The 63458-nt window shown below is 48.8% G+C and overlaps 2 protein-coding genes across 4 annotated transcripts in view; one reads left to right on the top strand and one right to left on the bottom strand.

Moving 5' to 3' along the window:
* The first annotated feature begins 5402 nt into the window (after positions 1-5402).
* On the top strand, positions 5403-55894 carry LRP6 (LDL receptor related protein 6). 3 transcript variants are annotated; one of them, XM_075855673.1, is made up of 22 exons: positions 5403-5812; positions 21522-21719; positions 29770-29966; positions 30588-30719; positions 35177-35573; positions 35933-36104; positions 38849-39065; positions 39181-39470; positions 41048-41274; positions 44683-44867; positions 46145-46471; positions 46553-46752; positions 48085-48296; positions 48441-48631; positions 48996-49205; positions 49298-49423; positions 49598-49834; positions 49984-50094; positions 50185-50415; positions 50882-51018; positions 51909-52006; positions 52722-55894. In XM_075855673.1, exons 2-22 carry the CDS (start codon positions 21526-21528, stop codon positions 52990-52992), a joined length of 4362 nt encoding a protein of 1453 aa, XP_075711788.1. In that variant the 5' UTR covers positions 5403-5812; positions 21522-21525; the 3' UTR covers positions 52993-55894. The 3 variants fall into 3 exon arrangements, with proteins under 3 accessions (XP_075711788.1, XP_075711787.1, XP_075711789.1); XM_075855672.1 differs by having other exon boundaries at positions 52716-55894; XM_075855674.1 differs by lacking the exons at positions 49984-50094; positions 50185-50415 and having other exon boundaries at positions 5729-5812; positions 52716-55894.
* Positions 55895-58274: 2380 nt separating this feature from the next.
* The window catches only part of BCL2L14 (BCL2 like 14), an 11655-nt gene continuing 6471 nt past the window's right edge, over positions 58275-63458 (bottom strand). Inside the window, exons 2-6 of the mRNA XM_075859782.1 lie at positions 62068-62361; positions 61474-61611; positions 60185-60252; positions 59235-59504; positions 58275-58752 (exon numbers count right to left, since the gene is read on the bottom strand). Coding sequence (XP_075715897.1) covers positions 58711-58752; positions 59235-59504; positions 60185-60252; positions 61474-61611; positions 62068-62359 — 810 coding nt within the window. The 5' untranslated portion in view covers positions 62360-62361 and the 3' untranslated portion in view covers positions 58275-58710. The remainder of the gene's footprint in view (positions 58753-59234; positions 59505-60184; positions 60253-61473; positions 61612-62067; positions 62362-63458) is intronic.

The following is a 63458-nucleotide window of genomic DNA, read 5'->3' as shown; positions in this document are numbered from 1 at the left end:
GGGTACATGGTGTCTGTACGGGGGAGGGGTGTCAGTTCAGAGTCACTGCTGGGGGTTCCCGGGGTAAGTGCCCTCTGAGGTGATCAGCCCCCTCCCCCCTCCGGGTGTTATGTAGCTGCACATGATGAGCGTCGTAGTCTGTCCAGGGCCGGGGCGTGTTTATATCTATTCTTGGCCGATCTGGGACTTCAGTATTTTTGGGATTTCTGGTTGGGGGGAGGAATCTGCCGCCGCCATGATTGATTGTTTGTTTTGGCTGCGATTCCCCCCCCCAAATCACTTTACATACTAATGACTTCTACATACAGCCGGGTTATAGAAGGGGGGGGGGTACTGCCTGCCCCCCCCTCTAGCCTGCCTGCCCCCCCCCCTAGCCAGCCTGCCCCCCCCTAGCCTGCCTGCCCCCCCCCTAGCCTGCCTGCCCCCCCCTAGCCTGCCTGCCCCCCCCCCTAGCCTGCCTGCCCCCCCCCTAGCCTGCCTGCCCCCCCTAGCCTGCCTGCCCCCCCCCTAGCCTGCCTGCCCCCCCCCAGCCTGCCTGCCCCCCCCCAGCCTGCTCCCCCTAGCCTGCCTGCTCCCCCCCCCTAGCCTGCCTGCTCCCCCCCCCCCTAGCCTGCCTGCTCCCCCCCCCCTAGCCTGCCTGCTCCCCCCCCCCCTAGCCTGCCTGCTCCCCCCCCCCCCTAGCCTGCCTGCTCCCCCCCCCCCTAGCCTGCCTGCTCCCCCCCCCCCCCCCTAGCCTGCCTGCCCCCCCCCTAGCCTGCCTGCCCCCCCCCAGCCTGCCTGCCCCCCCCAGCCTGCCCCCCCTAGCCTGCCTGCTCCCCCCCCCCTAGCCTGCCTGCTCCCCCCCCCCTAGCCTGCCTGCTCCCCCCCCCCCTAGCCTGCCTGCTCCCCCCCCCTAGCCTGCCTGCTCCCCCCCCCCCCCTAGCCTGCCTGCTCCCCCCCCCCTAGCCTGCCTGCTCCCCCCCCCCCCCCTAGCCTGCCTGCTCCCCCCCCCCCCCCCTAGCCTGCCTGCTCCCCCCCCCCCCCTAGCCTGCCTGCTCCCCCCCCCCCCTAGCCTGCCTGCTCCCCCCCCCCCCCCCCCCCCTAGCCTGCCTGCTCCCCCCCCCCCTAGCCTGCCCGCTCCCCCTAGCCTGCCCGCTCCCCCCCCCCCTAGCCTGCCCGCTCCCCCCCCCCCCCCTAGCCTGCCCGCTCCCCCCCCCTAGCCTGCCCGCCCTCCCAGCCGCCGGGCTGCCGGCCCGCCCTCCCAGCCGCCGGCCTGCCGGCCCGCCCTCCCAGCCGCCGGCCTGCCGGCCCGCCCTCCCAGCCGCCGGCCTGCCGGCCCGCCCTCCCAGCCGCCGGCCTGCCTGCCGGCCCTCCCTCCCAGCCGCCTGCCTGCCTGCCCGCCCTCCCTCCCAGCCGCCTGCCTGCCCGCCCCCCTCCCTCCCAGCCGCCTGCCTGCCCGCCCGCCCTCCCTCCCAGCCGCCTGCCTGCCCGCCCGCCCTCCCTCCCAGCCGCCTGCCTGCCCGCCCGCCCTCCCTCCCAGCCGCCTGCCTGCCCGCCCGCCCTCCCTCCCAGCCGCCTGCCTGCCCGCCCGCCCTCCCTCCCAGCCGCCTGCCTGCCCGCCCGCCCTCCCTCCCAGCCGCCTGCCTGCCCGCCCGCCCTCCCTCCCAGCCGCCTGCCTGCCTGCCCGCCCGCCCTCCCTCCCAGCCGCCTGCCTGCCCGCCCGCCCTCCCTCCCAGCCGCCTGCCTGCCCGCCCGCCCTCCCTCCCAGCCGCCTGCCTGCCCGCCCGCCCTCCCTCCCAGCCGCCTGCCTGCCCGCCCGCCCTCCCTCCCAGCCGCCTGCCTGCCTGCCCGCCCGCCCTCCCTCCCTCCCAGCCGCCTGCCTGCCCGCCCGCCCTCCCTCCCAGCCGCCTGCCTGCCCGCCCGCCCTCCCTCCCAGCCGCCTGCCTGCCCGCCCGCCCTCCCTCCCAGCCGCCTGCCTGCCCGCCCGCCCTCCCTCCCAGCCGCCTGCCTGCCCGCCCGCCCTCCCTCCCAGCCGCCTGCCTGCCCGCCCTCCCTCCCAGCCGCCTGCCTGCCCGCCCTCCCTCCCAGCCGCCTGCCTGCCCGCCCTCCCTCCCAGCCGCCTGCCTGCCCGCCCGCCCTCCCAGCCGCCTGCCTGCCCGCCCGCCCTCCCAGCCGCCTGCCTGCCTGCCTGCCCGCCCGCCCTCCCTCCCAGCCGCCCTCCCAGCCTCCCTCCCAGCCGCCCTCCCAGCCCTCCTGCCCGCCCGCCCGCCCGCCTCCCAGCCCTCCTGCCCGCCCTCCCAGCCCTCCTGCCCGCCATCCCAGCCGCCTGCCCGCCCTCCCTGCCTGCCTACCCGCCTAGCCTGCCCGCCCTCCCAGCCGCCTGCCTGCCTACCCGCCTAGCCTGCCTGCCCTCCCAGCCGCCCGCCTGCCCTCCCAGCCGCCCGCCTGCCCTCCCAGCCACCTGCCTGCCTGCCTGCCCGCCCTCCCAGCCGCCTGCCCGCCCTCCCAGCCGCCTGCCTGCCCTCCTCCTGCTCCTTGGTGTTTTTTCTTATTGGGACTTCTTCCCCCCACCCAAATTTGTTTTCCAACATATTAACCCTGTGGCGGCCGCAGCTCATGAGACTGGAGATTCCTGTCCCTGGGTCCCCCAAATGTCACCATCCCCCAATATCCTCCCGGTCCACCCAGCGTCTCCCCTCCCCCTACACTTTACCAGCACAGTGATGTCTGTCAAATAAAAGTAACCGGTGTGAGCGGCTGCCGGACCCCAATAATCCTACTGAACCTACAAGATCACAGTACAGCAGTGTGAATACAGAGTCCTGGGGCTGCCAGTGATATCTGATCCTGGGAAAGCTGGGTGACCACACAATGGCCGCCAGGACCACTCTCAGCGACAATAACCTGCTGCCCTTAATTGCAGTGGCTCTGGATTAGAGGGGGGGGGGGGTCGCTCCTCACTGTCAGGGTGGTCTTGATTTGGGCTCCTCACTGTTAGGGGGGTCTTGATCAGGGCTCCTCACTGTTAGGGGGTCTTGATCAGGGCTCCTCACTGTTGGGGGGGGGTCTTGATCAGGGCTCCTCACTGTTGGGGGGGGGTCTTGATCAGGGCTCCTCACTGTTGGGGGGGGGGGGTCTTGATCAGGGCTCCTCACTGTTGGGGGGGGGGGGGTCTTGATCAGGGCTCCTCACTGTTGGGGGGGGGGGGTCTTGATCAGGGCTCCTCACTGTTGGGGGGGGGGGGGTCTTGATCAGGGCTCCTCACTGTTGGGGGGGGGGTCTTGATCAGGGCTCCTCACTGTTGGGGGGGGGGGGGGGTCTTGATCAGGGCTCCTCACTGTTGGGGGGGGGGGTTCTTGATCAGGGCTCCTCACTGTTGGGGGGGGGGGGGGTCTTGATCAGGGCTCCTCACTGTTGGGGGGGGGTCTTGATCAGGGCTCCTCACTGTTGGGGGGGGGGTCTTGATCAGGGCTCCTCACTGTTGGGGGGGGGTCTTGATCAGGGCTCCTCACTGTTGGGGGGGGGGGTCTTGATCAGGGCTCCTCACTGTTGGGGGGGGGGGGGTCTTGATCAGGGCTCCTCACTGTTAGGGGGGGGTCTTGATCGGGGCTCCTCACTGTTAGGGGGGTCTTGATTGTTTTGCTACAGCCGCAATCCTGGAGACGAGCGCCGTTTCCAATAAAAGTGCTCCGTGGATTACAGCGCGCTTTCTAGAAAGGGCCGGTGTCCAGTCTGCAGTGAATAAATCTGAATTATCTTATACAAGTTCTGCAGTTTTCTGAAACATTTTGTTTCAATGTCTCTGCTTGCTGTCAGTATCCATTTCCAGAGGCTGAAAAGCCAACTGTACCTAATCCTTCTCACGGCTGAGGACTTGTTACAATGTATAATTCTAAGCAATCCTAAATACACCAGTAGCTCTTACCTATACTGATACATTGTAACAAGTCCTCAGCTGTGGGAAATATTAGGGCCGGGTGGGTCTTCAGCCAATGGATGTAAACAATGCATTTTTCTGTTCACTGACAACAAGCAGAAATGTTAGAACAAAGTTATCTGAGAAGACTGGATATAAAGGAGCAAAAGGAGTGCTGAGAAGTGTTCAGCGGAGGTCACATGACCAGGACCCGGCCTCCTTTGTCTGATTCTCCAGCCATTTAGGGGTTAAAAGTCAGACAAAAGGCTGCGGCATTCCTGCCCGATGCGGGACGAGAACGCTGATGTCTGTGCGGCTGGCGGAGATGTGGGGTGTTCCCGGCCGGGGCTCCAGCTCTCTGGCGTTCAAGTCCATTAGTCCAGCGGTTGATGATCTGGACATCGGATAATCCGGCACAGGAGGGACGGCACTGGCAAATCCTTGGTGGGGGAGGGGATCACGATATTACAGCTTCTATAGGTGTAACGTAGAGGACACTTATAGGACCGGTCACCTCTGTGCCCCCAGTACTAGGGGGTGGGGGGACTGATGATGGGTGACGCCCCCCACTAATATTACAGCACTGGAGTTCTAATCATTTAGCACTAAATTCTGCTCCATCTGAAGATCACTTTCCAATCTGGCGGCTGCAGGGTCACCCCGGGACAGCGGGAGGAGCGCCGGCTATTTCATGGCTCTTTAAGGAGATTCCTCTGCTCCATGTGGTTATGAGCCGGAGCTCAGCTGATGCCCCGCACCTGGAAGTCCTTATATCCACACACGTCCTCCACAACGTGCGCGCTCCGGCCCAGGACCCCCGCAGCAATCACCGGACAATCTGCTGCTGCAATTGGGAACTTTGTGCGACTTTCTCCGATCATAAATTCCCTAAAAAAACGGAATTAAAAGGATATTACAGGCGGGGGATGGGGTCGTATTTAATGTTGGGGTCTGATAATGACATTTTGGGTTACTTTATTTCCCATGAATAATGCTATGACTTTAAGTGCCCCTCCCCCATTCCACAACCGATCATAGGGGTAGTTGGTGCCCATCGACCGCGGGTGCTTTGTTTGCTTCATCGCACATCTGAAATCTTCCAACCAACTCGTGTTCACATTGGACATTTCTTAGCCAGTAATTTAATAACCTCTAATTCGCTCCATTTTCCGTTTTCTCTTGGTGCAGCCTGCAGTGTAAAGCATGGAGGCTTTCATTCGAGCTGTCATGGCTATGTTGAGGGTCATGTGTAGATCTCTTCCCTCATGTGATCGAGTTTGTATATCCAGTATAGACAAGTGGAGTATATCTATGGATACATATAAGTAACCATGACAACCAGAACGAGCACCTCCATTCTTTACACTGCAGGCTGCATCCAGAGAACTGGAAACAAAGTGACTTGTCCTATTCATTTGTGACCAGTTTCGACCCTTTAACCCCCCCGTCCTCTGTTGTAGCCGCTCTGGCAGTTGTAGTTCTCCTTTCCTGCGGTTCATCTGTCTTTTTTTCTTTCCTTTCAGCGTCTCCCTTATTGCTTTATGCCAACCGGCGTGACCTGCGGCTGGTGGATGGTGCCGGGTTGAAGGGTAACTCCACCGTCCTGGTCACAGGCCTGGAGGACGCGGCCGCCGTGGACTTCGTGTTTTTCCGTGGATATATTTACTGGAGCGACGTCAGCGAGGAAGCCATAAAACGGATCAACTTCAACAAGAGCGCCAACTCCCAGGATGTCGTGATTGCCGGTTTGGTGTCGCCAGATGGACTGGCGTGTGATTGGTTAGGAGAGAAACTGTACTGGACAGACTCCGAGACCAACCGAATAGAAGTCTCCAACCTGGACGGCTCCCTCCGCAAAGTTATATTCTGGCAAGAACTGGATCAACCCCGAGCGATCGCCCTGGATCCTGCCAGAGGGTGAGTGTGACCGTCCTCTAATAACTACTGTCATGTACGGGGCAGCGGGGTGTAACCTACTGCTCTCTGTTATCAGCCGTGTACTGTGCAGCGGAATGTAACCTACTGCTCTCTGTTATCAGCCGTGTACTGTGCCGAGGATTGTAATCTACTGCTCTCTGTTATCAGCCATGACTAGGAGAGGTAAATTATCTTTGTTCTCTGTTATCAGCCAGGCTGAGGAGCGGCTCACTGTATTCACCTTTCCCAGAATCTACTGCTCCCTGTTATCAGTCACGTACTGTAGGAGAGGTGAATGTGATCTATTGCTCCGTTATCAGTTATTTCAGGCTGGGATGAGGCGGTGAATACGATCTCTCTGTTATCAGCCAGGGTGGGGAGAGGATGACTGTATACACCTTCCCTACAATCTATTGCTCCCTGTTATCAGCCATTTCAATCGGGGGAGAGTCTTTGACTTGTATTCTGTCCCGCAATCTATTGTTCTCTGTTATCCGTTATTTGAGGCTGGCGTGAGGCTATGACTGTAGGACAGGTGAATACGATCTATTGCTCCGTTATCCGCTAGTAGAAGCTCAATGGATTTCACCCTCTGCAGACGCCATGTCGCAGATTCATGTCCCAGATCCACCCTAAGATTTCTTTATAGGACTGGAAGTCATTAGATGGCACCAATGTGACCCCGTAGAGATGAGCGTTCCCATTTTATATAAGACGTCTGATGTGGTCACCCAGCTTTCTCAGACTCCTGAATGGCAGCTTTGTCTAGTTGTGCAGCGGTTCGTCAGCGTGACGTTCAGGAGTATAGAAAAGCTGGAGCTGTGGTGGCGGCACTATTGGGTGTCACCCAGCTTTCCCAGGAACAGATAGTAGTGTCAGACTTACCAGCAGCGGCGGAGGACTCGGGGTCTTGGAGATTATTTTGCTGTCACATTTGGTGGAGATTCTTGGCGTCCGGTCCTGGAGATCTGCTTTCTATTTCCTCGCTAAATTGCTGATTGTTTCCTTTGATGCGCGGCCATGTGATCACAGCACCAGGCAATCAGAGGCCAGAGCCTCATCAGCGGCTGACAAATTAATTGGGTCCTCCCCTCCCCCCACGGCCTCCGGGGAAGATGGTTGTTATAAGGCTCTTTGTCTCCTGCTTCTCCTTCCCATATTTCGCTTTTTTAGCCTCTCTGGCTCCTTATTGAGTGTAGAAGACGCTGCGTACAATCAGAGCTGTCAGAGGGTCCGTCACGGGGGCGGCCGGACGCTGGTCACTGCCCGGGGGGGGGGGGGGTACGACTACTGCATCTCATCCGCCTTATGGTGGAAAATATCGTCCCCTTATATTATCCGGACGGACGTGGAAGAGTTCAGGTAATGCTCGTGCAAGGCGGCCACGGCTCATAGGCCGGTTCATCACGTGGCACCTTCAGGCCGCTCCTCACACGCAGCGTTATCTGCATTTTCAGTGAATTTTTTTATTTTTTTGGGACACCATTTCTGCATCCAGATGAAACCTGAACCTGGTTTTGTGGCGATTTTATCAAAACGCGGCGTGCCCTGGGTATGGCGTTTGTTTGTTTTTTGGGGGAGATTTTTTTAAAAAGCAAAAACAAGATCGTTGTGGAATTTGAATTAATACCGACTTAGAGGAGACGGGTACAAAGCGCCAAATATATCGGTGGCGCCTCCGGGTGACTGACTTTACAACAATATTTTGCACCAAACATGCGCGCCCGTAACACGTGATCTAACACGGTTTGTTTTTTTCTCGACTCTTTTCAAAACTCGTGAGGCGTAAAACGGATCTAAAGCACAAAATAAATTTGACACACGGCACGTACGCTGTTTTTTTTTTTTTGGCGCAATTAGAGCGAGATTTCTGGCACATTTTTCTAATGGGTTTATTGACACCGTGCGGTGCTTTCAAAAATCGCATCAAGACCGTTTTAAAACCTCGTGTGAATTGCAAGTGATTGCTGCAAATTGGCCCAGTTTTGCAATGCGTTAATTGGCTGCGCACTTTTTACGGGTTTTTTTTTTTTTTTGTTTTTTTTTAACCCCTTAAGGACGCAGCCTAGTTTGGGCCTTAAGGCTCAGAGCCCATTTTTGAAATCTGACATATTTCACTTTATGTGGTAATAACATCGGAATGCTTAAACCTATCCAAGCGATTCTGAGATTGTTTTCTTGTGACACATTGGGCTTCATGTTAGTGGTGAAATTTGTTAGATACATTCAGTGTTTATTGGTGAAAAATTGCAAAATTTAGAGAAAATGTTGAAAAAATAGCATTTTTCTGACATTAAATGCATCTGCTTGTAAAACAGACGGTTATACCACCCACAATAGTCACTAGTTCACATTTCCCATATGTCTACTTTACATTGGCATCGTTTTTTGAACATTCTTTTATTTTTCTTGGACGTTACAAGACTAAGAACATAAACAGCAATTTCTCATATTAAGAAAATGTCAAGCCCCTCTTTTATTTTATTTTTTTTACGGTACCAGTTCAGTTCTGAAGGGGCTTTGAGGGGCCTATGTATTAGAAACCCCCATAAAACACCCCATTTAAAAAACTAGACCCCTCAAAGTATTTAGAAAGGTGTTTTTTTTAACCCTTCAGGAATTTCACAGGAATGAAAGCAAAGTGGAGGTGAAATTAGCAAATGTAATTTTTCTTTCTGAATTTCAATTTTATTTCATTTTTTTTTCTGTATCGCAGAAGGTTTTACCAGAGAAACACCACTAAATATGTATTGTCCAGATTCTGATTTTTTCCCAATAAGATGTAATTTTTGATAACATTTCTTATTTTCACAAGGAACAAAATACCCCATTTTGTTTCCCGATTTGTCCTGAGTGCAGCAATACCCCATTTGTGGTGATGAACTGCCGTTTGGGCCCATGGGAGGGCTCAGAAGGGAAGGAGCACCATTTGACCTACTGGAGCTTTTCTGGTGCCAAGTCATGAATGCAGAAGCCCCTGAGGGACCAGTACAGGTGAAACCCCCGAGAAGGGAAAAAACTACACCCCTTAAGACATTCATCTAGAATGTGGGCTCTCCCGGGTGCGGCAATACCCTACATGTGGCTGTTATCAGCTGCCTGGGCACACAGCAGGGCTCAGAGGGGAAAGATGAGGGGATAAGCCGTGCGGAGGGGATCAGGTTAGATTAAAAATCAGAGATGTTTGGTACATTTTATAACTCTTTCATACAGAGCTCTGGTTTTTCGGGACACGTGTCACATTTATATATTGTGTCCTCCCTGATCCCCCTCTTATTGCAGACTTTGCACCTCTTCTGACTTTTTCCCTTCTTGCCAGTTTGGGGAACTTCTCCTGGAAAGTGTTGCCCTGGTACGATGCGTGTGGCCCCGCTTCCAGAAGTACTGTAGGGCTTCAGGACTTGATCTGACAAGTCCCCCCCTCCCATGTACCTATTGTAGTCCAGGATGCAGTCTGGTTTGGGGGTCTCTGTACTGGTACCTCGTCCTGGTACATGGGTACTGGTGTGGCATCTCCCTGGTCTTGTACGTGACACACAATATGTTGCTGCTGGATTGTGCCCTGCTCTCACCCCTTCTAAGCTTTGCCCTGCAGAGTCTTAGGGAGGCCTCTCAGGTTTCTTCTAGCAGTGCCGCATGCCGCAGGACTCCTGGCAGCGAGGGACCTGAAGAGCGGGACGCTGGTATATAAATTATCCAGGTAGAGGTGGTGACCTCTACCTGCACCAAATCCCACACAATTTTTGCATTCACTCCCAGTAAGGGGGGGCATTCTGGGGGCTGAGCACTGGTGTCCTTCCCTTCATATATCCTAAACCTGTAGGTATACCCTGATGCCCTCTCGCAGCTTATACATCTTCACGCCATACCTTGCCCTCTTACCCGGCAGGTACTCGCGGAATTGAACCCTCCCTTTAAAATGTACCAGGGACTCCCCAACAGAAATATATGTATGATTGGGAAAACCGGGCACTGAAACGGTCTAATAGGGGTCAACGTTTATACAAAGGGTCAAAACTGGGGTCATCTCGGGGTGGGCACGACTCATTATCAGTATAATGTAAAAAGCCAAGTATTGCCTCATTTATTTATTTTTTTAGGTTCCAGTTCAGTTCTGAAGTTGCTTTGAGGGGCCCATATATTAGACACCCCAGTTAAACTAGAAACTAGACCCCTCAAAGTATTCACAACCGCATTTAGAACGTTTATTAACCCTTTAGGTGTTTCACGGGAATTTAGAGCAAAGTAGAGGTGAAATTTACATATTTATTTTTGTCAGAAAATCCTCTTTATACCATTTTTTCTGTAACACAAAAGGATTTACCAGAGAAATGCAACTTCATACTTATTGCCCAGATTCTGCAGTTTAGAGAAATATCCCACATGTGGCCCTCGTGCGGTGATGGACTGAAGCGCCGGCCTCCGAAGCAAAGGAGGACCTAGCGGATTTTGAGGCCTCTTTTTTTTTTTTTTTTTTTTTTATTAGGCACCATGTCCGGTTTGAAGAGGTCTTGTGGTGCCAAAACATTGGGAACCCCCCCAATAGTGACCCCAATTTGGAAACTAGACCCCTTGAGGAATCCATTGTAGTTTTCTTGGGGTGCATGCGGCTTTTTGATCAGTTTTTATTCTGTTTTTAAGAGTCGTGGTGACTAAAAACCAGCAATTCTACTATTGTTTTATTCTATTGTTTATAGTTTTTTTATGTCTTATGGCGTTTGCACAATAAAATAAGTTCTGCAGAAAACCATTCACTTTTTGTATTACCTTATTCTAAGAGCCAGAACTTTTTTATTTTTCCATCGATAAAGCCGTGCGAGGACTTGTTTTTTGTGTAACGAGCAGTTTCGATCAGGACCATTTTTCGGTACGTGCGACTTTTTGATCTCTTTTTTTATTCCATTTTTTGGGAGGTGAAGCGACCAGACAATTGTGATTCTGTTATGGTTTATTGTGATTTTCTTTTACGGCGTTCACCGCGCTGGATAAATAACGAAATAATTTTGTAGTTCAGGCCGTTACGGACGCGGCGATACCAATTATGTATAGTTTATTTGTTTGTTTATATATTTTTATTAATAATAAAGGACTGATCAGGGAAAAGGGGATTTTTACTTTTAAAACTTTTATTTTCTTAATTATTTTTTTTTTTTAACTTTATTACTTTGTCCCACTCGGGGACTTGAGGACAGGAGTCCCTGATCGCTATTCTAATACACTGCTCTACATGCGTAGTTGTCAGGACCCACTAGGCTCCCATCGATGGCATAGCCGGACGCCATTGTTAGGTGTCCGGTTGCCATAGTCACCATCGCCGGCCGCTATCGTGTAGCAAGCCGGCGATGGAAGCTTAACCCCTAAAAAGCCGCGATCGCTATTGAATGCGGCTTTTAAGGGGTTAATCAACGGGGACACAGCGATCGGTCCCCGCTATAGGAGCTGCGGCAGCTGTCACAGCTCCTGCATGTGTCGGGAAGACGGCCGAAATGTCGTACTATTCCATGGCTGAGCGCGAACGATACTTGGCACGACGGAGTAGTACGTCGCTCAGCGCGAAGGGGTTAAACCTGTAAAATTGGTGCTGCCAAAAACCGTATTGCAAGTCAACGGTAAAATGTACGAGTCTATTAGTTTTCTGGCCGCGTCACACATTAAAGCGACGTGTAAACAATGCACACGTTGCGTATTAGGTGCGGATTTGCCGCACGTATTTTCATGTCGCAAATCGGCAGTGTAATACAGAACCAGCAAAGCAAATGAGATTTCAAGAAATCCTCTACCCGGTGCGGACTCTTTCTGCGCATAAATCGACCTGCGGTGCGAATTTTAAAATCCACAACGTGTCCGTGTATCCTGCGTCTCCACCGGGGGATCGGATCTGACTATGTTTAAAGAAAAACACACCTATTTCCACATCAAAATGTAAATACCGCATCAACAAAACTAACAATTGGGCGCGTTTTTTGCTGCAGAATTTGGTGCGTACGCTGGCTGTTTTGGTGCTGATTTTCTGCATCACATTGCGCAACACGTGCATGCAGCCTCGGGCCCTGTTCACACTGAGTTTTTTGCAGGCAGAAAAATATGCCTTAAAATTCCTGAAGGAATTTTGAGGCAGATTTTGACCCGCCTGCGCTGTTTTAGCCGCGTTTTTCAGCCCCGGCCATTGAGGGGCGCAGGCCAAAAAAAAAGCAGCGTAAAACGCTTTCTCTGCGCGGTTTTGATAGATTTCAGAGACTGAACCGCGGGAAGAAAGAGCAGGTCTGTTTTTTTTGCAGCCGTCTTTTTTTTTTTTTTAAACTTTGGCGCTATTTACTAACATTACGGATATAATTATAGAAATGTGTTTTTTGGGGGGTTTTTTTGCACGAAGTTTCGATTCCGCAGCGTGTAAATATCCGCCATATAATTCAACGTAATTGATATCGTTGCGATCTCTATTAGTAAATCTATTATATTTGGGATATAGGACGGCCTGTTCTATGGGGGACTCCTCCCGTGCTGCGCCTCGTCCTCCCGTGCTGCGCCTCGTCCTCCCGTGCTGCGCCTCGTCCTCCCGTGCTGCGCCTCGTCCTCCCGTGCTGCGCCTCGTCCTCCCGTGCTGCGCCTCGTCCTCCCGTGCTGCGCCTCGTCCTCCCGTGCTGCGCCTCGTCCTCACGTGCTGCGCCTCGTCCTCCCGTGCTGCGCCTCGTCCTCCCTGCAGTACCTCCACCTCTGCACCAGGGGACGGCTCCATTTATTGCTCCCGGTTCCTGCTGAGCGCTCAGTGGGGAGTTAATGATCTGCATAAGCGGCTTCTGGCTGTAGGTAAGAGATCTCCGCACTTCCCTCCTCGTCTTCACTTGTATTTTTTTGATGCCAAGTTGCTGGAAGTTTTGGAGGGAATGATGGCGGAGTCCCAGGGTCGCCCTAATTACAGCAGAGGACTGATTACAAGCCTGTGTGGGGGAGGAGGGGATCCATGTCTTGTGTGACAGCTGCTTGCATGTGGTCTTACAGAATGCATCGTCCCCTCCCCCGCCAGCCCATGCAAGTCAATGAGAATCTCCCCCACAGACCCTGGGAAGCCTCCGATCTGTGAAGTGCTTCTAAAACGTGGTTGATGGGGCGATTGATTAATTAACGCGAACAAAGACGCCGGCACCTGGAGTGAGTTTACAGATCCGTGCTATAAATACGGGGATTCTCCTTCTGGTGCTTTGGGATGAGCGGCCGTAATATCCTATTTATAAAGAGAAATCCATGTGATGCAGCAATGTAAGGACTTGTTCACACACAGCAGATTTGCTGCAGGTTTTGGGAAACCAGGAACATAAACAGAAAAAATATATAAAGGACGGTCTTATAGGTCTCTTCTACTACAGCCAATTCTGGGTTTGGCCATGGAAATGCATTCAAAATCTGCAATGTGTGAATAAAGCCTAGGGCTGGGTTCACATGTTGCAGTTTTCTCCTAAAAGCAAGCGTTTTTTAATGACTGTTTTACAAAGTGTTTCAGCTATAAGCCCCTGACTGGTAAATGTAAAACCAGATTACACAACGCAACGTGTCAACCCAGCCTTAACGACAACTCCACTCTATATTACCGTGACTGGTGCAGTGATCTTTCCTATGTTTTATGTGGTTATCACTGGTCCCGATCCTGGAATGCTCAAGAATATAACGATTGTAATACTGCCCCTTATATACAAGAATATAACTACTGTAATACTGCCCCTATATACAAGAATATAACTACTATAATACTGCCCTCTATATACAATAATATAACTACTATAATACTGCCCCTATATACAAGAATATAACTACTATAATACTGCCTCATATATACAAGAATATAACTACTATAATACTGCTCCTATATACAAGAATATAACTACTATAATACTGCTCCTATATACAAGAATATAACTACTATAATACTGCCCCTATATACAAGACTATAACTACTATAATACTGCTCCTATATACAAGAATATAGCTACTATAATACTGCTCCTATATACAAGAATATAACTACTATAATACTGCTCCTATATACAAGAATATAACTACTATAATACTGCCCCCTATATACAAGACTATAACTACTATAATACTACTCCTATATACAAGAATATAACTACTATAATACTGCTCCTATATACAAGAATATAACTACTATAATACTGCACCTATATACAAGAATATAACTACTATAATACTGCCCCTATATACAAGAATATAACTACTATAATACTGCTCCTATATACAAGAATATTACTACTATAATACTGCTCCTATATACAAGAATATAACTACTATAACACTGCCCCCTATATACAAGAATATAACTACTATAATACTGCCCCTATATACAAGAATATAACTACTATAATACTGCCCCCTATATACAAGAATATAACTACTATAATACTGCTCCTATATACAAGAATATAACTACTATAATACTGCTCCCTATATACAAGAATATAACTACTATAATACTACCCCCTATATACAAGAATATAACTACTATAATACTGCCCCTATATACAAGAATATAACTACTATAATACTGCCCCTATATACAAGAATATAACTACTATAATACTGCTCCTATATACAAGAATATAACTACTATAATACTGCTCCTATATACAGGAATATAACTACTATAATACTGCCCCATATATATACAAGAATATAACTACTATAATACTGCCCCTATATACAAGAATATAACTACTATAATACTGCCCCCTATATACAAGAATATAACTACTATAATACTGCCCCCTATATACAAGAATATAACTACTATAATACTGCTCCCTATATACAAGAATATAACTACTATAATACTGCCCCCTATATACAAGAATATAACTACTATAATACTACCCCTATATACAGGAATATAACTACTATAATACTGCCCCCTATATACAAGAATATAACTACTATAATACTACCCCTATATACAGGAATATAACTACTATAATACTGCCCCCTATATACAAGAATATAACTACTATAATACTGCTCCTATATATATACAAGAATATAACTACTATAATACTGCCCCCTATATACAAGAATATAACTACTATAATACTGCCCCTATATACAGGAATATAACTACTATAATACTGCCCCTATATACAAGAATATAACTACTATAATACTGCCCCCTATATACAAGAATATAACTACTATAATACTGCCCCCTATGTACAAGAATATAACTACTATAATACTGCCCCCTATGTACAAGAATATAACTACTATAATACTGCCCCCTATATACAAGAATATAACTACTATAATACTGCTCCTATATACAAGAATATAACTACTATAATACTGCTCCTATATACAAGAATATAACTACTATAATACTGCCCCCTATATACAAGAATATAACTACTATAATACTGTCTCCTATATACAAGAATATAACCTCTATAATACTGCCCTATATACAAGAATATAACTACTATAATACTGCCCCTATATACAAGAATATAACTACTATAATACTGCCCCCTATATACAAGAATATAACTACTATAATACTGCCCCCTATATACAAGAATATAACTACTATAATACTGCCCCTATATACAAGAATATAACTACTATAATACTGCCCCCTATATACAAGAATATAACTACTATAATACTGCTCCTATATACAAGAATATAACTACTATAATACTGCTCCCTATATACAAGAATATAACTACTATAATACTGCTCCCTATATACAAGAATATAACTACTATAATACTGCCCCCTATATACAAGAATATACCTACTATAATACTGCCCCCTATATACAAGAATATACCTACTATAATACTGCCCCCTATATACAAGAATATAACTACTATAATACTGCCCCTATATACAAGAATATAACTACTATAATACTGCCCCTATATACAAGAATATAACTACTATAATACTGCCCCCTATGTACAAGAATATAACTACTATAATACTGCTGCCTATACACAAGAATATAACTACTATAATACTGCCCCTATATACAAGAATATAACTACTATAATACTGCCCCCTATATACAAGAATATAACTACTATAATACTACCCCCTATATACAAGAATATAACTACTATAATACTGCTCCTATATACAAGAATATAACTACTATAATACTGCTCCTATATACAAGAATATAACTACTATAATACTGCCCCTATATACAAGAATATAACTACTATAATACTGCTCCTATAAACAAGAATATAACTACTATAATACTGCCCCCTATATACAAGAATATAACTACTATAATACTGCCCCTATATACAAGAATATAACTACTATAATACTGCCCCCTATATACAAGAATATAACTACTATAATACTGCCCCCTATATACAAGAATATACCTACTATAATACTGCCCCCTATATACAAGAATATAACTACTATAATACTCCTCCTATATACAAGAATATAACTACTATAATACTGCTCCTATATACAAGAATATAACTACTATAATACTGCTCCTATATACAAGAATATAACTACTATAATACTGCTCCTATATACAAGAATATAACTAATATAATACTGCCTCCTATATACAAGAATATAACTACTATAATACTGCCTCCTATATACAAGAATATAACTACTATAATACTGCCCCCTATATACAAGAATATAACTACTATAATACTCCTCCTATATACAAGAATATAACTACTATAATACTGCTCCTATATACAAGAATATAACTAATATAATACTGCCTCCTATATACAAGAATATAACTACTATAATACTGCCTCCTATATACAAGAATATAACTACTATAATACTGCCCCCTATATACAAGAATATAACTACTATAATACTGCCCCTATATACAAGAATATAACTACTATAATACTGCTCCTATATACAAGAATATAACTACTATAATACTGCTCCTATATACAAGAATATATCTACTATAATACTGCCCCCTATATTCAAGAATATACCTACTATAATACTGCCCCCTATATACAAGAATATATCTACTATAATACTGCCCCCTATATACAAGAATATAACTACTATAATACTGCCTCCTATATACAAGAATATAGCTACTATAATACAGCCCCCTATATACAAGAATATAACTACTATAATACTGCTCCTATATACAAGAATATATCTACTATAATACTGCCCCCTATATTCAAGAATATAACTATAATACTACCCCTATATACAAGAATATAACTACTATAATACTGCTCCTATATACAAGAATATAACTACTATAATACTGCCCCCTATATACAAGAATATAACTACTATAATACTGCCCCCTATATACAAGAATATAACTACCATAATACTGCGCCCTATATACAAGAATATAACTACTATAATACTGCTCCTATATACAAGAATATAACTACTATAATACTGCCCCTATATACAAGAATATAACTACTATAATACTGCCCCCTGTGTACAAGAATATAACTACTATAATACTGCCCCTATATACAAGAATATAACTACAATAATACTGCTCCCTATATACAAGAATATAACTACTATAATACTGCCTCCTATATACAAGAATATAACTACTATAATACTGCCCCTATATACAAGAATATAACTACTATAATACTGCCTCCTATATACAAGAATATCACTACTATAATACTGCTCCTATATACAAGAATATAACTACTATAATACTGCTCCCTATATACAAGAATATAACTACTATAATACTGCTCCTATATACAAGAATATAACTACTATAATACTGCCTCCTATATACAAGAATATAACTACTATAATACTGCCCCCTATATACAAGAATATAACTATTTATACTGCCCCCTATATATTGTGTAGGTATGGATACATTGCTGCAGGTAGCTCGGTGTCTTCTTGGCTGTGGTGTAGTATTAAGGCCCTGTTCGCACTGCGTTTTTTGCAAGTGGAAAAATCTTCAAAATTCTTTCTTGAGATTTGAGGCATGTTTTGACCTGCTGGCAGAACACTTGCCGTGTTTTTCGTCCGCAGCTGTTGAGCGCTGCGAAAAACGCGGTCTCTGCCTCCCATTGATGTTAATGGGAGGTCCGTCGCTGCTTTTTCCCGCGTTTTTTCTTATTTTTTATTGCTTGTGGGGGAAAAAAAACACCTCTGCCTCCCATTGAAATCAATAGGAGGCGTCTTTTGGTGCAGTTTCCGACTGTTTCAAGGTGTCAAAAACCGCGCCAAAATACTGTGTGAACTCGCCCTAAATGTCCTGGTTCTGATTGATTCTGGGTTGGTGACGTAGTGGAGGTTGGGGGTTTTAGGTACATTTGGTATGATGGGGGTTGTAGTTGTTGGGTATTTTTACGTCTTTGTCCTTTTCTTTGCGGTGCGGACGGTGGAGGATGTTGTAGTTCTGCGCCGCTGCTGGATTCTTGGGCTTTGTTCACGTCCGCCTCGCGGGTAACCTTTATAATGGAGGCCGTGACGCTGTTTTCTTGTGTGACAAATACCGATGCTTCTCGATGACTCCATTGACTTGCATTGGGTTCTGTGATGTGTCCGTTGTTTTTACTGAATTCTGTGGTATTTTCCTGTCCAATCAATCGGAATCTGACGCGCGTTTTCTTAGCCTTACGTTACTGAAAATGGCGAAAACGCAACACATCGTAGGCCTTGTTCACATCTGTGCTGAAGGCTCCGTCGCAGATTGCTCATGTGACTGTCCTCCATGTAATACCAGGGTCACTGCAGGGAGGTTAATCGCTTGTTGCGGCGCCCCCTGGTGTAACCGCCGGCTGCCGTCATTAGGGGGTGTTTTCATGAGACCCCTCTATTATAGAACGATACATCTCTGTAATATTCTTTGTATTAAAAGGGCTCGTCCCACAAAAATCTTTCCGGTCCATAGAGAATAAATAGACCGGTTCATTTAAATGGGGGACATCAGACCCTCGTTCTCGTGTAATCGCTGGGGCCGCAGAGATCGGACCTCGATCACACATCCTCTGGATAGGTAATGAATGATTTTCGTGGGATAACCCCCTTTGAGAGCAAGCAGAGATCTTAAAAGGGGAGAAACGCAAAAATCCTGTTTTGACAACTTTTCACAGCTGTGGGTCTGCTCCAATGTATTTGTGCAGGTAAAGTGTGCCCGTTTGTCCATCCTGTGGCTCGGTTCACATAACGTTCCTTCAGTTGGAGGGTTAAGTGTATGCCAACGTATATTGGACCGGCGTATTCCAAAAGGGACGCTCTTCTGTCATGTTCTGGGTGATGAGGCCCTATAGCGTTGTTCTGCGCGTACGGCCGGCAGCTCTAAGGCCGGATTCACAGGAGCGTGTGCGTTCTGCGCACGCAAAAAACGCTGCGTTTTACTTGCGCAAAAGGCACTTAACAGCTCCGTGTGTCAGCCCCGTATGATGCGCGGCTGCGTGATTTTCGCGCAGCCGCCATTATTATGACACTCTGTTTGGATGTTTGTAGCACGCGGTGCTTTCCTGTTTACATTCATAGTTTGACTTCTGTTGGGCGAATCACGCGCGTCCCATGGAAGTGCTTCCGTGTGACATGCGTGGTTTTCGCACACCCCTTGACTTCAATGGGTGCGTGATGCGCGAAAAACGCACAAAGAACGGACCTGTCGTGACTTTTTTACGCAGCGGACTCACGCAGCGTAAAAATCACGCAACTGTCTGCACGGCCCCATAGACTTGCATAGGTCCGTGCGAGACGCGTGAGAATCACGCGCGTTGCACGGACGTAGATCACGTTCGTCTGAATAAGCCCTAATAAACACGTTATAGGGCCGGTTGTATCGGGATGGTGCAGTGTTGGTTTTGCGCCGTTTTGCGCCATTTTCCGGTGGCAGCTGCTCGTCACCTCCTGTGTTTTTGTCGCTGGTCTTCGCTGTATTCTCCTCCCTGTATCACCGGCCATTATCGGGGCTCCTCTATTTACATTCCCATGTGAAGCGCGTCGGTCGGGGGAGGGGCTGGAATGCTTTTGAACTTGATTTGCAAAAATACAAAGAGTGAAATGGAGCATGTGCCGAGGTACGGCGGCGGCGGCGAGCGCTGACATTCCTTGCCTCCGATCCCCAGCCACAGAGGGGCGATATTCAATGTATAGAGGAAAAAGATGAACCCCCCCCCGTGTACCGGCCTGCGGGAACCAATGACGACGGGTTAGGAGATTGCTCTCATTTCATGGATTATCTGTTCCTGGGAAAGCTGGGTGGTCACTAATCGCTCATTACCACCTCCGCTGGGGTGAGGTCTGAATTGGGCTCTATAGCATTCATTGTGCCGCCATCTGTGGTGTCGGTGTAACGGCGGCCATATTTATTGTGCGAAGTCTTGTAAGGGTACGAACCTTCAGTGATCCTCAGTGGGGGTAACCAGTGATCTGCTGCCCGGGCACCAGTGCCCCCTCTCCTGGCACACAGCAGCGTCTGTATGTATGGGATACGGTCACCTCCTGTGTTTTCGGACCTCGTTAGCCTGTGATGGGCCGTGGGGGGGGGGGGTCGGCCTTCGTGTTGCGCTTTACTTCACACATTTTGCGGTACGAGCGATGATTTCATATAACGATTACTAATTGGAGGCGGCGCGATCGTCTGCCCCAACTTGTCCTCCCAAAGCCGAACCTCAACTACAAAGGTTAATTGTCTGCGGCGTTTACCCGGGACGTAATCCTCATACCTGAGACCTTCTCCGATCCGTGTGCAGCTGGGTACGTGGTTAACCCTTACACTGCCCTGGACCGACTCTCCATTTCGAAGGGTTATTTTCTATGGGACGCCGCGCGGTCGAGGTTCATCACGTTACATATCTGTAAATAAAGCGTCATCCTATACGGACATCGTTACTTTCTAATCGACTTTTTCAATATTTTTCAAGACCACTGCTTGCAGTCACTTAATGGAAACTTTCTTCTTTACATCCGGAGGCTGAGATCTTGTACAAAACCTATTACTTCTCATAGCAGAGGATTTGCTACAATCTGATAGTCTGTTACATTTTGCCTGCATTGATACGTTGTATCGGTCTGTGGTTTTTGTTTTGCAGAGCATTGTCCAGATTGGATACAACTGTAACAAACCTTCAGCTGTGAGAAGTATTAGGTCGGGAAAGTTTTTTAGACTTTAGATGTGATATGTTTATATTTTACGTCCGTTGACGAGGGCAACCCTTTTTAAAGAGATCTACTTTGAATATGGGGATTTTACGGCTTCTGTCCACTTTTGCGCGGTGTTGGATATGGCCACCATTTGTAGTTTCCGCACTTTCTTGATATGCGGATATATTCTCTTCCATGCTGCTACATGATTGGTCAGAGCTGCTGTTCAGGAGACTGAGAAAGTTGAGTGGTGACCAATATGTCGCTATAAGGCTCTGTTTACACTTGCGCTATGAACGGAAGTCACATCGCCACGCCGGCTCCGTCACATGACGAGATAATAGCATTACATTCTGCGAATTTTTTTTCCGTCAATTTTGACAAACTGCGGCGGGGGCTCTGCCATAGATGTGACCGCTCTCATGGGTTATGATACAACTTTCTCAGGATCCTGAACGGCATCTCCTTCCTGGGCTGATGTTACCAGGAGCTTGTTCTGATTGGCTGTGCTGCTGGCGAGGGCGGTTATCAGGGTGCACAACGCTTCTGATCATGTCTGTCTGTTGTTTTTTTTCAGTTACATGTACTGGACCGACTGGGGCGAAGTGCCAAAGATTGAACGGGCCGGGATGGACGGGTCCCTGCGCTCCATCATCATAGACTCCGACATATATTGGCCAAACGGGCTGACGTTGGATTATGAGGAGCAGAAGCTTTACTGGGCCGACGCCAAACTGAGCTTCATCCACAAGTCCAACCTGGACGGGACCTCAAGGTGAGTGCACATACCAGACCCCACCTGAGGGGGCAGCAGAGGGATCTGTTGTAGTCGGAGTATACTGGATCAGAGGGGGGAAGCGCTGACTACTCCAGACCAGTCAAAATCTGCTGTGAAAGGGTTAATCTAATACAAGCCGCGGTGATGAGCAGTTGTCCGGCGGCGCAGTCTCCTCTCCGCAGGGGTTTGCTGTAAACCGCGGCATTGGTAAGAGAATTGGGTGAGAAATGGAGCCGGGTGTCGCTGGGTGCCGGTGTTTACACAGCTGCAGGATATTACTCCCCGGCCCCCAGATCTGCCGCAGAAGCTTTTGTTTTCGCTCTTCCTGTCAGAACATTATTTTTTTAACCCTTTAGACGCGGCACTTATATGCTCATATTGTGCCGGCGTCACCTGCGATGCTCAGAAGTGATGTGCAGTCCCATGTAAACAGAGTTTAATGATTGTGCAGTAAAATTACGTCATGGATGCCGGATTATCAGATCGTCTCTGGATTAACAGACAGTCAGAGAAACGTGTATAACACTGATTCAGAAGAGCCGGGAGCCGTCTTCTGCTCAGTCTCCGCTCTGGTGAGAGGTCACGTTATTTTGGCGTTCAGTGCTGGATTATCAGACTTGCTGAGGATGATGTGAGAGTAGTCCGGCCGCTGCGCTCTCACTGCGAGAAAACATTGACCCCCCACACCAGCGGCAGGACAGAAGGAGCGCAGCCGTCGACACATTTGCTTTTGGTTACGTCTTGGAAGTGTCTCTTGGCTTTTTCTGTAGCTGGCGAAGGAATCCATCGTGCCAAAGGAAAGTTCAAGAAAACTGGCAACACTTAACACGCCGGAGCTGGCGCGGCCTCCGCCATGTCATGTGGTGAGCCCGACAGCGATGGAGAGCGGCAGCGCGGGACAAGTGACAGACCTTGTATAATCTCCGCTGGCATCAGGCCCGCAAGTGTCACATCACATGGAGCCGGGCGCACAGACCTGACGTCCAAGGAACGGCACCGCAATAAACCAGCCAGATAACAGACCGAAAACCGCACGCAGAGTCCTTTAATCTGGCAAGAATAGAAGCGGCAGACGCTGGATTATCAGACCGTAATAGACAGGGAATTGTAGGCCGGTCCCGGTCCCGGTCCCTGTGTACTGAGAAGTTCAGCAGCTTCTAATAAACATTGGGTTTCAATTCCTCATTTCCAAGATATCATCTGCTTGCTGCCAGGGAATGGAAACACATTGTTTATACAAGGTTAGGACTAGGGTTGTCACGATACCAGAATTTGGACTCTGATACCGATACTTCGTGTAATATTGCGATGCTCTATTCCGAAACGACACTTTGCCAACAATGATAATAATAATAAAAAAAAGTTCTTGCGTTTTCTGATGTGAGGCGCGATGATGATGATGGTGATGATGATGAACTTTGAACCTTCCTATGTCTCACATTAATAGTAATTAACCCCATAATGTTCCTCAGTCATAATGGACAACATTGGGTTAATGGGTGAGGTGCATGATGGGGTTAATTACTATTAATGTGAGGCACATGGGGGTTCAAACTTCATCATCATCATCATCATCCCGCCTCACATCAATAAGTGAAAGCAGGTTTTATTTTATAACGGCGTAAACATAAATGCCGCTATAAATTTGTTATTCCGGTGGCGACGATACCGAATGTGTCTGATGTATCGAGACTTAATTTAACCCCTTCCCGCCACAGCCACTATTGGACCAAATGACAGTCTCATTTTTTTTAAATCTGGCGTGTGTCACTTTGTGGTAATTACTCTGGAAAGCTTTACCTAGCTGAGCGATTCTGAGATTTGTTTTCTTGTGACACATTGGACTTTATGTTAGTGAAAAAATTTGACCGATATATTCAATATTTTTGTGTGAAACGCCAAAATTAAGAGAAAATTAGCATTTTCTAAATTCAAATGTATCTGCTTGTAAGACCGATAGTAATCCACACAAAATAGTCACTAGCTAACATTTCCCATATGTCTACTTTAGATTGGCATCGTGTTTTGAACATCCTTTTATTTTTCTAGGACGCTACGAGGCTTATACGTTTAGCAGCAATTTCTCACATTTTCAAGAAAATTTCAAAAGCCTATTTTTTTTTTTTTTTTTTTTAAGGGAACAGTTCAGATGTGAAGTGGCTTTGAGGGCCTTCTAGATTAGAAACCCCCACAAATCACCCCACTTTAAAAACTGCACCCCTCAAAGTATTCAAAACCGCATTCAGAAAGTTTTTTTTAACCCTTTAGGCGTTTCACGGGAATTAGAAGGAAAATTTGCAAAATTCATTTTTTTGCAGACATTAAATTTTTCCTGTAATACTGAAGGTTTGTATCAGAGAAACACAACTGAATAATTATTGCCCTGATTCTGCAGTTTTTAGAAATATCCCACATGTGGCCCTAGTGCGCTACTGGCCTAAAATGCCGGCCTCCGACCAAAGGAGCACCTAGAGGGTTTTTGGGCCTTCCTTTTCTTAGATTATATTTCAGGCACCATGTCAGGTTAGAAGAGGTCTTGTGGTGCCGAAACAAAGGAAACACCCAAAAAAATACCCCATTATGGAAACTACACTCCTTCAGGAATTCATCTAGGGGTGTAGTGAGCATTTTGACCCCACAGGTGTTTCATAGATTTCGTTCGAATTGGGCAGTGAAAACGAAAAATTACATTTTCCAATAAGATTAGATTTACCTCAAGTTTTTTTAATTCATTTTTTTCAACAAATAAATGAGGAAAAGCACCCCAACATTTGTAAAGCAACTTCTCCAGAGTACGGAAATACCCAACATGTGGTCATAAACTGCTGTTTGGGGAAGCGGCAGGACTCTGAAGGGAAGGAGCGCTATGTAGCTTTTGGAGTGCTGGATTGATTTCTCTGCAGAATGTCTCATTTGTAAAGGTACCAGTGCAGTGGAAACCCCCCAAAAGGTACTCCATGTGGGAAACTACACCCCTCAAGGAATTTTTCAAGTGGTCTAGTGAGCAGTTCTTGACGCCACAGGTGTTTCATATACTGGGCAGTAAAAAAAGAAAATAAATTTTTTTTTTTTCAAAGAAAATGTTGCTTTAGCCCCAAATTCATCATTTTCACAAGGGGTTAAAGGAGAAAAAGCACCCACAGTTTGTTACGCAATTTCTCCTGAATACGGCAATACCCCATTTGTGGAGATAAACTGTTTGAGCACGTGGCGGGGCTCAGAAGGTAAAGAGCACCATGCAACATCTCAGGCCGACTGCGATGGCATTTACTGCCCTGTGTCATGAAAACGGGGACCCATTTGAGAAACTAAAGAGTCCCTGTCACCACATTATAAGTGGCCTCTCTTGTACATGGTGTGATCGGCGCTGTAATGTAGGTGACAGCAGTGTTTTTTATTTAGAAAAACTACCATTTGTGACGGATTTATGACCTATTTTAGCTTTATGCTAATGAGTTTCTCAATGACCAACTGGGTGTGTTTTACTATATGACCAACTGGGCGTGTTTTACTATATGACCAAGTGGGCGTTGTACAGAGGAGTGTATGACGCTGACCAATCAGTGACCAATCAGCGTCATACACTTCTCTCCATTCATTTACACAGCAGATAGTGATCTTACTAGATCACTATGTGCAGCCACATAAACACATACATTAATGTTACTGCAGTGTCCTGACACTGAATATACATCATCTCCAGCCAGGATGCGAAGTCTATTCAGAATCCTGACACTTTGCTAACATTTCTGTGAGAATTACAGCAAGGCAAGCGTAATCTTGTTTTAAATGACACTTGCCTTGCTGTAAATCTCACAGAAACGTTAGCGAAGTGGTCAGGATTATGAATAGACATGACGTCCTGGCTGGAGGTGATTTATATTCACTGTCAGGACACTGCAGTAACGTTATAGAGTGTGTATGTGGCTGCACATGGTGTTCTAGCTATATCACTATGTGCTGTGTAAATGAATGGAGAGAAGTGTATGATGCTGATTGGTCACTGATTGGTCAGCGTCATACACTCCTCTGTACAACGCCCACTTGGTCATATAGTAAAACACGCCCAGTTGTCCATTGAGAATCTCATTAGCATAAATCTAATACAGGTCATAACTCCGTCACAGATGATAGTTTTTCTAAATAAAAACCACTGCCGTCACCTACATTACAGCGCTGATCACATCACGTAGGAGACAGGGCACTTATAATGTGGTGACAGCCTCTTTAACCCCTCAAAGAATTCATCTAGCGGTATAGTGAGAAGATTTAGATTGTAATGTAACACCTTTCTAGGGGTATAATAAGAAATACTTTCATTTTAGTAACTAAGGAGGACAACCTGGAAAACCCACAATGGAGGGAGGGAATGGCCGGTCCCACCACCCACCATTCCATAAAATCCAACCCAGAAAATAATACCAAGACCTCAGCAAAAAAATATTTGAGACCACCAATCTCATCTGGAATTATTCCTCTCACCCGGATTTGCAACCTGGATGGGACAGCCGTTCCCTCGGGTCCTTGGTATAATGAGAATTTTTAGTTTGAAGCTTACCAATGACTCCTCTACCAAAATATTTTGTTGGGGGGGGGTGGGGGGGTTATAATCTTGGGAAATACTTTGGGAGTAGTGGGCAATCAATGGTCTTCTTTTATCCAGCCTATCACAATGTGGGTCCTGTGGGGGTGGGCAGTGACTATTGTCATTGTATTGCAGGAACTTTACGACGGCTTCGAATCGCTTCCTTGTCATTCCTGTGCGGTAAAGGGGGGCGTTATATAAAATATCAGGGGACCAATAATCTCTAATACTGGGCTTTTTTCCGAGACCAAAGCTTAAAAATAAGCCCCAAAACTTCCGCAATTCCACTGTGTTTGTGGGGGTTCATTTTTGGCCCCTCCCATAAAGAGTTGGGGTTCTGGGAGATAAACTGTTCCGCATAGATGTTGGTCTGCTGGACCATTAAATCTAAAAGGGCGTCCGAAAAAAAACAACTTTTAAAATAATCAATGGGGCGGAAACCCGCAGTGTTAATTTGAATGCCACGGTGGTGGTCCGTTTTTTGATCACGGCATTCAGGGGAATAACGGCGGAGATGAGCGGTTTCTCTCGTCTCCACCGTTGGAGCAAAGCTTCGGCTGTGTAATAGTCATTGCCCCGCTCCTGACAAGTGCGTGTGCAGTCCGCATGAGGTGATGCGGCCGGCGGTGCACTAATGAGCGCAGGCACTTCTGTCTTCAGTGCCGGCGCTCGTTCGTGTAGCACTGGTCACGTCACTTCATACTGACCGCGCGCGCCTGTCAGGAGCGGGGCGATGGTTGTATTAAACAGCCGCAGCCCCGCTCCAACTACATTCATGTATTACAATACTGCGCTGTGCGGCCGCATGAAATAACGGTATTGAACCGTTTCCGGGTGCACGGCATCGAAACCGTATCGGTGCATCGTGCAAGTTAGGACAGGTCTGCAGCCTCACAGCTGGTGAGCTTGTTACAGTGTATCAGCATGTATAATGGCTATCCGCCTGGAGTCCAGAACAGGAGAGCGATTGCTGCTGCATTTAGCTCAGGATCTTCTACACTGACCCATTGTAACAAGCCCACAGCTGTGTGTGCAGGGCTAGGCTCAGGCTTCTGACTGTACAGGAGAATAGTGAGGAATTAAAACATGAACTGTAATTAAAAAAAAAGTGCTGAATTTTTCAGTATATAGTAAAATTCCTGTAATCTGCAATTTACTCAGCCTCAGCCTCTTCATCCATGCGGAGAGTTCACTCACTTAGATCGGACTTAAAGGGGGGGTCTCCACTTTGGACAATCCCTACGGTCCCTTGACAATCAGCTGGTCAGAATCCTCCTGCTGTGACCCCCAGCGATCAGCTGTGATCTGTGGGGAAACCTTTAACAGTAAGTGTTCAGTTTCTCTGCAGCGCCACCACAGGAGGAATGAAGTATTACACAGCGTCCGGTCACATCAATGTGTTGTCTGTGTAATACAGGACGGGACCTCCAGAGACGCTCTATGTAACAGCTCTCCCCTCTGGATCCTGAACAGAAGACTCCGCTTTATTACCCAGAATCCCCTAGGATCCCTGATGGGTTTTCTAAACACGCCACCCCCCCCCCCCCCCCTCCCTTGAGGTTTCTGGATTTATGCAAATAAACCTCAATTCTTATATAATAAAAAATAATGCTTTTTCTAATACAGTTAGTTTCAAATCCTCACGGCTTTCAAGATTTCTGCTTGCAGTCAGTGAATGAGGACTTTGTTTTTTAATCCAGAGGTCATGACCGAATACTTCTCACAGCTGAGGGTTTGTTACATAGGTCTCCAGTGTAAGCAATCCTCTGTGAGCTGATAAAGCAGCACTCCGGGACAATACATTTTACCTTTACGAATACATTGTAACAATCTAGCAGCGCATTAAAGATATTTGTGGTGCGGCTGCTCCATTCACATCGTTTATTGACTTCTGTTTGATGTATAAGCTGGAAGTTCCCAACCCGGGCTGTGCCGTCCCATACCTGACACTATAATGGTATCTGTTCTGCATATGTCGTGTAGGGCAGACGTCACCTATAGTCGCCCTTGTTAAACAACAAAAATACTGCAGTATTCGTTTTTTTGCTAGATGGAATAGTGTAATGTCCTATGTTAAAACAAGTGTTTCCATCCACTGACCGCAAGCAGAGTTAAGTGCCCCCTGCTGTTTACTCAGCGTCACTAGAATCCTGACCGTGATGTCGTGGTCAGCGCGTCCTAAACACGGTTATTGATGTCGTAGATGAGTGACTGCGTCCCGTGAACCACGTGAGCTCCCTAGTAGATGTATTCATGTTAGAGGGGGGGGGGCAGTATCGCTGGCTGAGAGGCAGCTTGCTGCAACAAACTCCCCCCTGCAATGGAGACCAGGCCGGACTACCCCCTCCCCCCCCCCCCCCCGCGCTGCCATGATCTGACCATGATCTGTTTTGCAGGCTGAGTCTATATTACAGCGTGTCGTGGACCTGTAGGGACGTGGCCTCCAGCCTGGCCGCGGGTAACAGGGTCTGCTCCTCCTGCGTGTTTAGTCTTCACCCTCCCGCTTTGTTCTTCCCGGGGGTTGCTGTACCTTAATTAGTTTTATTTGTAATAACCAGCGGATCCTGCGCGGCGGCCGGGGGAGACCTGTTTACTTTAGCCGCCCGCTCACCTCCGGGGATGTGTGTTCCGTCGCTCCCGGTGTCTGATTACTCTCGTGATAATCCCCCCGGCAGGAAACGGCTGCGGACGCAGTTTGCACTTTCCATGATTTTTCCATAATGTCTCCTTTGTCTTTCGGCCTCCGCGCGCTGATTACATAACGAGATCCTTGTGACCGAGGACGTGACACCGAATCGCCGGCTGCTCATTGTTGCGCCCGCATCGTCTGCCACCGTGTCCACACCGGTGCCCAGCGGTGACCAATACTTCTCAAGCGTTACTCCAGACAATACAAATAAAATGCAGCCGAATGTTCTACCGGTTCTAGGAAAGCTGGGTGACGGGACAGGCTGAACCTCCTTACAGGGCGCTACTTTCTATAGTACTGAATGGTGGAGATTAGACCCCGGTATAGGATCTCACCGGCCCCTGAGGATGATGTATTGGGGGCCACACGCTGCATTTGATCTGTCTAATATACCTGTCGCTTATGTCACCCAGCTTTCCCAGGCTCCTGAAAAGTAAATCTGCCTTTCGGGGGTCTGGGAAAAGGATTTGACCGCTGGGGCTGTGATGGCCGCCCTGGTCCCCTTTGTTGTATGTGAGGACCTAGAGGGGCATTTTAAGGAATTTCCTCTTATACGGTTTGTTACAGGAGCGACGTCTCCAGGGGTTCAGGGGACCGCTATGGTTCCCGGTGCCGCTATTTAGTGTATACGGGACTGACTCTTATTTGTGCACGGTCTATAGGGTCAGGGGGTCTCCAGCTGCGGCTTGCACTCCTGTATTGATTTTTGGGGTTACGCCGGGCGCTGCCTCATGTCCGGCTCTGACTTTTGACCAAATCTTTTTCTTTTCCAGACAAACCGTGGTGAAAGGTTCTCTGCCGCATCCCTTCGCCCTCACCCTGTTTGGGGACACCATTTACTGGACGGACTGGAACACGCGGTCGATTCTGGCGTGTAACAAATACACTGGCGAAGAACGAAGAGAAGTGGACAGCAACATCTTCTCCCCCATGGACATCCACGTATTCAGCCAGCAGAGGCAGCCCAACGGTCAGTAGCGGGATCAGGGGGAGATAGATGGGGTGCACAGGTAGCATGAGCCCAAAGACCCCTCTGCCACATAAGACACCTGTATTGTGTATGGCACATGGTAAGTGAGGGGTCCAGTCAAAGATTTTGCATTCAGGCCCAGCGTCTGCAATGCCAAGCAACCGGTCTGAACCAGCAACGCTGCAGTGTAAAGCATGGTGGAAAGAACCGGAGTCTATAAGACAGGAAGTAGATCTCAGACTATGTCCGACTCCAATAGACAAGGCAGCGAAGATTGAGTCACTGATCATAGTTGTGCCCTAGGAGCAGAGCTGCACTGTAAAGCATTGGGGAGGGAAAGAGCGCGGTTATGGTCGTGTTTGGTGACTATGTCCACAATTCCATATATCGCCTCATATCTGAAACCAGCTTCCTGTGTAGTAAAATCCTGTTAATCGGTCATGATGGTCCGGCAGATGTACTGGTGTTACGGTCTACGCACGCTGATTCTCATTGGTCGACGTCCTCTTGTAGGAGCCGCCATCTTGAATGTATTTACTTCAGTTTGTGATGATCCTGATACCAGATTAAAGGAATCTTCCTGTAGAATTTATACTCACCGCCTTGTTCTGCTTCCGACAGCTACAAATCCATGTTCAGGATACAATGGCGGCTGTTCTCATCTGTGCCTGATGTCCCCAGTGGCGCCATTCTACCAGTGCGCGTGTCCGACGGGAGTAAGACTCCAGGATGATGGGAAGACGTGTTTACAGGGTGAGTCTCCGCTGTTCTGTACTTGCATCTCTGTTCTCTCTTCTGTGCGGAGAACGAGTAGATTTCATTGTTAAAGTTTATTTTTTGCTAAAGGCGACGTCACATGACAGCGGACTCTGCGCTTACACAACGAGGACTGCGTTACACCCTGTATTATAAGCCAACGCTGCATGAAAAAGTCCTGACGGTTTAATGGAAAGGGTTAGAAAGCTTGTGGACAGACCCCTTATAATGCTGGAGGGGCAGTTTTCCTTACATCAGATGACTGAAGAATAGTGAGTGCAGCTCTGGAGTATAATACAGGATGTAACTCAGGATCAGTACAGGATAAGTAATGTATGTACACAGTGACTCCACCAGCAGAATAGTGAGTGCAGCTCTGGAGTATAATACAGGATATAACTCAGGATCAGTACAGGATAAGTAATGTAATGTATGTACACAGTGACTCCACCAGCAGAATAGTGAGTGCAGCTCTGGAGTATAATACAGGATATAACTCGGGATCAGTACAGGATAAGTAATGTATGTACACAGTGACTCCACCAGCAGAATAGTGAGTGCAGCTCTGGAGTATAATACAGGATATAACTCAGGATCAGTACAGGATAAGTAATGTAATGTATGTACACGGTGACTCCACCAGCAGAATAGTGAGTGCAGCTCTGAAGTATAATACAGGATATAACTCAGGATCAGTACAGGATAAGTAATGTAATGTATGTACACAGTGACTCCACCAGCAGAATAGTGAGTACAGCTCTGGAGTATAATACAGGATATAACTCAGGATCAGTACAGGATAAGTAATGTAATGTATGTACACAGTGACTCCACCAGCAGAATAGTGAGTGCAGCTCTGGAGTATAATACAGGATGTAACTCAGGATCAGTACAGGATAAGTAATGTAATGTATGTACACAGTGACTCCACCAGCAGAATAGTGAGTGCAGCTCTGGAGTATAATACAGGATGTAACTCAGGATCAGTACAGGATAAGTAATGTAATGTATGTACACAGTGACTCTACCAGCAGAATAGTGAGTGCAGCTCTGGAGTATAATACAGGATATAACTCAGGATCAGTACAGGATAAGTAATGTAATGTATGTACACAGTGACTCCACCAGCAGAATAGTGAGTGCAGCTCTGGAGTATAATACAGGATGTAACTCAGGATCAGTACAGGATAAGTAATGTAATGTATGTACACAGTGACTCCACCAGCAGAATAGTGAGTGCAGCTCTGGAGTATAATACAGGATGTAACTCAGGATCAGTACAGGATAAGTAATGTAATATATGTACACAGTGACTCCACCAGCAGAATAGTGAGTGCAGCTCTGGAGTATAATACAGGATATAACTCAGGATCAGTACAGGATAAGTAATGTAATGTATGTACACAGTGACTCCACCAGCAGAATAGTGAGTGCAGCTCTGGAGTATAATACAGGATGTAACTCAGGATCAGTACAGGATAAGTAATGTAATATATGTACACAGTGACTCCACCAGCAGAATAGTGAGTGCAGCTCTGGAGTATAATACAGGATATAACTCAGGATCAGTACAGGATAAGTAATGTAATGTATGTACACAGTGACTCCACCAGCAGAATAGTGAGTGCAGCTCTGGAGTATAATACAGGATGTAACTCCGGATCAGTACAGGATAAGTAATGTAATGTATGTACACGGTGACTCCACCAGCAGAATAGTGAGTGCAGCTCTGGAGTATAATACAGGATGTAACTCAGGATCAGTACAGGATAAGTAATGTTATGTATGTACACGGTGACTCCACCAGCAGAATAGTGAGTGCAGCTCTGGAGTATAATACAGGATGTAACTCAGGATCAGTACAGGATAAGTAATGTAATGTATGTGCACAGTGACTCCACCAGCAGAATAGTGAGTGCAGCTCTGGAGTATAATACAGGATGTAACTCAGGATCAGTACATGATAAGTAATGTAATGTATGTACACAGTGACTCCACCAGCAGAATAGTGAGTGCAGCTCTGGAGTATAATACAGGATGTAACTCCGGATCAGTACAGGATAAGTAATGTAATGTATGTACACGGTGACTCCACCAGCAGAATAGTGAGTGCAGCTCTGGAGTATAATACAGGATGTAACTCAGGATCAGTACAGGATAAGTAATGTTATGTATGTACACGGTGACTCCACCAGCAGAATAGTGAGTGCAGCTCTGGAGTATAATACAGGATATAACTCAGGATCAGTACAGGATAAGTAATGTAATGTATGTACACAGTGACTCCACCAGCAGAATAGTGAGTGCAGCTCTGGAGTATAATACAGGATATAACTCAGGATCAGTACAGGATAAGTAATGTAATGTATGTACACAGTGACTCCACCAGCAGAATAGTGAGTGCAGCTCTGGAGTATAATACAGGATGTAACTCAGGATCAGTACAGGATAAGTAATGTAATGTATGTACACAGTGACTCCACCAGCAGAATAGTGAGTGCAGCTCTGAAGTATAATACAGGATGTAACTCAGGATCAGTACAGGATAAGTAATGTAATATATGTACACAGTGACTCCACCAGCAGAATAGTGAGTGCAGCTCTGGAGTATAATACAGGATATAACTCAGGATCAGTACAGGATAAGTAATGTAATGTATGTACACAGTGACTCCACCAGCAGAATAGTGAGTGCAGCTCTGGAGTATAATACAGGATATAACTCAGGATCAGTACAGGATAAGTAATGTAATGTATGTACACAGTGACTCCACCAGCAGAATAGTGAGTGCAGCTCTGGAGTATAATACAGGATGTAACTGAGGATCAGTATAAGATAAGTAATGTCATGTATGTGCACAGTGACTCCACCAGCAGAATAGTGAGTGCAGCTCTGGAGTATAATACAGGATGTAACTCAGGATCAGTACAGGATAAGTAATGTAATGTATGTACACAGTGACTCCACCAGCAGAATAGTGAGTGCAGCTCTGAAGTATAATACAGGATGTAACTCAGGATCAGTACAGGATAAGTAATGTATGTACACAGTGACTCCACCAGCAGAATAGTGAGGGCAGCTCTGGAGTATAATACAGGATATAACTCAGGATCAGTACAGGATAAGTAATGTTATGTATGTACACGGTGACTCCACCAGCAGAATAGTGAGTGCAGCTCTGGAGTATAATGCAGGATATAACTCAGGATCAGTACAGGATAAGTTATATATGTACACAGTGACTCCACCAGCAGAATAGTGAGTGCAGCTCCGGAGTATAATACAGGATATAACTCAGGATCAGTACAGGATAAGTTATATATGTACACAGTGACTCCACCAGCAGAATAGTGAGTGCAGCTCTGGAGTATAATACAGGAGGTAACGCAGGATCAGTAATGTATTTACAGACTGATTCTAAGTTTTTAGGTAACCAGTAGACTGGTGCTGGGATGCTCCTGGATAATAACATGCAGGGTTGTGTGGCGTCGCTTTGTATTGTTTGCTTCTGGCCATCAGGACCCCCCGCAGTCTTCTGTATATAGTGTATACTAGCTCTGCCACCACCGGCTTATTTCTCTTGTCCCGGATCCCCTATCTATAATTATGTTCTGTGTCATTCCCCGTGTTCTGGGCTGCCCAGTGGCAGGGTTGGGGTTAATACGTGGTGCCCCCTGGTTAGCGTAGGATGAGGAGACGGTCAGTGGTTTGGCGCAGGGTTTAGCCGTCTGATAACGATCACTCCACAGGTGTCCCGGCTGCCTTTTTGTCTGGTTCATGTCTCTGGTTCTTATGCGGCAGCGGCGCAGGTTTTGGTGATTCCGCTGTTTGGGATCCTTTCGAATTACAATCACCAAACGCTGGGTCGGGAGTCTGCGCCTCGGAGCCCCTTTTGGCCGCCGTCTCGCTCCCTCCTTTGTCTCGTCTGGAATGTTGTCCCTGCCCTTAAATCAACAGTGCGGAATTCTCCTGCTCGGGGCTCAGATTTGTGTTCAGGAGGGGGGGGGGGGGGGTGTTACCTAAATCCCAAAAATTCTAAGGAAAAATGTCACCAGACTAAACAGATATTACTGAACCTCAGCAGTGACCCCCGGGGGGCAGAGTGAACCCCGCAATATGGCCTTAATGTCTTAATCTTAGTGAGTGACGCCCCCCCCCCCCCCCCCCCGGGTAACTGAAACATGGCCGCTATTACAGCACTTGTAATTCAGCTTTCCCGTGACCCTGAACGGCAAATCTCCTTGGTCTTGCAGTGTTACTTCCCCCGCTCTCGTATCATTAGGCAGTTTTGCCATTCAGGCCTTTTGGAAAGCTGGATGAAGCCCCTGTTAGAGCTGCGATGGAGGCCATATTGTCAATATCCAACTTTCCCAGAGACAGATAAGGCAGAGTAGAATCTGTAACCACATCACATCGCCCTCTCCTCCTCAGTAATGACCCCCGTTTTCTGCAGGTGCGACAGAGTTGCTGCTTCTCGCCCGGCGGACGGATCTCCGGAGAATATCTCTGGACACCCCGGACTTCACAGACATTGTGCTGCCATTGGATGACATCCGCCACGCCATCGCCATAGATTATGACCCGGTGGACGGTTACATCTACTGGACGGACGACGAGGTGCGGGCCATACGCCGGGCGCAGATAGACGGCTCATCCAGTCAGTTCATAGTTGTATCTCAAGTATCTCATCCTGACGGCATCGCTGTAGACTGGGTGGCCCGAAACTTGTACTGGACGGACACCGGGACCGACCGCATCGAGGTGACGCGGCTAAATGGGACCATGCGCAAGATCCTAATATCAGAGGACCTGGATGAGCCCAGGGCCATCGTGCTGGATCCAACACAGGGGTACGTCTTATTTACCTGCTACTTTAAATGTCACATCAGATATCTGACCAATGGGATCCCCACCAATACAAAGCGGCTGCGGCGCCTCCCAGAGGTCACGCTGCACCATTCAGACCGTGCATATTTAAAGGCGATGTCCACTTTTTTTATTTTTTTTGTACTTGATTCCTTGCAGCTGCTTTCGCCCTGTTTGGAGTTATTGATTCTGATAAAAGTCAATTTGGGGATTCCTTGCAGAGCGATGACCGGAAACAAGAGCTGATCGCTCGTCACTCTGTGTTGTTGGGGTTTATAATCCGATGCATCAATAAACTGCAATCTGATTCCAATAGTCTTCTCACTCCCACTATATTCCACAGTTATATGTACTGGACCGACTGGGGAGAAACATCCAAAATTGAGCGCGCAGCCATGGATGGCACAGATAGGGTGGTTCTGGTGAACACCTCTCTAGGGTGGCCTAATGGGCTGGCACTGGACTACGCCGAAGGAAAAATATACTGGGGAGATGCCAAGACGGACAAAATAGAGGTAGGAGTCTCTGCTTTTCCCGATGTTTAATTATGTTCTGGATTTCTGTTTGCTGTCAGTGAATGGCAATGTTCTTGTTTACATTGAAACGTCTGTGAAAATGTACTGAGCTAATACTTGTCACAGCTGAGGGTTTGTTACAACAGTCTAGACAACCCTCTGTATTACACACATCAGTGGCACAAATCCCTGTGCTGTCCTGATTGTTGTTACTATGTATCAGTGAAGGTAACCTGCATCGGTCTGGAGTTTAGGCTGTTGAAGGATACAATCGTAACCCGCACGGAGTATCCAGTTTTTAGTCCTTAAAGTCGACTCTACTTCACTCTTCAGTCTGTTTGGGGGTCCCTGTGTGTAGACCCCACTGACATCACCTTCACACCTGTCTCGGGATGTAAATGTGGATTAGAAGATTGTTTCATGTTTTCATATTGTATCTTATTACCCTCCACGAAATTCCTGACGGATGCAGAATCGGGGTCATTAATTAATCTGTACTGTCCCTTTAAGGAGCGATCAGGGATCAGTTCTCCGATCTATTAATATGAACCCACTTTTCTGTGTCACTGACGTTCTGTAATAAGTCTGAGCGTGCTTCTCTCCCCCCGTCTTGTCTTCAGGCGCTCGCTGTGATAATCGTGGGGGCCGGGTCTGGGGTAGCCGGGTCTTAATTGCATTCGTCTGCCAGTCACGGGCGACATATCTTTATATTTAAATTTTTCCCTTAACTTGTAAGTGCAGCCGTCGCTTTGTGGGTTCTCTGCCAGTCCCTGAGATGTGGATAAGCCGGGCGCGGCGGTTAATAGACCCCAGCGGGGGGTTCAGAAGAAAAGCTTTTGTTCCCCGTTTTATCTGGCAGCTCGCAGCCGACCGTCTCCACAGCCGTGACATTAATCTCGCTGCGCTTTCCGAGAAAAGATGGCCGCCGCTCCAGCAGGGTGTGGGAGGTGCGTCTAATATAAACCGCACATCACGGCGCGCTTAACCCTGTCACTGCTGGATGCCTGACCGTCATGGCGCTCTTTATTCCGCACTTCTGTCCTCCCCCTTGTTTGTTTTTTGCAGTGCGTGACGTCTCCATCCTGCTGATTTATAAACCCTTGTGTTCACCTCAATGTCTGAGAACCAACCATGCTTGCTGTCAGTGAATTGGAACATTACTCGCGGGAAAAAAACTCCTCCGCCAGAATACAGCAGAGTTATTACCCGACGTGCCTCCAGTGGAGGGTTGCGACGTATGCCCATTGAGAAATGTAAAAACCGGATACTGCGCAGTATATTTCTCTTTACTGGTTACCTCTGTGTAGGAAATGTGCGGCAGACTCTACAGAAATAAAAAAAAGTAACGCCGACGCGTGCCGGCCCAGCTAATGCCAAAAGGGCACTCTTTTAAGATACACTTGGCGCATGGGTATTCGTACAGCAACTTTGCCGTTTCTACGCCAAACGTAATTTAAAAACCGTGTAAACGGAGCTTTATCTGCACTGATACATTGTAACAAACGATCAGAGGTTGGTGCTGTTTTTAGCTCACCCAGGATTGTCTAGATTGGATACAATTGTAACAAACACCCAGCTCTGAGAAATATTAGGTCTGTACAGGTCTTCGAAAAAAATATTTTTACCATTCACTGGCAACAAGCAGAGGTCTTGAAAATGGTGAGCAAATTAAGCACGCCTTCTATTACACGACGATTAATCTTTCAGACCCGAGAATACTTGGTTAATGCGCTGCCTGCAGATGATCGCGCTTCCTCCGGCCCGGGGTTGATGCGGTCGCAGCCACACGTGTTTCCTGTCGTCGACTTTCTCCCCTCTGCGGTTTCCTGGTGTTTAGACTCTGACCCGTAATGTGAAACTCCACACACCCCCGGAGCTGCAGCCACCGCAGATCTCACGCCTTCTAGTTCCTGGACAGAGGCGAAAAATGGGGTTTATCGAATACTTAACCTCTGATGCAGCAGAGACGAACTCGCGCATCAGAGGAGACAGCGGGAAAGCAGATCCGAAGGTCCCTATGGCTGCTGACTGGGTCATTGCTGCTGCCACGTTACATTGTATAAGAGATCGGAGCTCGTAGACACCCCCATGTTCACTTCTCCCATGTCTGAGAGGTGTGATTCCCCTTTAACTGCCGTTTTCCGTGTGTATAATCTATATACTCAGGATTTACGCTGTATCTCGGGGCTCATTCTAGAACGGTTTACTCGCGCCGGACGCCCGGCTGTCAATTTCCCTGCGCGGATAATGTTGTGCTTAATATGAAGTGACCCACAATCTGTTTTCAATGAGTTTTCCCGGCGGACGCCTCTGGTGGGGGCTCATGTTTTTAACTTTTTTTTTTTTTTTTTTGTCTTGATTGGACGATTGTTCCGCTGGAGTCCAATTACGGCCGGCTACGCCTGGTGCTGTGATTGGTCTGTTTCAGATTCACTTCATTATATCACGGTCTTATACAGATAACTTGAGTCTTAACCCAGCACCATAGAACCAAATCACCCGTGACCCGACCGGTGACCCTGCGATATGTCCCTCTCAGATCGTGCAGCTGATTGGTTTGTTACTATGTGTCAGTGTAGGTAAGAGCGATGAGTCTGGAGTCCAGAACTACAGAGATTCTATTCCCTAGCTTGATACATTGTAGCAATCCCTCAGCTGTGTGAGCAGGACTAGTTCAGGACCTTCCTATGACCTCGTCTTATGATACCTGTTCTGTAACGACTCTGATTCTGTGTCCATTACAGGTGATGACTACGAACGGCACAGGTCGGCGGGTGCTGGTGGAGGACAAGCTGCCCCATATCTTCGGCTTCACGTTGCTGGGAGATTTCGTGTACTGGACTGACTGGCAGCGCCGCAGCATCGAGCGGGTTCACAAGCGCACCGGGGAGCGCGAGGTCATCATAGACCAACTGCCCGACTTGATGGGATTGAAAGCCACCAACATTCACAGGATGCCAGGTGAGCGGCGAACGCTGCGCCGGGCGGCCGCCATGATGTAATCGCAGGTTGTGTTTATTTTTTTATTTTTTTTCGTTCTCGCACCGATTTTTGTTATTTTTTTTTCTTCTAAAAGGGACGAACGCGTGTGCAGAGAACAATGGCGGCTGCAGTCACTTGTGCCTTTATCGTCCGCAAGGACCGCGCTGCGCTTGTCCGATAGGCCTGGAGCTCATCAATGATATGAGGACTTGTATTGTGCCCGAGGCTTTCCTCCTCTTCTCCCGCCGGGCGGACATACGGCGCATTTCTCTCGAGACGAACAATAATAACGTAGCCATCCCGCTGACCGGGGTGAAGGAAGCGTCGGCTCTGGATTTCGATGTGACGGACAACAGGATTTACTGGACAGACATCAGTTTAAAGGTGCGCGGCCGCGTGTTACTCCACGTTCACATCGGACTTCTGCTCGTACTCAGTAGCGGCTTTTCTGCAAACCAGCCCAAAATGTAAACTGGAAAGTGTTGCAAATACCTTACTGAACTCATCTGGTTATAGAATGGTTTATACTCTAGTCACATCCAGAGCTGCATTCACAATACTGCTGTTACATCTTGTCTTTATGAATGTGACTAGAGTATGATCGTTCTAGTTGCAGCTGTGGAGGTTACTAGATTATGGCGACATTCACCCGACCGTGGAAACAAATTGCCATTAAAAACGCATCAACTCTCAGAATCTCACGGCCGTTTTGCATCCGTGTCTCCAAAATGACATCCATTTCTAGTCCGTCTTTCATGGCCGTTAAAAAAACTATTTCGTTTGTCGGGCTCTTTTTGCCCCAACCCCCTGAAAACACCCAAAGGCAGGTCATTGTCATGATTGTTTCACAGCCTCCCTGTAGGTGATGCCACACACACGCGCGCCCTCCTGTAGGTGATGCCACACACACGCGCGCCCTCCTGTAGGTGATGCCACACACACGCGCGCCCTCCTGTAGGTGATGCCACACACACGCGCGCCCTCCTGTAGGTGATGCCACACACACGCGCGCCCTCCTGTAGGTGATGCCACACACACGCGCGCCCTCCTGTAGGTGATGCCACACACACGCGCGCCCCCCTGTAGGTGATGCCACGCGCGCGCGCCCCCCTGTAGGTGATGCCACGCGCACGCGCCCCCCTGTAGGTGATGCCACGCGCACGCGCCCCCCTGTAGGTGATGCCACGCGCACGCGCCCCCCTGTAGGTGATGCCACGCGCACGCGCCCCCCTGTAGGTGATGCCACGCGCACGCGCCCCCCTGTAGGTGATGCCACGCGCATGCGCCCTCCCCCCCCGTAGGTGGTTGTTACATGTATTGACAGCCGTTCAAAGCGGATCCATTGACTTCTATGGGGTCCGTCTGGCCGTGAAAACGGTTAAAAATAGGACATGTCCTATTTTTTGACGGCCAATATTCACGGGCCGTTAGAAAAAACGGCCGTGTGACTACACCCAAAGAACATCATTGTTCTGAAAATGGCCGCGTGACGGGCGTTCAAAAATCGTCCGTCACACGGCCGGTTTTCAGTCGTGTGAATGTAGCCTATGTCTGCTGGTTCATCATGTATTCTACTCCAGTCACATCCAGAGCTGCATTTACAAATTTTTGGTTACACCAAGTCTAATACTCAACAGCAGCATTCACAGTTCTCCCAGCACTGGACTGATAGAGACCCCCAAACAGCTGAACTCCTATAATACCCTACAGTCGACTGCAGTGCATTTTGAGAGATGTAGTTTTTCCTAGATCAGCTTTTCCCTGTTCAGGTGCTGAACCAGTAGGATTTAGGATCCTGCAGCAGTAGAATTATGAATGCGGCTTTGGATGTGACTGGAGTATCCGATCAAGTTACAAGTAATTATATGCAAATGATTGTAATGTCCTGATTATGTGATGATGACCCGCGGCAGGGAGCGGCCGCCAGTTCTCTGCTCTCATGTGATCTCCTTTCCTTGCAGACGATCAGTCGTGCGTTCATGAATGGGAGCGCTCTGGAGCACGTGGTCCAGTTTGGACTGGATTACCCAGAAGGCATGGCGGTGGACTGGCTGGGGAAGAACCTGTACTGGGCAGACACTGGCACCAATCGTATTGAAGTCTCCAAGCTTGATGGCCTTCACCGGCAGATCCTGGTGTGGAAAGATCTGGACAGCCCACGGGCGCTCGCTCTCGACCCTGCAGACGGGTGAGTTACCAGATGGACTTACAGATAGGAACCCATAACCTCTCTGAGCGGACCCCCAGCGGCAGCCCCCCCCTTAGCGCTTTATTGGTCCTGTGCCCTCTAGTTGGTCGGGTAATAAGGTCCTTGAAGGCAATTCAGAAACAGCGCCACTTCTGTCCATGGGTTGTATCAGGTATTGCAGCTCTAGTCATCCACTCATTTAACCACTCATTTAAGTGTATAGGACTGAGGTGTATTACCAGATACAACCCATGGACAAAAGTGGCGCTGTTTTAAGGAGGGAGAAAATCCTCTGACCGCTTAAGGTTTTTTAATTCTATTTCTTTTGTTTCTGGGAAAGCTGGGTGGCAAATAATAAGACCTCACCACGGCTCCTCATTGTCAGTCAGGTTTTTCAGCCTCCTGAATGGAGCAGTAATGCAGCAGGAAGGGAGTGGAGGACATGTTATTATATAATCAGGCAGATTTGCCATTCAGGAGATTGGTAAAGTTTGGTAACAACCCCTGTGAAGGCTGTAATAGCTGCTATATTGGTTGTTAACCCAGCTTTCCAAGACACAGACTAAAATGTATAGAACCATTATGCTACACGCTGTGGCTCCTCGGCTGTGGCTCCTCCTCCAGGGGCTCCTCGGCTGTGGCTCCTCCTCCAGGGGCTCCTCGGCTGTGGCTCCTCCTCCAGGGGCTCCTCGGCTGTGGCTCCTCCTCCAGGGGCTCCTCGGCTGTGGCTCCTCCCCCAGGGGCTCCTCGGCTGTGGCTCCTCCCCCAGGGGCTCCTCGGCTGTGGCTCCTCCCCCAGGGGCTCCTCTGCGGTGGCTCCTCCCCCAGGGGCTCCTCTGCGGTGGCTCCTCCCCCAGGGGCTCCTCCGGCGGTGGCTCCTCCTCCAGGGGCTCCTCCGGCGGTGGCTCCTCCTCCAGGGGCTCCTCCGGCGGTGGCTCCTCCTCCAGGGGCTCCTCCGGCGGTGGCTCAACCTCCAGGGGCTCCTCCGGCGGTGGCTCCTCCTCCAGGGGCTCCTCCGGCGGTGGCTCCTCCTCCAGGGGCTCCTCCGGCGGTGGCTCCTCCTCCAGGGGCTCCTCCGGCGGTGGCTCCTCCTCCAGGGGCTCCTCCGGCGGTGGCTCCTCCTCCAGGGGCTCCTCCGGCGGTGGCTCCTCCTCCAGGGGCTCCTCCGGCGGTGGCTCCTCCTCCAGGGGCTCCTCCGGCGGTGGCTCCTCCAGGGGCTCCTCGGCGGTGGCTCCTCCTCCAGGGGCTCCTCGGCTGTGGCCCCTCCCCCAGGGGCTCTTGCCGCTGCTGATTGACCGGAGGACTTATCGTTTTCTGCACTGGGAAGGACATGGAGAATTCCTGCCTTTAAGAGCAGTGGGTTTGCTGCACTTTCTTTGTGTCGGGCTCGGTCGTCCTTTGTATTTCGCTCTGTTCACAGTAACAATGGGACAATCCTCTGCCCAGCCCCCGCTCTGCCATCAATAATTACACTCGCTGGGAACACAAACCTGAAATATTATCCGTCCATGTAGTCAGGCGGATCGGCCTCCCCCTCGTAGTCGTCTCTTGTGTAAAGTAGGTCAGGGCTGAGCTGCCATGAAAGAAGCGCAGGAAGTCTCCGAGGCGAAGGTGCGCGCCGGAGAAATATGTAGCAGAGCTTATAGTGTAACGTCTGTCTCAGGACATCAGTGAAGACGTTGTCTGCAGATAATGTTCAGTGTCTTTCTATTTGCTTTTGTGTTTTGTACTGATCAGTTACACCATCTTTAAACTCTAGTCACAGCCAGAGCTGCATTCACAAAGGTTGACTTTTTTTTCAGTGACAGCCAAAGCTGCACTTACTATTGTGCTCCAGTGACAACCAGAGCTCTACTCTCCAGCCACAGCTGGAGCTGCGTTCCCCATGCTGACTCTCTCCAGCCACAGCTGGAGCTGCGTTCCCCATGCTGACTCTCTCCAGCCACAGCTGGAGCTGCGTTCCCCATGCTGACTCTCTCCAGCCACAGCTGGAGCTGCGTTCCCCCATGCTGACTCTCTCCAGCCACAGCTGGAGCTGCGTTCCCCCATGCTGACTCTCTCCAGCCACAGCGGGAGCTGCGTTCCCCCATGCTGACTCTCTCCAGCCACAGCTGGAGCTGCGTTCCCCATGCTGACTCTCTCTAGCCACAGCGGGAGCTGCGTTCCCCATGCTGACTCTCTCTAGCCACAGCGGGAGCTGCGTTCCCCATGCTGACTCTCTCCAGCCACAGCGGGAGCTGCGTTCCCCATGCTGACTCTCTCCAGCCACAGCTGGAGCTGCGTTCCCCATGCTGACTCTCTCCAGCCACAGCTGGAGCTGCGTTCCCCATGCTGACTCTCTCCAGCCACAGCTGGAGCTGCGTTCCCCATGCTGACTCTCTCTAGCCACAGCTGGAGCTGCGTTCCCCATGCTGACTCTCTCTAGCCACAGCTGGAGCTGCGTTCCCCATGCTGACTCTCTCTAGCCACAGCTGGAGCTGCGTTCCCCATGCTGACTCTCTCCAGCCACGCGTTCCCCCATGCTGACTCTCTCCAGCCACAGCTGGAGCTGCGTTCCCCCATGCTGACTCTCTCCAGCCACAGCTGGAGCTGCGTTCCCCCATGCTGACTCTCTCCAGCCACAGCTGGAGCTGCGTTCCCCCATGCTGACTCTCTCCAGCCACAGCTGGAGCTGCGTTCCCCCATGCTGACTCTCTCCAGCCACAGCTGGAGCTGCGTTTCCCCATGCTGACTCTCTCCAGCCACGCGTTCCCCATGCTGACTCTCTCCAGCCACAGCTGCGTTCCCCCATGCTGACTCTCTCCAGCCACAGCTGGAGCTGCGTTCCCCCATGCTGACTCTCTCCAGCCACAGCTGGAGCTGCGTTCCCCCATGCTGACTCTCTCCAGCCACGCGTTCCCCATGCTGACTCTCTCCAGCCACAGCTGGAGCTGCGTTCCCCCATGCTGACTCTCTCCAGCCACAGCTGGAGCTGCGTTCCCCCATGCTGACTCTCTCCAGCCACAGCTGGAGCTGCGTTCCCCCATGCTGACTCTCTCCAGCCACAGCTGGAGCTGCGTTTCCCCATGCTGACTCTCTCCAGCCACGCGTTCCCCATGCTGACTCTCTCCAGCCACAGCTGCGTTCCCCCATGCTGACTCTCTCCAGCCACAGCTGGAGCTGCGTTCCCCCATGCTGACTCTCTCCAGCCACAGCTGCGTTCATTGTACTTATTTTACAGTCCCTGCTATATTCTGTATTCTGCTGGCTTCCTGTTAGCTCTCAGGCTGCAGTAACCTCTTGCCGCTGCATACAGTGCCCTCTGCTGTGCTGTATTGTGGGGGATGTAGTGTTTTCGGCCGGCGCTGTACTATAGTCTGGTGTAGAGATCCCCAGCGATGCAATAACTTATAATAATTTTCTTTTGTAGGTTCATGTACTGGACGGAGTGGGGTGGGAAACCCAAGATTGACAGAGCAGCAATGGACGGAAGTGAACGCATCACCCTGGTGCCCAATGTGGGCCGCGCCAACGGGCTGACTATTGACTATGCGGAGAGGAGATTGTACTGGACGGACCTGGACACCAATCTCATCGAGTCCTCGAACATGATGGGTGAGTGCGGCCGTTACCTGACCTAGGAGCGCTGGTAAATGGATCGATCTCTTAATCTTCACAGCCTTGATCCTGATTTGCATCATGTCTTCTACTCCAGTCACACCCAAAGCTGCAGTCCCAATTCTGCTGCCTGCAACTTTGACCTCTATGCCGGCACACTCCTCCTTGTTTAGGTGATGTACGAACTTTGGTACCTAGAACCTGCTGGACGACGTGGTCCACTGTACAGTGCCTGATATTAAAAGTACTTCTCCCTCAATACGGGACAGCCAAGTGTCCTGCTGTCAGGGGGAGTGGAGCAGAGGGGTGTGAGACCCTACTGAGGTACAGTCAGAAATCAGCAGCATAGTAAATGCAGCTTCGGATTTAGCTGGAGACGTACTATAAATCGGCAGAATAGTGAATGCAGCTTTGGATGTGACTGGAGAGACGTAACGCAATTCAGATTTACAAGTAGCGCTGCCGTAGAATCACATGGGATAACTGCACTGCCATCGTGTGTTCTGAACGGATCACCCATGTGGTGAGTTACGGCTCTCCAGCTGTGCGGGCCGCCGTCACCTCCTCTCTGCAGCCCGGGGGGGTTATTTAATTGTACGCTTCCTTCTTTTTTTTTTTTTTTTTTTTATGTACAATTTTATGTTTGTTTCTCAGCATTAAGATCTCTGCTTGCTTTCAGTCAATGCAGACTTTCTTGTTTACAAAGCCAAAAATCTGCCCTAACACCTTTCACAGCTGCGGATTTGTTACCGATGTATCGGTGCAGGTAAGATGTTAGGCTTCGTTCACATCTGCGTTGGGGTCCCGTTCTGACGTTCCGTCGGAGGTTTCCGTTTTCATCACCATTGATTTCAATGGTGACTGATCCGGTGCCCGTGGTTTCCGTTTTGTCTCTTGTGCACCGGACCTGTCGTTTTGCCGGAAGCAATAGCGTGGTCGACTGTTATTGGTTCCGGCAAAGCGACGGGTCCGGTGCACAAAAGACAAACGGAAACCACGGGCACCGGATCCGGCACCATTGAGATCAATGGTGATGAAAACGGAAACCTCTGGTTTCTATCTGCTCAGGGTCCCGTTCTGACGGAAACAGACGGAACGTCCGAACGGGACCCCAACAAGGATGTGAACGAAGCCTTATCAGTTTGGAGTCCGGACAGTAGAGATTTGCGCTGCTGCTGTTTAGCTCACAGCATTGTCTGCACTGATACATTGTAACGAGCTCATTAGGTGTGTGAGCAGAACTAGGGTGGGTGACATTTATTTATTCTCCGCAGGACAAGACCGTGACGTTATAGCCGACGACTTGCCGCATCCTTTCGGTTTGACCCAGTATCAGGATTTTATATACTGGACTGACTGGAGCCGCCGGAGCATTGAGAGAGCCAACAAGACGAGCGGCCAGAACAGGACCATCATCCAGGGCCACCTGGACTACGTCATGGACATCCTGGTGTTCCACTCCTCCCGGCAGTCCGGCTGGAACGAGTGTGCGTCCAGCAATGGCCACTGCTCCCACCTGTGCCTGGCGACGCCTGTCACCGGTTATGCCTGCAGCTGCCCCGTCCACTACTCCCTGAACACGGACAACAAGACTTGTAGTGGTGAGTGGTGGAGTAACCCCGACCTGCTCATCCGGGGGAGGGATCGCTGCGTATACTGATCATGTCTCCTCCGCTCCTCAGCTCCCAGCTCCTTCCTGCTCTTCAGTCAGAAAAATGCCATTAACAGAATGGTGATCGATGAGCAGCAGAGCCCCGACATCATCCTGCCCATCCACAACCTGCGTAATGTGCGCGCCATCGACTACGATCCTGTGGAGAAGCACCTGTATTGGATAGATTCCCGGCAGAGCATCCGCAGAGCCCTGGAAGATGGCAGCCAGGTGAGATGTAATGTGATAGCTGCTGGAGACCTGGTGATCGGCTCGATCAGACAGGACACCGATCATTCAGACCAAGCCCAGACTCCTCCTAATCCCCAAGTGCGCCGCCCTTATAGCGAGTCCCCAACCTGCAATATAACTTCTAGATCTGTCTCCCATAGTTACATACATTCCACTTCCTGCAGCCACCACTAGGGGGAGCTCACTACATACAGATATATACAGCTCCCATAGAAATACATGATAATATTCTGCTGCCTGCAGACACCACTAGGGGGAGCTCACTACATACAGATATATACAGCTCCCATAGAGTTACATGATAACATTCTGCTGCCTGCAGACACCACTAGGGGGAGCTCACTACATACAGATATATACAGCTCCCATAGAGTTACATGATAACATTCTGCTGCCTGCAGTCACCACTAGGGGGAGCTCACTACATACAGATATATACAGCTCCCATAGAGTTACATGATAACATTCTGCTGCCTGCAGACACCACTAGGGGGAGCTCACTACATACAGATATATACAGCTCCCATAGAGTTACATGATAACATTCTGCTGCCTGCAGACACCACTAGGGGGAGCTCACTACATACAGATATATACAGCTCCCATAGAGTTACATGATAACATTCTGCTGCCTGCAGACACCACTAGGGGGAGCTCACTACATACAGATATATACAGCTCCCATAGAGTTACATGATAACATTCTGCTGCCTGCAGCCACCACTAGGGGGAGCTCACTACATAGATATATACAGCTCCCATAGAGTTACATGATAACATTCTGCTGCCTGCAGCCACCACTAGGGGGAGCTCACTACATACAGATATATACAGCTCCCATAGTTACATGATGATGATGATGATCTGCTGCCTGCAGTCACCACTAGGGGGAGCTCACTACATAGTGTTATAGAGTTTTATGTATAACCGTGTACAGTGAGCTCCCCCTAGTGGATTCTGCAGAACATTATGACGTAAGTAGATTTCTATGCAGGGGATTTGGAGCTCTGTATCAGGAAAAACAAAACGGACCATTATAAAGATATGTTATGGAATGAATCGGCGCTAGATTTTGGACCTGAGAACCACGTGGTGAGAAGAGGTGGACGTGCACTTTAAGCCCTGGTTGGGGTTTCTGTAACTCCTAATCTTTGTCTTCTGTACTTTGCACTTGATCTTCCTCTTTAGTATCACAGGTCGGATATTATACTGATATATCTCGCGTTCCACGTTCTATAATTCATACATTCGTACTTGGCAGCGTTTTAGATATTTTGTTTCTGGTTTAACCCTTTCCGCTGTTCCTGGCAGAATGTGACTGTGGTGTCCAACACAAACCCCAACCAGAACCTGGACATGCAGCCGTATGACATGAGCCTCGACATCTACAGCCGCTTCATCTACTGGACCTGCGAGGCCACCAACGTCATCAACGTCACCCGCATGGACGGCCGCGCTATCGGAATAGTCCTGAAAGGCGAGCAGGACCGACCCCGAGCCATCCTCGTGAACCCGGAGAGAGGGTGAGTTGGGATCGGTGTGTTTTCTACGTCGGTCCATCGTTTGGCGGCGGTGGCGTTGCTTCTGTTGATCGCTGTTAGTGGGTTTATACGGATTATTACTTTGCGCGCTGCTGACGTAACGCCGCTTTCATTCTGCCGTTCCAGGTACATGTATTTCACCAATTTACAGGAACGTTCCGCCAAAATAGAGCGAGCCGCCCTGGACGGAACCGAACGGGAGGTTCTCTTTTTCACGGGTCTCAGTAAACCCATCGCTCTTGCTCTGGATAACAAAATGGGAAAGTTGTTCTGGGCGGATTCCGACTTGAGACGGATCGAGAGCAGCGACCTGTCTGGTAAGGAGCGGTACAATGTTCTTAAAGGGGTCGTCTCATGAAGACAATAGAGGACGACCCCGAGCCGATCTGTGACCCGTCATACGTTTCCTCTGCAGCGGCCTCTACTGGAGAAATGTAGTATTACATGCCGACCATACGTATAACTGCCTGAATGTAGAACATGGACACACGGGGTCCGCCAAAGTGAGAGCCGCCCCCTTCTATGTGCCCCCTGTCAGGTCCATATGTCCTATTAGTGAGACGACCCCTTTAAGGAGATTATATAATAGAGTTCATTAAATCTGACGTCAGTTGGGCCCCGGATTATCCGGCTTTCTGGATTAGGACGTTCTGTGTGTGTTGAATCGGTTTTGCATTTCAGGTGGGAACCGCATTGTGCTGGAAGATTCCAACGTGCTGCAGCCGGTGGGACTCACGGTTTTCGGTAACCACCTGTATTGGATCGACAGACAGCAGCAGATGATCGAACGCATTGAAAAAACGGGACGGGAGGGGCGCACAAAAATCCAGGCTCGGATCCCCTTCCTGACGGACATCCACGCGGTGACGGAACTGAGCGAGAAGGAGTACAGTGAGTCCCGCAGGCCGTGACAACATGGCGGCTGAATACGTGGCGCGGCCACGTAGATGGGATTGATGTAACGGGGCTGTTTTTCTTTTCAGAGGAGCACCCCTGCGCTCAGGAGAACGGCGGCTGTACCCACATCTGTATCGTGAAAGGCGACGGAACGACTCGCTGCTCCTGTCCCATACACCTGGTCCTCCTACAAGATGAACTGTCCTGCGGAGGTGGGTGACCTATAGATTGTAGGATTATATAATCCAAAGTGAGGGGGGACCCTGCAGGGAACCCCCCACCCCCATGATGCCTCATAGAGATGGTTCTGATCCGACAGCCCCTTTAAATATTTCTTGTCACGTTTTCGTCCTCGCCGTTAATCTCCCCGTTTCCTCTTTTTGCAGAACCGCCGACCTGCTCGCCCCAGCAGTTCACCTGCTACACGGGAGAGGTGGACTGTATACCTGCGGAGTGGCGCTGCGACGGCTTCATGGAGTGCGTGGACAACAGCGACGAGCACAACTGCCCCAAGTGCTCGATCACCCAGTACCAGTGCGCCAGCGGGCAGTGCGTGGACTCTTCTCTCCGGTGTAATGGCGAGGCCAACTGCCAGGACAAGTCTGACGAGAAGAACTGCAACGGTGAGCTGCCCGTCATCAGTGCGGTGACCCCACCGTCAGATCTACCACTGACCCCGTCTGAATGAGCCGTCGGCGACTCGCTGGCTGTATTTGGCGGGCTTTTCCCCCGTTCGTTTTGATTTAATTCCGCTTTGTTACTCCCTCCTCAGAAATCTGCACCGTAGACCAGTTTCACTGCGGCAGCGGACAATGCATCGGGAAACACCGGCGCTGCGACCACAACCGGGACTGCAGCGACAGCTCCGATGAACTGGGCTGCTGTAAGTTGGCGATATGACACTCGGCACCCCTCCCCCTGGCTTCACTGTGGTCCAGTCTCCCGTCTTATCTTATGTAATTGTCCCCTACAGATCCCACAGAGGAGCCGCCTCCGCCCTCCACCAACACCATCGGCTCCATCATCGGCGTCATCCTCACCGTATTTGTGGTCGGCGGCGTGTACTTTGTCTGCCAGAGGGTGTTGTGCCCTCGTATGAAGGGTGATGGCGAAACCATGGCCAACGACTATGTGGTGCACGGTCCAGCCTCTGTGCCCCTGGGATATGTCCCGCACCCCAGCTCTCTTACCAGCTCCCTGCCAGGTCAGTTATGCCGCCATCTTTGATAAAGGGAGACTCCACATGTGCGTGACGGTGTCCATTGGGTCCTTCGTCTGCTGCGATGTCCTTTCCTGGATATTGAAACGAGATCCAGTCACGTGTCTGGTAATGGCGGAGTGCCCCTTTAATGGTTCCTAGTGCCCATGCCATGCCCGGTTCTATCCCAGTAATCTCACTAGAAGACAATCTCCCCTCCCCCTCCACACAGCAGAGAGCAGCCCACGTGCTGGAAGTGTTGTTTCTGCCCCCAGTCTCTAGGGTGAGGATGTGACCCGTATCCCGTTACATGCGGGCGCGTTGTATGGGTCGTGGCATCGGGTTTCATGGCGGTGTTTAACGTCCAGAGCTTAACCATTTAATTCCCAGCCTCCCGGTGAGCGCGGCGGTCGAGGTGACGTCGGTTCACGTGTCCAGACGTCCGATTTACTTCTTGATTTCCCCTCTGCAGGAATGTCACGCGGGAAGTCGGTAATAAGTTCGCTGAGCATTATGGGTGGAAGCAGCGGGCCGCCGTATGACCGCGCACATGTGACCGGAGCGTCGTCGAGCAGCTCGTCCAGCACCAAAGGAACCTATTTCCCTCCGGTGAGTTTCCTGAATCCCGGCACGTGCGGTGCGGAGGCCGCTCTCCTGCGTCTATAGACGTCCGTCAACCTCAATCACTATAATAAAGTTCCGCAACTTTCTAATGGACTTTGTATTTGAAATTCCTTACCATTTTTATGATCTCTGCTTGCTGTCAGTAAGTGGAGACATTCTTGTTGGTGGCTGAAAACCTATATAGACCTGATACTTCTCACAGCTGAGGGTTTGTTATAATTGCATCCAGTCTAAACGATTATCTGTGAGGTAAACACAACAGCAGAAATCTCTCTCCTGATCGTTTGTCACAATGTATCAGTCTGGAGTCCGGGTTGTGTAGAATTGTCTAGACTGGATACAATTGTAACAAACCCTCGGCTGTGAGAAGTGTTGGGTCAGGAATGAGGTTTAAACCTTTGGAAACTTGTTAACGCCCAGTCACTGGCAGCAAGCAGAGATGTGGCCAATTGAGGAATTGAAATACAATGTCTATTAGAAAGTTGCAGAACTTTAAGGATTAGGATTTATTTTGACAACACTTGAAGCCGCTTTACGTTTATTGTCCATGACTAGAAAAACACGGCTGCGATCTTTCCGAAATGCCGCCACATCTATTCATGGGCTGTCTGGTATTGCAGCTCTGCTTCATTGAAATGAATGGGGCTTAGCTGCAGTACCACACACAGCCTGTGCACAGGGGTGGTGCTGGTTTCTGGAGTCTTTTTCTAATCCTGTACACCTCTCATTACGGTGTGGGGGATGGGTCTAGGCTCCATGATGTGACGTTCTGCTTCCCACGATGCCATATACTGTGGAGATCGCTCGTGTGAAGTAGTCGCGCCCCCCCCCCCCCCCCCTTATTTTACCATTAACGTCTTTCCTTCCGGTTTCAGATTCTGAATCCTCCTCCTTCCCCGGCCACCGAGCGCTCGCATTACACCATGGAGTTTGGTTATTCCTCGAACAGTCCGTCCTCCCACCGGTCATACAGGTAATGGTTTCTCCTGAGCGGTCAGGCGGATGATGGGGATCCGGGGTGGGGGATGTTTTCTGATACCTGGCACTGTGTAGTGTCGTCCCCCCCGCACCCCCTCACAACGCGGTGTCTGCCTCTGGGGAGAGCAGCCCATGTGATGACACCGCGGTGCGCGGATCATGAGCCTCGTCCTCTCAGACTGTGGATATGCTGAGCAGGGTTGGAATCTGGATATTTATCGCTGGTTCCAGTGGGTCATGGAGGGGGGGTGTTTCAGGTTTGTGATGAACGCGGCTTGCAACTTTTTCAAATTCTTCACGAATTCCAAGAGCTGCTTGCTGTCAGTGAATATAAACATCCAGTGTTTACACCCTGAGGCTGAAAACTGCCGCAGAATGAATACTCTTCACAGCTGAGGATTTGCTACCATTGTATCCAGTCTAAACAAGCCCATACGTTTCACCTGCCCTGATACATTGCAGCAAAGTGTTCACCTCCCAGAGGAATGTCTGTGCTGATACGTTGTAACAAACCTTCAGCTGACTACGACAGTCAGGATGGGTTTTCAGTCTCGTAGTGTAAACTAGAAAGTTCACATTCACTGACTGCAAGCAGAATCTTGAAAATGATGAGTCTTTTAGAAAATTGAAGAGCTTCTCGTTATCCAATAATTAATCTTCCTTTACATAATTTTTTGGATTATTTACCTTGTTCATGGTTTCAGTTACAGGCCGTACAGTTACCGCCACTTCGCTCCTCCCACCACGCCCTGCAGCACCGACGTGTGCGACAGCGACTACACCCCAAGTCACCGCCTCGCCACCGCTAAAGGTTACACCAGCGACCTGAACTATGACTCAGAGCCGGTGCCCCCTCCCCCAACGCCGCGCAGCCAGTACCTGTCCGCTGAGGAGAGCTGTCCCCCGTCCCCATACACCGAGCGCAGCTACTCTCATCATCTGTACCCACCACCACCCTCACCGTGCACAGACTCCTCCTGAGACCTCCCTCCCCCGGTCCTGTGGAGGGGGGGACCTCGCACCTCTGGAAAAAAAATTTTTTTTCATTTCATGTACAGATTTTTTTCTTTTTTAAGAGAACCCCCCCCCCCCCCCCTCCCCCCCTTGTGAGCTGGGCCGGGGGAGGGTCATTTCGTGGACTTGTACATAGAGAAAGATATTTATATATTTTCTTAGCTCGCTCCTCGTCGCGCTGTCGAGCCGTGAAATCAACGCGCGGCTCCTCCCCCCTCATCAGACGTCTCAGCTTTTGTATAGAAGATTCCCGTTCTACCCGTATATTGTACAAATATATAAATATATATAAATATCTATTTTTGCAAACGGAACACACGATGCCTTAACCGGCCGCCGAGGAGACGCCACGCCAAAAAATGAAAGCCAAGTGATGAAGGTGAAAGGAGGCGGAGACAAGCGGCGGAGACAAGCGGCCGCTCCAGCGATGTACCGGCTCTGCTGGCACTTTAAGGATTAACCCCTATCATTTTATTTTATGTTTCTTTGTATTTTTCCCGGTTTTTAATAGGATTTTATTTGTTCTCTTCGGACTCACCCTGACGGACCGCGTCGCGATCTAATATTCCATTAATAGTTATACTGGTATACGGCCAGACATTGAATGACCCGGGCGGCCCTGGAGCTCGGGGGGGCCAAATTTCACCATATGATAAAATTAGAAGCCGATGGAATGCTCACGAGTGAGTCTGTAAACTTGAAGAGCCCCTTTAAATGGATCTCGGCCGCCCCGAGGGCTTTATGTAAGGACGGCTGCAGTCATTGTACTGTTTTGGGGTTATTTTGTTTTAGTTTTTTTTTTTATTGATATACCTTTAAGAATTAAAGGGGAACTCCACTGCTGCTGCATTTCAGGCTGCATGGTTGACGTTAACAATCAGGTGTCCGCTGGATGCGTCCTATGCTGAGGAGTCCATGACTTCATAGGGAACACAGAAGTCGTCCTCGTTCTCTATAAAGTCATCGATTGTATCGGTAGAAATGACGGACAATACATCACATTGCCTCATGGTCTGTACCTGCAACTTACACCAGCCCCCCCTGCTCTGGGATGGTTCCTTCCCAACCTGCTCATGTACCACTAATCTGATCCTAGAGGACAGCGCTGGGTTAAACCACTAAACCATTTGAAAGGGGGGGGGGGGGGGGCCCTAATAATTATTTTTTTTTGTTTCTTTATTGTATGATATTGCCAAAGTTGCTTGGGTCTGTCTCCCCTCGCGGCGTCCGCCCTCCCTCCCTGGCTGCTGAAGACGTTTGGTTTCTATCTTACGAAAGCTGCGATTGTTAAGTGTTTTTATACCGCATACGATGTAGATACTGTATTGTATTTATAAACCATGTAACGTTTTTATGTACTCGCCTCCTGTTTATATACCGTATACCTGTGTATATAGAAATATATGTTCATCAGTCACCACTATACAGGATACCGGCCGGGCGGGGGTGGCGCTGCGGTGCAGTGTCGTGCACCAGACACGTGGGGATTGGCTGGGAAGCGACGGTCCGTGGATCCCCCACCCCCTGGTGCCCATAATGTAAGATCTCATTGAGACGGCGGTATTGCGGCCACAGTTTAGCGTCCGGATTACGGATACGAGTCCCGGTCTGTAGGGCTTTAACGTTTATTTTGACTCTTTTTAGAGCTGCAGCATTTGGAGTCGCACCGTGAGCCTCAGGGCCTGTTCACACACCAGACTGAAAATCAGGAGCTGTAGGGAAAACCGCTCCTGATTTTCAGACGTTTTTAAGCCACTCGCGATTTTCGTGCCGTTTTTGGAGCTTTTTTTTTTTTTCTTCAATAGAAAACGCCTCAAGTCCCAAGAACTGTCCTGCCCTTCTTTTGATGAGCCGTCATTTTACGCGCCGTGTAAAATTAAGGCTCGTGGGAACAGAACATCGTAATTCCCATTGAAAGTAACGGGCAGGTGTATTAGGGCTGTTTTTTCTGGTGTAAATCGCCCAAATTACATCTGAAAACGCTGCGTGTGAACATACCCTTAAAGAGACGGCTGCGCCATTGTTTATCTTCTGTTGTACGGGATGGGGGCGCCTCCCTATATAATGGCCGCTGGCTCTGTAGACTTAGGACCCGTCAGTTTTGCACTGACCGAAGCTCCGACTGACACATTAAGGCTGGGTTCACACGGCCTAGTTTTACGCCTCGAATTACGTCTGAAAAAACGCCCCTAATGCGCCTACAAACGTCTGCTCATTGCCTGCAATGGGAATTACGATGTTCTGTTCCCACGAGCCTTTATTTTACGCATCGCTGTCAAAATACGGCGCGTAAAATGACGGCTCGTCAAAAGAAGTCCCGGACGCTACTTGGGATGTTTTCCATTGAAAACGACTCTGAAAACGCGAGTTGCTACAAGAACGTCTGACAATCAGGAGCGGTTTTTTTCCCCGCTCTGTATTTTGCGTTTGCGTGTGAATATACCCGAAGGGTTAATCACACAGTATTTGAGAAGCGTGACTCCGGTATTAGGCCGTGGTCACATGTTGCGGTTTTATAATCCGTTCTCTATGATCGCGGCTCGCGGACGCCGTCTCGTTTGTAGCTTTAACACTGATTTTCCTTTCTGCTGCCGCTGGTACGACAGATCCGAGCCGGGACCTCTGGAGGATTTATATTGGCCAACATTTGGTCGCTCCGAGCCGCGCGCTCGTACGTTATCATTTATTTTCTTTCTGTACAATCTCTCAGCTGTGTATAAAACGTCACCGCCGGCCTGTATCCTGCGCCCTGTGCGCCGAGCTGTATCCTGTGCGCCGAGCTGTATCCTGCGCCCTGTACGCCGAGCTGTATCCTGCGCCGAGCTGTAACAAAGAGTTAATTTTATAATAAAACAAAAGCTCAATCTGAGACGTGTCCTTGTTATTTCTGACATATTTATCACAAACTCCGCCCTGTCCCACCCCCGCCAGACCGTAGAAATTCCGTGTTGACCCCCCTCAGCCGATTGCCGCAGGTGGCATAGGTCTAGAGCGGGCAGGAAGTGGGCGGTGCTGGTAAGGTGGCATGAGGTATGTAGTGGTGGAGCTGCAGGTAGTGGGTGGCACAGGATGGGTATCGGGGGGCAGGTGGTGGGTGGCACAGGATGGGTATCGGGGGGGGCAGGTGGTGGGTGGCACAGGATGGGTATCAGGGGCAGGTGGTGGGTGGCACAGGATGGGTATCGGGGGGGGCAGGTGGTGGGTGGCACAGGATGGGTATCGGGGGGGCAGGTGGTGGGTGGCACAGGATGGGTATCGGGGGGGCAGGTGGTGGGTGGCACAGGATGGGTATCGGGGGGGCAGGTGGTGGGTGGCACAGGATGGGTATCAGGGGCAGGTGGTGGGTGGCACAGGATGGGTATCGGGGGGGCAGGTGGTGGGTGGCACAGGATGGGTATCAGGGGCAGGTGGTGGGTGGCACAGGTAGTTTATGGTTGAGACCCGTCCACGTTCCTTTCCTTCAGGAAACCCATTTATGTGAGCAAAAATCTTTCCAGGCTTTCTAATTTATGGTTCCCACCCGCCAACCGTAGTCTCACCCCTGCCCTGAAATCCAGAGGGCCTGGTATCCTTATCCCAACCCCTTCCCTGGGCATTGCCGGCCTCTCGCGGTGATGGATGGACCAAGAGCTTGATCGCCTCCCAAACTTACACCTTTACCTCGTTATTCCAACCAAATATTGGCCAAGGCGCGGCTTATTTTTTTCGAAGCCCTCGGGTTTGGGTCGGCCACCATCGTCCTTAGCAGAGATTTCAATGTCACATCAGATCCTGCGACTTCGACGTATTAGACGAACCTTTCCTGACCGGGACACGCGCTCCAGACTGACGGACACGATTACGGCTTCTCACCAGGCGCTGGTCACGATTGTCCCCTCGCGCCGCTGTCACCGCCTCCCATTAGAAATAGTCTGTTATACAAGGTGGCATAATAATTGCGGGCGGCTGCCGCTAATAACCTGTCTCCCCCCCCACCCCAGCCGAAAAGGCCTTTGACCGGGTTCACGATTTTCATGGAGGAGACTCTGCTCCAACTCGCTCTCCAGACGCGATATGTTGGGGGGATGTCCCTGTAGTCCCCACCCCTCTGCTAGGGTCCGAGTGAACGGCGTCTTCTCTGAGGGATTTTCAATACATAACGGAACCGGCCAGGCAGCCCCTTATCCCCTCTAGTCTTTCTCCAGACTTTTGGACCTTTCCTTCGACGTGTCAGAACAAACCCTGATGTTACGGCCTTAAAACAGACGCGAGAGGAGAAAGTTGCGGCGTTCGCTGATGACCGTCCGTCTCCCTCCCAAATCTAACACATGAATATCAACTTCTCCCAACTTTAGTTTTAAAATTAATTTCTCTGTTGGAAGCCTCTCCCTCCCTGCCTACCCACCCACCTTACAACACATTCTGCTTTAAAATAGACCACGTCACCCGCACCTGGGGGCAGGGGCGTAACAAGGAAAGACTGGGGCCCCCACCAGGTGCCACATGCAGCCCCCCTTATAGTGACCCCTATAGACAGTGCCCCCACCTCCACCTGTATATAGTGCCACACACCCCTCCCCGACATTAGATCCGACTACGTTGCCTCACGTGTCACGGGCAGTCATTCATCTACCGAACCCTGGATCGCTCTGGAATAAAGTTTCACCAATATTCCCCTTTCTGCCGCCCCCGGACCAAATGAAATCTTTACGCCGACGTCCCAACAGTCTGATTCTGCACGTCCTCCCTAATGGGCACATCTTTACTCCCGTCCCAGCCCACCATGTACCCCATCTTGGATAACACCCACTTCTTACCCGGCTTAGAAGATCCAATCTAACGATTGTGGTCGATCGCTGGTAAATTTAGGGCTTCCCATCTCACCGCGGGCGCTGTCCCTCTGATCTATGCCATTTATCAGACCCTGAACCCTCCAGCTTAGGCAGAAGGGGCAAGAGCACAGAAACATCTATCACAACTATAAGAAACCCCTAGAGGAACTAGACTCCGGATCCGACCCCGTCTACTGCAAATGTGATGCTCTGATTGGCTATCACAGGCCTTTTATTAGTAAAATGTGCATGCGGATTGGTTAAAAAGACCCATCCAATCACACGCACCACAGCTCAGTGATATTATATAGAAGATTGCAGCTGATTGGCCAGTTATGTCACCACTTTCTGCTGAGCAACAATGAATATGATTGGTCTAATCCTTGACTGACAAGTACAAGCTCCTCCCCTTAGACTCATCCAGTTAGCAGGAGTCTGTTCTGTAATAAACATAAGACTTTATTATAAGACGCGACAATCCGATTTCTGAGCTTTAAAAACAACCAGTTAACCCTTTCATTGACCTGATCCACAGGCCACGCCCACTGCTTTGTAGATGGTGGTGGCGGCGGCGGTTGCTCATTATCCCTTTGGACGCCACATCTGAAGCACCATGTCCCCTTCCAGAGACCAGTATGTAATGTAAAGAGGGGTCCTCAACACTGTCTGCATGCCGGTGGCTTGGGGTCCTGCCCCTCGTGTTCACATCTTTTCACTGGGGGAGGGGGCAGGGGTATCTTGGCTTTGGCATTAAAATAAATAGACCCCACAAGGCTTCGTCCGGCGGGCCACATGAGGAGTTCATCAATATGAAGAATTCGGGGTCCGATCCCCGAGAGATGGCAGGAGGGGCGTGGGGTTTGCCTTCCGCACCTTATTCCTCCTCGAAGTTTTCTGGGACTCCCATAACTTTTTCCTAGAAGGTAAAGATTAAACATAAAGTGAGAAGCTGCTTTATCGTATAGTCAATAGTCTGCCCCTCCCCCAGCTTCTGGTTACCCCCCCCCCCCCCCCCTTCAGTATTGGCTGCTTTTAAGTCTGAGGTAGACTAAAATCCACCTCAAAGGCTCAAATCTCCTATTCTGACTCTTCCCAATGCTTTACACTGCAGCTCAGCTCCATTTTGATCATAGCTGTGCCAGTGACTCCAGATTAGCTGCATCATCTATGGGAGTCTGAAACCCACTTCCAGTCTCCAAGGCTCTCCCCATGCTTTACACTGCAGCTTTGTTTGTTCAGATTGGCTGCAGTGTGGAGCTGCTGGACTTGAGGGAGGGAACAGCACAATATATTGATAAATATGGACGTTTTCCAGTGTCACTTTACAATAGAGATTTGCAGTTACCCATAGATCTAAACAGCGCCCCCTTGTGCCTGGGCTGTAGCCTTTCATCTTACCCATCCTCCATGATCCTTGATCCACTGGCTGTAGTTTTCCTTGAGATATCGAGCTCCAAACCCGCACATCCTGTTCATGGGATGATGGTCCAAGGCGGTGAGTTTGGTGGTGGCGTGGACGCACAGCGCAATTCTACTGCTCTGCTGTACGTCTTCTGGTTCCGAGACCGGGACCAGGTCCGACACATAGTTGTCTGTAAGTCTCTGGAAGAAGTCGTAGGACCAGCAAGCCTGAAGTCTCTGCAGCAAAGTCTGCTGCTTCTGGATACACTGGGGAGAGGGGAGGCAGCCATAGCGGTCAGGTAGGAAATGACAGAGGAGGAAGCACAGCACCACCTGCAGACTGCCTGATGTTACTGCACCTCAATGATCTGGAAAATACATATATAGCAGCACCATCTGCAGGCTGCCCGATGTTACTGCACCTCAATGATATGGACAATACATATGCAACAGCACCTCTTGCAGGCTGCCCGATGTTACTGCACCTCTGATATGGGCAATACATCTAACCACATCACCTGCAGGTTGCCCGATGTTACTGGCACCTCCTCAATAATATATGCATAACCGCACCACCTGCAGACTGACTGATATTGCACCGTATTCTTGGGTCCTGTCTGGACTTTACAGTGTACATACGATTCTTAAATATTCTATTCTGCCATTTCTATCTCTGCCTCCTACACGCTGTCATTACACTGCTAATAGGGGACACCCAGCTTTCCATAGACTCTGAATGACAATCCTGCAGCTTTATACCCCTCACCTCTGCCTGTGTAAGTGTCCGTTCATCCTGAGCAGGATGCTTGTTCAGCGAAGACTGTTCTAGATTAAAATAAGCCGCTTCCCTTTCCTCCCAGCTTTTTGGTCTGTACAATGCACTATAGGCTTCTATATCCCCACACACACACATATACATACATACATACACACATCTATATATTCACCTTCTTATTCTCCTCGTCACCGATTGTTCTCAGAAACTGGACGATATCTTCAATTAAATCATCATCAACTGAAAAAAAGAAAACCAGGTACTCCCATCATCTCTTGGTGTCGTGTTTCTGGTGCATGTTAGACTGGGAAATACATATGGCGACTACTCTATAGATTCCATCATAACGACGGAGACCAACAGAAACCATTGGCACTGGATCCGTCACCATTGAAGATCAATGGTGATGGAAACATAAGCCTATGGTTTAAATTTGGGTCAGTCAGGATTCAGTCGGAACGGAGCCAAGACACAGATCCTTACGTTGTATGCACGATAGAGATTAGATTGTCAGCTGCTGGGGACAGGGATGATGGGAGTGATACATCAGGGGGAGATTCACTGAAATGCACCAGAATTCTGCCACAAATGGCTCCACAGTAGTGGCATTAATGGAGTGCCCAAAACGCATACCTCCCAACTGTCCCGGATTTCGGCTTGTCTCCCGGGCGGCCGGTGTCAACTGTATCTGTATCCTGAGGACGCAGTTAAACCCAATGCTGAAGCTTCCTGCCGAACCGTCAGCTCCCTGCTTCAGCATTAGTACAGACTCCTCCCCGGGCACAGCGCTACTTTAAACGTTGAACCCCAGGAAGCCCTTGACGTCACTGTCCATATATGGACAGTGATGTCAGTGGCCCCTCCTGGAGCGGATCCCCGGCCATAGCGTGGCTAATGCTCTAGCTGGAGATTCCACCCCTAGAGGAAGTCCTGGGGGGGGGGGGGGGTAGTGCTACGTGGGCACTGGCACTAGGGGCATTCTAGTGTATGGGAGCAGCTATAGGGCATTCTACTGTATGGGGCATAGTACTTTGTCGGAGGCACTATTGGAGCAGGATACTGTGTGGGCTGTAACGGGTGTGTATGGGCGGGGATCGGGCAGGCTTAGAGGCGTGGCTTAAAAGAAAAAACTGCCGCGGTTGTCCCTCTTTGCGCCACTTGAAAGTTGGGAGGTATGCAAAATGTATTGTGTTATAGACACTTCTTACCCCTCTATACAGTCCATATGTTAATAGTGATAATTACCAAGGGTAGTCACAGCTCCGCCCCTTTTATGGACATTGGTACAAAATAAAAACACAAATGTCGGATGTGAAGTCTGAATCTGAGATGTTAAAAAAAATAGAGAACGGTGAGAGTTGTAGTTCAATCCTAACAGGAAAGCAGTAGAGTAGAAATCTGGGCAGAGCGTCTGACCAGTCCACCCATCGCCACCAGCCGGATCATCTATTATCCACTTACCGTCCCCGTCGTGCTGGACGCTGCACTGTCGCCTGAACGACCTGAACCCCACAGCCTCCTGATCAGGTTTCTCTACTTTCCGAACAATCGCCCTCAGCCTCTCGACGAGCACCCGGGCCCGAGCGTCATCAGGATTCCCTACAAACAGGAAACATTATTATAGGATAATCTACCAGACAGTAAATAGCTTGTATGTGGGCGGTCATGTGGACGTTCCTCCCTCTGCATCACTTGCTTCTCTTTCACTAATCCAAAAAAAAAAGCAAGATACTAAAAACGGGAGTGACATTCACATGAAGGGGGAGGGGAGTGTGTAGTTGTATTCTGGTTGGTGACCAGGAGACCACAAACCACATTCCATAAGCTCCAACATGGCTGCCGATGGCTACAACTTCCAGTCAGGCGAGCAGCGACTACGGCAGACAAGTGCAATACTCTGCAGACAGAGGTTCTCTCTTTAAAGTGAGAGAAATTGGATTATACCACTGCTGATATGTGTGTGTGTGTGGGGGGGGGGGGGGAGGAGGGGTGAGCGGCCCTCATTATTCTCATAAAAAAGTTCCATCTAGTTTTGATTAGTAACATTTTACCAACCCGCTGAGCGGACCAGGTTTTCATTCTTCTCCTTTGGCGGCTGCAAACATTTTGGGGTCATTCTCCAGCGTAAACGCTTCTTCTTCTTCTTGACTTTATTTAGTTGGACCGAGGAGTCAACAGCGTGTCCTTCCCCATTAGAGGTGACTCCATCTTTCTTCTCTACAGACGTCCGACTCCTCAGATCTTGGAAGTTACCGCGCTGTGCGTAAACCATCAACACCCGAAACTCCAAACTGTCCTCCTCCTGTAGAGGAACCTCGTCCAAAGCGTCATCCTGAACCGAGACCATCGCTGCGGAGAGACCAAGAAATGTCATCATAGGAGCAGTATTATAGTAGTTATATTCTTGTATATAGGAGCAGTATTATAGTAGTTATATTCTTGTATATAGGGAGCAGTATTATAGTAGTTATATTCTTGTATATAGGGGGCAGTATTATAGTAGTTATATTCTTGTATATAGGGGGCAGTATTATAGTAGTTATATTCTTGTATATAGGGGGCAGTATTATAGTAGTTATATTCTTGTATATAGGGGGCAGTATTATAGGAGTTATATTCTTGTATATAGGGGGCAGTATTATAGTAGTTATATTCTTGTATATAGGGGGCAGTATTATAGTAGTAATATTCTTGTATATAGGGGCAGTATTATATTAGTTATATTCCTGTATATAGGGGGCAGTATTATAGTAGTTATATTCTCGTATATAGGAGCAGTATTCTAGTAGTTATATTCTTGTATATAGGAGCAGTATTATAGTAGTTATATTATTGTATATAGGAGCAGTATTATAGTAGTTATATTCTTGTATATAGGGGCAGTATTATAGTAGTTATATTATTGTATATAGGGGGCAGTATTATAGTAGTTATATTCTTGTATATAGGAGCTGTATTATAGTAGTTATATTCTTGTATATAGGGGCAGTATTATAGTAGTTATATTCTTGTATATAGGGGCAGTATTATAGTAGTTATATTCTTGTATATAGGGAGCAGTATTATAGTAGTTATATTCTTGTATATAGGGGGCAGTATTATAGTAGTTATATTCTTGTATATAGGAGCAGTATTATAGTAGTTATATCCTTGTATATAGGGGTAGTATTATAATCGTTATATTCTTGTATATAGGAGCAGTATTATAGTAGTTATATTCTTGTATATAGGGAGCAGTATTATAGTAGTTATATTCTTGTATATAGGGGGCAGTATTATAGTAGTTATATTCTTGTATATAGGAGCAGTATTATAGTAGTTATATTCTTGTATATAGGAGCAGTATTATAGTAGTGATATTCTTGTATATAGGAGGCAGTATTATAGTAGTTATATTCTTGTATATAGGAGCAGTATTATAGTAGTTATATTCTTGTATATAGGAG

This window comes from Rhinoderma darwinii, chromosome 3 (genome assembly GCF_050947455.1).
Source record: "Rhinoderma darwinii isolate aRhiDar2 chromosome 3, aRhiDar2.hap1, whole genome shotgun sequence".
Lineage (NCBI taxonomy): Eukaryota > Metazoa > Chordata > Amphibia > Anura > Rhinodermatidae > Rhinoderma > Rhinoderma darwinii.
The sequence above is the reverse complement of the archived record's forward strand: the minus strand, read 5'-3'. Positions and strand labels throughout refer to the sequence as shown.

What these genes read in the sequence shown, in the direction of transcription:
- LRP6 (XM_075855672.1), top strand. Translation starts at nt 21,526, where the DNA reads ATGTACTGGACCGACTGGGGCGAAGTGCCAAAGATTGAACGGGCCGGG. An exon ending in TGGGAAGACGTGTTTACAGG is followed by an intron (nt 30,720 to 35,176) that starts GTGAGTCTCCGC and finishes CGTTTTCTGCAG; the next exon opens with GTGCGACAGAGTTGCTGCTT. An exon ending in CCCTGGAAGATGGCAGCCAG is followed by an intron (nt 46,753 to 48,084) that starts GTGAGATGTAAT and finishes TGTTCCTGGCAG; the next exon opens with AATGTGACTGTGGTGTCCAA.